The 70,943-nt window shown below is 35.9% G+C and overlaps 6 protein-coding genes across 12 annotated transcripts in view; all 6 read left to right on the top strand.

The window, feature by feature from the left end:
* The window catches only part of LOC117424331 (bromodomain adjacent to zinc finger domain protein 1A-like), a 20,208-nt gene extending 11,036 nt beyond the window's left edge, over positions 1-9,172 (top strand). Inside the window, exons 17-28 of one of the 2 annotated variants that reach the window (XM_034040571.3) lie at positions 1-17; positions 161-745; positions 1,338-1,501; positions 2,848-3,005; positions 3,657-3,805; positions 4,715-4,801; positions 5,136-5,383; positions 5,655-5,872; positions 6,113-6,579; positions 6,742-6,920; positions 7,712-7,799; positions 8,111-9,172. The exon at positions 1-17 is cut by the window's left edge and continues 105 nt beyond it. In XM_034040571.3, coding sequence (XP_033896462.3) covers positions 1-17; positions 161-745; positions 1,338-1,501; positions 2,848-3,005; positions 3,657-3,805; positions 4,715-4,801; positions 5,136-5,383; positions 5,655-5,872; positions 6,113-6,579; positions 6,742-6,920; positions 7,712-7,799; positions 8,111-8,298 — 2,548 coding nt within the window. In that variant the 3' untranslated portion in view covers positions 8,299-9,172. The remainder of the gene's footprint in view (positions 18-160; positions 746-1,337; positions 1,502-2,847; positions 3,006-3,656; positions 3,806-4,714; positions 4,802-5,135; positions 5,384-5,654; positions 5,873-6,112; positions 6,580-6,741; positions 6,921-7,711; positions 7,800-8,110) is intronic. The other variant, XM_034040586.3, reaches the window with a different exon arrangement.
* Positions 9,173-9,950: 778 nt separating this feature from the next.
* Positions 9,951-13,172, top strand: LOC117431766 (cofilin-2). 2 transcript variants are annotated; one of them, XR_009307697.1, is made up of 5 exons: positions 9,951-10,129; positions 11,436-11,743; positions 11,970-12,046; positions 12,168-12,610; positions 12,645-13,172. XR_009307697.1 is itself a non-coding variant. In XM_034053103.3 (4 exons), the coding sequence occupies exons 1-4, from the start codon at positions 10,127-10,129 to the stop codon at positions 12,278-12,280; spliced, it is 501 nt and encodes a 166-aa protein (XP_033908994.1). In that variant the 5' UTR covers positions 9,951-10,126; the 3' UTR covers positions 12,281-13,172. The 2 variants fall into 2 exon arrangements, 1 of the variants encoding a protein (XP_033908994.1); XM_034053103.3 differs by having other exon boundaries at positions 12,168-13,172.
* Positions 13,173-17,219: 4,047 nt separating this feature from the next.
* Positions 17,220-27,455, top strand: LOC117398520 (sorting nexin-6). Of its 2 annotated transcripts, none has more exons than XM_033997500.3 (14): positions 17,220-17,348; positions 17,489-17,539; positions 20,413-20,517; positions 21,028-21,138; positions 21,989-22,110; positions 22,440-22,563; positions 22,898-22,993; positions 23,774-23,879; positions 24,686-24,761; positions 25,349-25,388; positions 25,769-25,855; positions 25,959-26,118; positions 26,348-26,433; positions 26,784-27,455. In XM_033997500.3, exons 1-14 carry the CDS (start codon positions 17,343-17,345, stop codon positions 26,835-26,837), a joined length of 1,224 nt encoding a protein of 407 aa, XP_033853391.2. In that variant the 5' UTR covers positions 17,220-17,342; the 3' UTR covers positions 26,838-27,455. The 2 variants fall into 2 exon arrangements, with proteins under 2 accessions (XP_033853391.2, XP_033853468.2); XM_033997577.2 differs by having other exon boundaries at positions 17,258-17,348; positions 17,492-17,539.
* Positions 27,456-30,863: 3,408 nt separating this feature from the next.
* On the top strand, positions 30,864-34,228 carry LOC117424199 (E2F-associated phosphoprotein-like). Of its 2 annotated transcripts, none has more exons than XM_058991643.1 (6): positions 30,864-31,110; positions 31,763-31,944; positions 32,692-32,811; positions 32,975-33,092; positions 33,323-33,448; positions 33,558-34,228. In XM_058991643.1, the coding sequence occupies exons 1-6, from the start codon at positions 31,040-31,042 to the stop codon at positions 33,832-33,834; spliced, it is 894 nt and encodes a 297-aa protein (XP_058847626.1). In that variant the 5' UTR covers positions 30,864-31,039; the 3' UTR covers positions 33,835-34,228. The 2 variants fall into 2 exon arrangements, with proteins under 2 accessions (XP_058847626.1, XP_058847625.1); XM_058991642.1 differs by having other exon boundaries at positions 30,865-31,110; positions 32,689-32,811.
* An 891-nt stretch (positions 34,229-35,119) lies between these two features.
* LOC117973908 (serine palmitoyltransferase small subunit A) lies at positions 35,120-38,149 on the top strand. The gene is made up of 2 exons (XM_034927495.2): positions 35,120-35,404; positions 37,076-38,149. The coding sequence occupies exons 1-2, from the start codon at positions 35,296-35,298 to the stop codon at positions 37,177-37,179; spliced, it is 213 nt and encodes a 70-aa protein (XP_034783386.1). The 5' UTR covers positions 35,120-35,295; the 3' UTR covers positions 37,180-38,149.
* Positions 38,150-51,714: 13,565 nt separating this feature from the next.
* On the top strand, positions 51,715-64,565 carry LOC117417730 (prolyl hydroxylase EGLN3-like). Of its 3 annotated transcripts, none has more exons than XM_034029997.3 (5): positions 51,721-52,394; positions 58,820-58,939; positions 59,693-59,829; positions 60,187-60,260; positions 62,540-64,565. In XM_034029997.3, exons 1-5 carry the CDS (start codon positions 51,804-51,806, stop codon positions 62,569-62,571), a joined length of 954 nt encoding a protein of 317 aa, XP_033885888.2. In that variant the 5' UTR covers positions 51,721-51,803; the 3' UTR covers positions 62,572-64,565. The 3 variants fall into 3 exon arrangements, with proteins under 3 accessions (XP_058847624.1, XP_033885888.2, XP_033885899.2); XM_034030008.3 differs by lacking the exon at positions 51,721-52,394 and adding an exon at positions 53,710-54,374 and having other exon boundaries at positions 62,540-64,562; XM_058991641.1 differs by lacking the exons at positions 60,187-60,260; positions 62,540-64,565 and having other exon boundaries at positions 51,715-52,394; positions 59,693-59,833.
* The last annotated feature ends 6,378 nt before the right edge of the window (positions 64,566-70,943 follow it).

The following is a 70,943-nucleotide window of genomic DNA, read 5'->3' as shown; positions in this document are numbered from 1 at the left end:
CAAGAAAGGCAAGAAGAGTAATATCAGTTTACTGTAGTTGTGTATAACAATTTTGCAGTAAGGATATGTTACTGTATAGGGCAGTGTTTAATAATATCCTTTGTGATCTCCCATTCGGGCATGAGAATTTTCAGATTTTTTTTTTTTGTCTGCTTTGTAGAGAAGAGTGCAGGAGGTAAAGAGTCCCCCAAGGTGAACGGCACAGAGAGTAAGGCGACACTGAGCCCTGAGGAGGAGGAGGCCCTGCGAAAGGAGCAGGCGAAGAAGGAGGGGGAGCTGCTGGAGCGCATCCAGAAAGCAGCTGTCTGCACTTACATCTTGCCTCTAGGACGGGACCGTCTCTACCGTCGCTACTGGCTCTTCCCTTCGGCCCCGGCCCTCTTTGTGGAGGAGGATTACTCGGGACTCACAGAGGATATGCTGCTGCCCAATGGCTCGGGGCCTGCAGTTCAGGGACCGACCTTGGAGAACAAAGACCCTCAGGACCCTGTTGCCACCCCTGTGCGCCCTGGCCAGGCTACAGCCAATTCCGCCACTGTCGATAGCACTCAAGAGTCCTCCAAGCCAGTGGACAAGCCAAACCTCTGGGCTTTCTACAGTTCACCAGAGCAGCTAGGGCAGCTGATTGAGGCACTGAACTCCAGGGGGCGCCGAGAGAGTGGTCTAAAAGAGGCTCTGCTGCAGGAGAAGACAAGAATTACTAAGATGCTGAGCAGCTGCCCTGCACACAGGTTTCACATTCCTGGTAGGTGGCACAGCAAGTTTGTATTTCTTCATTCACCTGTTTAATAAGGTTTAGAAATAAAACTGTGACATACTTTTGAGTGATGTAGGTGAATATAAAAAAAGTTCTCACTGTTTTTCTGTTTAATTGTCATCGTGATCTTAAATCGCCACCATTGTTATAAATGCCCTAAGGTTAAAAAATAGTATGTAAGGTCTGTAAGATCTTGTTAAAGCCATTCAATGAGTTAAACTTGACCCTTAACAGTGTTTGCAATATAAAAACTTTTTTTTTAATTTTTACAATTATGTGGTCAAGTTTTGCAGGGTTATGTAATAACATTCATATAACATTCATAAACCTTGGCCTAATATGGCTGCCATTTTGTAGTCAAAAGACTAAAACCTTTGAGATGTTGGTACTCTGATGCTAGCATCTAATAATAGACTGTTTGACATTGGTCTTGTGACCTCTTGGTCAAATTATTTCAGAAAGTTCTTTCTATGTTGCTCATGTTCCATTGTACTCGGCCAGTAAAAATGAAAAGTTTTGAAGTGATGTTCACATTACATTATTATTATTATTATTATTTATTTTTTATTATTATTTTCAGATAAGCCACAAGCTGAGAGCAAGCCTGTGTCTGGCAAATCGAAAGGTGCTCAGATTACCCAGGATACTCAGCTGTCAGCAGTGAAACACCTTGAAACACGGCTTAAGGACCTGCTGTTGGATATGGAGGACAGAATTTATCAGGGCACTTTGGGAGCAGTAAAGGTATATTCACTGTAGTCTGGTCTTTCATAAATACCAGGGTTTTGTGTTCATGTTAGTTGCACTTGTCAAATCTCCAAAGGTGCTTATAAAGCTGACTTGTATAGAGTAATTAAAGGTTATAATCTGCTAGAGTTAAAACTGAAGTAAAAAGCAATATAGTTAGGAGGTAAGAGGTATATGGTGTTTGTGATACTACAGTACACCCTTGCTATAACGCCCTTCATTATAACGGACCTGACCCCTGGATGCAAAATAGGGAGGAAAAAAACAAAAAAATCATGTAAACACGCACTGTCAACCCGGTCTGTACGCATGGGATGCCACCTCCGCAGTGAAGTCAAATCTTTAGTCTTAATAAAAAGCGTGCGCTGTGTAACTGCCTCCAAAATGAAAATTGTTTGAAAAAAGGAGTAACGCAGGCATATCTCTGTCGTGAATATAGGTTGTCAAAAAGCATTCTGTTTTTTGGCTTGTTCAGCAACCATGCGGCAAAGCAAAATTGATTTAAAAAAAAAAAAAAAAAAAAAAAAAAGATCTTTTCATGTTAGACGTTTCATGTCGGGTTGATTTTGAATAAAGGCTTAGTTTGGTATTCTTGCATGTTCGATTAAGATTTGGTGCACTTTGAAACGATTCATTTCAGTTTTGATTTTGAATAAAAGTTCAGCTTCAATTTGGGATTTTTGCTTTTTGTACTGCATTTTAATTATTTAATGAATAGGATAATGCAAAGGCAGAAAACTGCATACATGAGATCAACAGGTACATGTAATTCTACTTTTATTCACAATCTCATCTCATTAACTTAAAAGGCTTGGCGAGGGTATACTGTACTATGGTTAACAGTTGCATGTTTGCCTGGTTGACTCAATTAGGAAATCTCACCAGCGCTAGCTATGTGGTGTCTAACAAGTGCAGGAATCCTCACCTGACACATGATATATGCACGCACACACACACACACACACACACACTAATCCAGACCAAAAATCTGTGGGGCCTCAGTATGTGTGCCAGTGATAGCTTTCCAGCTGCTATTGACATTTAGTACCAATCTAGAAATCTGCTTTTTTTTATTATTGTTAAAGTAAATGAAGTGTGCCAAGGAAACAGAAAATAATAAAACAAGAAAGGCAACAATAAGTGACCCCTGTAAATGCATTAGGAGCACACCACTGGACTACAAAAGATGAGAATAGCATAGGAGCAAGGTAGAAATGCAAGGGAACAGGAATATTGGCTTTCTTGGGATAAGGGAATCTATGGGTGTGGACATCCTGGACAATCCTGGTCTAGAAACTGAATGTAACATAACCCACTTTTAGCGTTGAACCTAAATTTTGTAGGTTAAGGAGAGACAGGCCTGGAAAAATGCTTTGGAGAGTGGCCAGTATGAGTTGCTGAGCAATGAAATCAAGGAAAATGGAATTGTGGAAACTGAAAACGGTCATGTGGATGAGATGGAAATAGATGAAGTGAACATGAAATTTGGCACAAAAGACAGGTAATAATATGTAAATAGATTAAAGGCTAACTATAACAAAAACAAAATCGACGTCCAAGAGTTATCTGAAATGTTGTTGTTTGTGGTTTTTTTTTTTTTTATATATATAATTTATAATTAGATATGTTTTTGTAAACCCCCTTCAACTTTATATTTTCACTGTTATGGAAACATGAGAAAAAAACAAACGCTTTTTGAGATATTCACTTCAAGATTTATACCATTTATGATCTTATGTATTTTACCATAAAATATTTTGTGGCAATAATTTTACAATACTGCTGTTGCCACATTTTTTTAAACCATTTAAGGCAGTGACTTAATTTGGAGCGTTACATAAACACTGCATGCTAAATATGGCAGAGACCTTGATCCACAACACATGTCTCCATATACATGTGACTTTATATTTATGCATGACGGGAACTAAACCCTTCGTAGCCAATACACAGCTGTATTTTATGATTCTCTCTGAAGTTATATTACAGGTGTTGTGAAGTAATAATAAACTATTTTTACTGTCCAAATCAATAGTAGACATAATCTATCCATTGTACTGCAAGTTTACAAACCATTCAGTCAGAAGTGTCACCCCCCTTATTTAAAAAAGAAAAGTGTTTCAGAATGACCCCTTTGCTGTGTTTTCCATAGGTTACTTGAATTAAAGAGTGAATGTCAAAGCACTGCCTCTACCAGCACCAGCACTCCACAGCCTGTAAATAATGCAGTGCATTACCTGGCATTAGCTCTGTCCCAAATTGAACAAGGCATTGAGCGGAAATTCCTTAAACCACCACTGGGTAGGTACAGCAATCCATTAATACAGACCCTGAAGTGTGATTATTTACACAGCAGATGCTGGATAAATGTGTCTCGTTATACAAAAGTGACTATGCATAGTTTACACAATTTTACCTGCACAAAACACATTGCTGTTGGCTGTATTGTAGAGTTGGTATTTAATCTTGTAAAACAAATGTTTTATTGGATTAAAATACTTTTTTATATTGCTACTTTTTGTTATATTTATATGTGTGTGTATGTGTGTGTGTGTGTATATATATATATATATATATATATATATATATATATATATATATATATATATTCACACACTGTTGTAAAGTGCTTGAATAGTTTTGATGTTAATTTTGATGTTGTTGCATTTATCTGTATATTTGCTGTTTTAAAAAAATAGTCTGTACACATAATTGATAACACATTTCCGTACACATTCAGCAAAAATACGATACTTTACCAGTGACACTGCCGTGAATTTTAAAGAAAATTTCCGCGATTTTCACAGGGCCTTAATTATGAACTGACACCATAATCAGATGCACTTGGTAGTTGCAAATGAATGAATGAATGAATGAATGAATGAATGAATGAATCCATTTCCAGTCAGAGGTCAGTCACGTGAAACGACAGTGTTCGAGTTATCCACTAGTCTTTTTAATAGTTTTTATCCCTTCGGTACCGGTAAGTACCAGTCTCAAGTTACAAGTAAAGCGTGGTGTCAAATTAAAAAATTATGGAGAAAATTCAGGACCAAGACTGTCTGTTGAATTAAGCAAAGGTGTCGAGTTATCCAAGGTTGACTATAATTATAGATAGATAAATAGATAGATAATTATATACACACACACACACACACACAAATAGTGTGAGTGCATTTTTGTGCTAATTGTTTTCCATCATTTAAACAGGGGATGAAGATTTGAAAAAGGACCAAAAAGGAAAGAGAAAAGAGGACAAGAAAAAGAAAGATGAAGACCAATCTAGTGAAAAAGATGGTAATCTTCAATTATAGTGGGCTAAATTTACATATAATATTACTCTAACATCTCTGAGGAATTAAATTAAATCCAGCCCATTGAATAACAATTAGTGTGTCAATCTCTTAACAGATTGATTTGGCCAGGTCATTCATCTGACCTCCAGGCAGCTGGTACACAGGCCTCTGTGCTTCTTACATGATTCTTGCTACTTCAGTTAGTATACAGTAGAAGGCTGCATAGGCATAATCCATTAAAATAAGAGTTTTCTAATAATTCAAAATTAGTAAATAAATGATATTTCAAAAGTAAATAAATAACTCCATACTCCTTCTTGATGTTTACCACTCAGATGCCAGCGACAGTGGCCGTGTGCACAAGACGGTTCTGGACCGTTGGAGAGAATCCCTGAGCTCCTGCTCTAGTCTGTCCCAAGTATTCCTTCACCTATCCACTCTGGACCGCAGTATCATGTGGTCTAAGTCCATCCTAAATGCTCGCTGCAAGATGTGTCGTAAGAAGGGTGATGCAGAGAACATGCTCCTGTGTGATGGCTGCGATCGAGGGCATCATATCTACTGCATCAGGCCAAAAATTAAGGTAATGAAACTGTGGGGTTCACATTCTAGAAGAATGCTGCTTTATCTGAAGATGTATGGATGATTATTGTTTTTAAATTACATTTTCTTTTTTCAGTGGAGTCCTGCTAGTCATAATTTCAGTGGGTGACCCAAGGTCTGGTGAGACAGTGCATTAGTCAAAATCATAACCCAAAAACGTACTGGTTTTGGCTTTCACTTACCCAGTAAGCAGTTTAGCAAAAGCAGAATTTAATTAAATGCAGTGGAAGACTAACCTATGTGTATTTCAGACAATCCCCCAAGGTGACTGGTTCTGCCCAGAGTGCCGACCCAAACAGCGTTCCCGACGACTGTCCTCCCGCCAGAGATCATCAGTCGACTCAGATGAGGAGCAGGGGTCTGAGAGCGAGGGAGAGGAGGAAGATGAAGAAGAGGAGGAGCAGACAGAGGAGGAGGAGGATGATGAGGGTGAATCTGAGGAGGAAGAGAATGAGGATGATGAAGAGAGGTATGCTTTAACTGTGTTTCATTGTTCAGAAAAATCGCAGCATCTATTTGAATTGAGGCTTTAGATTCAGTTGTCCTTTGGTCCTCAAATAATTTGGAAAACACATGTTGCATAGAAAGTATTAAACACCATGAATGTGGGTCATAGTGACCTTTTAATGGTCCTGACACCTGTAAAGTGTGATTTTATGTATAGCATTTTACATTCTTGATATACCTGGTTTTTATTTATTTATTGCAGTCCTCCAAAGAAACGTCAAGCAGCAGTAAAGCTGCCACTGAACACCAGAGGCGGCAAATCCAGTACAGGACGAGGCTCACAACGGCAACCAGAATCTGGCAGATCCACTCCTCGCAGCCAGCAGAACACCTCAAAACAGACCACATCTACTGGGAAGAGTGGCTCCAAGAGCTCTGGAAAGAAAGGGAAGGCTACTCCATCATCTGAGAACAGGCCTCCCTCCAGGCCTGGCAGTCGCTCAAGCAGCAGGCTCAGCTTGGAGCTGAAGTCAGCCGACAACTCCTTCACAGACCTGTCCAGCTGTCGTTCTAGAGCGAGCAGGGGGAAGAAGACTGTGGAAAATACTCCTGAAAGCAGCCCTGCATTATCCCGGAGCTCAAAAAACGTCTCTTCTCGAGGAACCCCACAGATAGTGTCACCCCAGGAGAGCGAAGTGGATCGCAGGAGAAAGAAGAGACAAGCCACAGGTAGGAAGAATAACCAGATATTTTGATTTGGCACGATACTTCTATTCTTTTAAATGTGTATTTCCAGAATTTAGCTTGCCTTGCTATTCCTTTTGTCCCAAGTGTGTACAGATTTCCAAGCTGCAATTATTGCTAAAACTTTTTGTTTTTCATCTGTTTTAGATGCAGCAGACCAGGTTACCCAAGTTAAAGCTGTGGTACCTCCTCCAGTGCCATCCAACAGGAGGAGTTCAGGTCGAAACTATGGTGTGCACGAGCTGTCGGCATGTGAACAACTTGTTGTAGAGTTGGTACGGCATGAAGACAGCTGGCCATTCATGAAACTGGTCTCTAGAACCCAGGTAAAGATCCTGTATCACTTGTACTACATAAATATACAGCTGTATAGGTTCTCTTTTTATAAAGTGGAAACTCCTGACAAAAAGGAATAAAAAGCTTGTTACCCGTTACTATTGCTAAATGTAGGTTTCCTTTTGTAAAAGTACTTCATGATAATTGTTTTTAAGCTATATCCTCCCCAATAGCAGATTGATTCCAGTGTATTTTAGCCTAGAGTTCTGCTTGGGGTCGGGTACATGCGGGTGACTCGCAAAAGCGTGTGGGGTTCAGGTCACAATATGAACTTTATCGCGGTTTGCAGTTTGGGTGCGGGCCTAAAAAAATGTAACGTACTAAAAGGTAAATGTAAGTGAAGTGGGTCGTAAAAATGGGACCCGCGCAGGATTTACAAGTGCAACTTGCACCATGTTTGTGACAGGAATACATTTGTAAAACTGTAAAACTGACAACCTAAATGTACTTTTAGAGTTGTCTAGTTTTGTAAACTTTTTGTAAGCTTTCCTACACATGGTGTGAATTGCACCCTTGAGTAAATGAATGGTTTTGATAAATGTTGGGGACATTGCTCTCATACTTTTGGAACGATTGGAAAAGGAGTAGCAACTGCTCAACAGGACTGCCAAGTTTGAATCCCAGTAGGTCAACCATGCAACTGCCTGGTGTTCAGTAGCTGGCATTAATTTATGTTGCAGTAGATAACTACTCCAATATAACAGTTCATCAATAAGTGTAGGAAAGCAAATGCAAAACCATAAATTAAGTTTTTGATTCCCAATTATCTTACCCCCCCCAGGTGCCAGATTACTATGATGTCATCCAAAAGCCTATTGCCTTGAATATAATCAGAGAGAAAGTCAACAGCTGTGAATACCATATGGCCTGTAAGTTGAATTATTTACTGTTATTTTCACCTTCATGATATGTATGTATTTAATTTGAGTGATTAGCTCTTTTGTTTATGTGGGATCTGGGATTCATTGATGAAAATCAGAACAGAGTTTGACCGTAGTACTGAAAGCTCTGTCATCCTTGTAGCACCACCTGTCTTGGGAACATTTAGCAACCTGAGGTCAGAGAAGCAAAATGTATAATTAAGCTGTTGGTAGGCCTACCTTTGTGCTTTCATTAACATGGTAGATACACTCCTCCTTTATGTCTTTAATAATCTGCTGTCTGTTTTCTGGCCCTCCAGCTGATTTCATTGAAGATGTAGAATTGATGTTCGCCAACTGTTTGGAGTACAACCCTCGCAACACAAACGAAGCAAAAGCTGGAGTCCGACTTCAAGCCTTCTTCCACAGCCAGGCTCAGAAACTGGGAGTTCAAATAAAATCTGCAGACCAAATAATTTCTCCACCGACCAAGAGGTCAAGGATGTAAGCCTTCCACAGAACTCCTACACTTAATTCTGGAAACATGAGCATTCGGTAAAGATAAATTAGCTCTTAACCTGGACTAAAGAATCCCTTTACTTGTAAAGAGAAGGAACTACATAATAGCCTCACAAACATCTCCACAAACTGTGACGAAGGAGGCTTGCCAATTTATTGGGGTTTTAAACTAATAGTCAGGTGGTGGCATAAAATCCTCCTGCCATTTTAAAGTCCTTCAGGAACTTGCTTTTCAATGGCCTTGAGATATGATCTGCACTGTAATCTTTATCAATTATTTCCATTGTACAACACTCAGGAGATTTGCATTTTGTTGTGATATTTTTGTTATGTTGCATAAGATATGTATATTGGTGACAAATCTGGACATCAGATAAATGTACTTTTTTTTTTTTTTTTTTTTGCAATAAATTTCAGGTTTTCAAAGATATTCCAGTCTGAATGCTATTTTTTATTTTGTTTTTCTAGATTTATTTTTGTAGCACCATTTACTGAAGAAAATAATATTTGATGTATGTAGGGGATGGTGTATCAGGTTCCAGAGTCAATGCAACACTACACAGAAATGAAAAAAAAAGCTCTTCCTTGTAGATATTTATATAGTGTTGAATATAATTCAGGGTTTGAGACTTTTTATGTATTTAAATAAAAATGTTCCTATAGAGGCAGTTTGCCTTAATTTTTTTTTCATTGTTGTATGAACTATTTCATACGGGCTTTCTGATAATAAATAAATAATTATAATCTAGGCTTGTTGCCTACATGGAATTTTTGACAGAGAAAGGTATTTAAATAACTTGTTTACCATTTTCTGTAGATTTTTTTTTTCTACCTGTAAAAATAAATAAATGGTTGAAATTGTTTCATACTTGTTGCTTTTATTTACTAATTCCATAATCTGCCGTTTTTAAATTAGATACACAGCTTTTCTAAAATGCATTGTGTTAATTTCCTGTAAACTTCCTAGTGTTTTTTTGTCAATGTAAAACTAGTACATCTGTTTAGTCTAGCAGACAAAAAAAGACCCTCAAAAACGAAATGTTTTATTTAATAATGGATAGATGTCTAAATAGTCAAATGGCTCCATATAAAAATAAAGCAAGGAAACAAGTAGTAGGTGGTATATTTGTTGGTGGAAGCCTAATGGCTTTCTTTGAAAGGCATTACATGAGTGTTGGTGATGCAGTTCCCTTTGACTTCTAAACGGCCAACCACAGAGCAGACAACAAAAATGTGATTATATTTGTAAATACTCATGATTTTTACATTTCTAAATCAATTAAACTGGGACCTCTCAATAAAATAATTAATAAGTATACTTCTCTCAGATTTTAAGTTCATGTGTACAATCAGTATTTTGAATATTTGTAGATTATGCATGGTTTCATTTGGTAAATTTAACATGGTTTGGTAGTTTAAACTTTGTAAAAGAGCAAGTAAGTAAATGGCCCATTGTTAAATCCCATTCACTTATTAAAAGATGTAATGTAGCTAGGCATATCCCATATGGGCACTCAAAAAAAAAAAAAAACGCTTAAAATACTTGACTACTTACAGCAGGTTTTAAATAGTAACGCTTCATTACAGTAACAGCCTGTCTATAATCAATTTGCTGTTTCTCCTTGTCGCCAATGGACGCTACACTAAAGCACATGCTAGTGTTTGGGCTGTTGCGTTATTGCTGTCTGCTCTAGCTGCCAATCCCATTCCGGCTCAGTGAGCTTGTGTGGCTGCGCGCTGCCCCTTCTCGCTCAGACTCTGAGATTCCCGACGTGATTCACACTCAGTTGCAAACACCGAACCGACCACCAGACAACATGGTAAGCAATGATGCCCCTCCGGGGACGAAATCCCAGAAATGTATATCCCTACGTTTAACTCTTTGCCTTCCTTTTTAAACACTAACCTGGAGCAAATAATTATTAATACAGGTTTGTTGGGGACATGACAATGGCAGAGTGGTTTTCTGTTGGAAAGCAAAAACTGATTTGAGTTGGGTTTAATGAAAACAGTGTTCAGTACCGCAGGGCCTGAATCCTCCAGGCAGCCATTTTAACCTAATTGTAGCCGCCTTGACCGGCTACTGAATATAGTTAATAAATCCGTTTGATGACATTTCTGGAAAATCCATTGTTTTTACCAGAAAGACCGTTGATTAAGAAGACATTTCTTGAATGTATGAGATTTTGGCGTTAAAGCTGGTGAATGAAGTTGGCCTTTCACAGTATATTGCGGTTTTCTGGTTTGAATAACACATTGCTGGATTAGCAATTTGCGGTTATTTATGTTGTTCTGTATAATTGTCACAGATTTACTTCATTAAACATGAAAGCTGCTGTATTTGTAATGACTATTTTACATGTTAAAACTGTTTTCATTGTGTGTGTGTGTGTGTGTGTGTGTGTGTTTGTGTTAGTTAATGTAATATATTTTGTGTGAACGGGTACTTTTGATCGGTCACTGTAAAGTTGACCATGTAAAAGCTATTTTTTTTTTTTTTTATGTAAACACTGTTTTAATATGAAATGTAAGAAAATGTAAAGTCCCACGATGACCACAACAGCTCAGAGCAAACGAAGCGGCAGGTTAAAATGACTCGACAAGATAAAAGCTCGTTCTAGATTTACTTGTGGCTTGTTGGACACAGGGCGATTTTATTTAATCAATCAAAGACGTTTAATAGTATGTTACATTATGGTGATAGTGAAAAATGTAAAGAAAAAAAAGTGTATAAAAAACAAATCCCGCTATTGCTTGACAGATTTGTATTATTATTTTAAGAAGACTTATCAATTAGCAAGACAGCTTAGTAATTATACAGTTTTGTTTTTGGTACTTATAATCGCGTATAAATTTATGCATCTGCCATGTGCAAGTTTGCAGTAATCCATGTAGTAAAAAAATGAGTGATTAAGCAATGCATTTGTAGGCTACCTTCTGTTCAAAATGACTTGTAAAACAGTGAACACAAATATTACAAGTGACATTTGCTGTAAATTATGGAACTTGATTTAGTTTAAAGTTTCAGAAAAATAACATGGTGAGGGGTTATAGCTTGTTCGTTGGTCAAACATTTGCAATTGGGATTAACATGTATGTTTTGTTCTTGTTTTTGTGTATTTTCAGGCCTCTGGCGTCACAGTCAATGATGAAGTCATTAAGGTTTTCAATGAAATGAAAGTAAGAAAATCTTCAACATCAGACGAAGTCAAAAGGAGAAAGAAAGCTGTGTTGTTCTGCCTCAGTGATGACAAGAAAAAAATTATTGTTGAGACAGGGAAGGAAATCTTGGTGGGTGATGTCGGTGAATCAGTGGATGACCCTTATGCTTCCTTTGTGAAGTTGTTACCTCTGAATGACTGCCGATATGGCTTGTATGATGCCACGTATGAGACAAAAGAATCCAAGAAAGAAGATTTGGTATTTATATTCTGGTATGTATATAAGACAGTTTGTTGGCCTGTGTAACTTTTAATTCTTCCTTTTAAATTTCAAGAAGCGACACGTTTTATATAACATTTAGCTACTCATCCAATAGACATACATTTCAAGCTAATCGATTTGTTAGATATAAATACATTTACACTGATTACTTTCAATCTTTCAATGCATACCATCACTGCTCACTTTGACTTTATTGGTTATTTAATTATTTAACAGGGCCCCTGAAGGTGCCCCTCTAAAAAGCAAGATGATCTATGCTAGCTCTAAAGATGCCATCAAAAAGAAGTTTACAGGTTAGTAAATAGTACCTTCAAATAATAATAAAGAACACACGTATATATATATATATATATATGTGTATAGCTTCATTTTTGTATGAATTTAATTGTTATTACTTTTTTGGTTGTTTTTCAGGTATTAAACATGAATGGCAAGTTAACGGTTTAGACGACATTCAGGATCGTTCTACTCTTGCAGATAAATTAGGAGGAAACGTGGTAGTTTCACTTGAAGGAAGACCCTTGTAAACTGACAGACACGTGCCATCTGGATCCAAGGAGCTTCCTTTTTTGCAACGCTCTGTTGATATTATGTGGTCCTATTGGAATAGTTCTTAGTTGGTTTTTTTTTTCTGTGTTTGTTTTTCCCCCCCACATGAAGGAGATCTCATTAACTACCAGTGATTACAATTTAGACTGTTACTGTTGATAGTTTTATAATTGTAGAAAATGTGGCAATTTATATTGGCTAGCTTAAAACACTGAGTAAGCTTTTTTTAATGCCTTGAGAGTTTTTTCCATTGCTCAGAAGGTAGCTATTATTCAGTATTGACTATTGCACTTGGTTTGTTTGAGGAGGTTCACATGCATTCATAAACCTCCCCTGCCTCAGTAGCCTGGGTTTGTGAAATGGTAGCACATAATTTTACACTATGCATCAAAGGCACTTTTTTGTAAAATATATTTTATTTAGCCACCTCACAAAGGAATGCCAATTGAGTTTCTGCATTTGTCATCTAGTGATTTTATTACCTCAGTTTTTATTCCTGTTATGCATATTTTTTAAAAAAATAGCTATTCTGTTGCCTTTTTTGTTATATGTACACTACTGAGTAAGAAGGATGGGGTCAAAGTTTACTGTGATTTTTGCAACACGAAGGACATATAAAATAGTCACAATGGCAATTTATGTAGAGCCTTAAGTGGATAATTGTTTTTGAGATCAGAAAAGTGGCCACGTTGCAATAAACCTTGTGGCTGATAACAGGAAGCAGACTTTTTCATTTATTGAAACATTGTCATATTTTTAAGTGCCCACTTTTTAGTATTTACTTTGGAATATTTAGGTACTAGGTACAATATAATACTGTGAAATGATGTTTAACATTGTTACATTGCCATTATAATGGGTTTTACTTTGTGGGAATGGGTGTCGTGTATTCATGCAAACAAATATTATTAAGTGCCCAGATCAGAACATACTGAAAAGAACAAAGTGTTTATTGTAAAACCTGGCAAATATCAGTGCATAACATTATTTTAAAATTCCCCCTTTTAAAATTAAGTTTCCTTTTCTTAAATTTCTATAGTTCCTTGCTTAATAATCAGTGTCTGCGTTAAGAAAATAACTGTTTTAACTGCTGCTTTTTAGAACTGTTTCTATCAAACAAGCATGTCTAGCATTAGAGTCTGGGTTTGGGTAGAAGCCAAAAGCTGGTCGTCGTGGAGAATTTGATCCGCACTCTGAGCAATCCTCTGGTAGCCAAAGCTATTTATGGCAAACACATGCTTTTGTATCTTGTCATCGTTGTCCACAAATGGCAAAATCGGACATGATTCCAGAACTCTGCAAAAGGGAAGCCCCTGATGGGCATGCACATACTATGACTACAAAAGGCTTTCTACATATAAATTATTTCATATTGACTGACTAAAGAATGTGTTAGTACCTTTGTTTATTTTATACTGAAGCAATATACTGCAGCGTCTTTTTTTCTTCAACATTGCTTAAGAACAGTATATTGATTTCAAATGTTCCAAGTGGTTGAACTGATGTTAGCTGTTGTGTAATTATTGCAGAAGTTCACAAATATTCTGTTTACATACAGCCAGTGCTCATCTAATTGTCTAATGATAGTAACTGATCTGTCTTGTGACCATGAGCCTTCCAAAGTTTTATTGGATTGCACCATCATTTTTAAGGCTGTGTTTTACAGCATTGTGATTAGCATTGAGTTTACTCCTATCAATGAACTATAAGGTACCTTAAATGACAGTAATTAATCATATTTCAATTAGAGAACATTATTATGGATACATTACACTTTTTAAAATATAGATATTTTAATTAAGGAGCCTGTGAAGATTGTATATAGTTTTGTAAATCCACTTCTGCAACTTCTTCAACTGCTAATCTCATAAACCATTTCAGATGCTCATACCCTTCACTGTGACCTAAAGTCAAGTGATTTTCAGTTTTTCAAATGATAAAGATCCAATGGTTTTTGAGATATTGGCTTCATTTTGGTATTGTGTTCTTTGATTCTTGAGGTAGAGTTAAATTGTGGTGTCCTACAATAAAAGTTAATCCATTTGTAGCAGGAATTTACAAGTATGCCACTGACAGCACTGTCTGGGCCTCATCTCATGGACTGAGGTAGTGGTTTCCTCTGTGCATGGTTTTACAAACACTGCGTGCTAAATTGTGTCATTGACTGTGATATTATGGCTGTTATACTGAGATCATGTGACTTTATGGTTTATACATTATAGGCAAATTACACTTTTAAGATAATAATTTACCTGCCACATTGTTTTACCATCTGGGCATATCAATGATACAGACCACATGTTGTTTCACATACACATTTTTAATTTGTTTTATAAACCATTTGATTAGAGAATGCTATTCCCCTTAAATTTTTGTTTATGTTGTATTTTACAGTACATCCCCCGCCTCCCAAAAAAAACTTTAAAGACTTGTTTCATAATGTATTATTTATTTATTTTTGTCTAGTTTAAAAAAAGTAAGCTCATAAGCTCAAAGTGATAGTAAACATTATTAAAAGGGCATTTATGTTTTAGTACCATAATTGGTTGTTTTTATTCAGTAAAGTTAACTAGGACAAAACTGAAGACGTTACAGCATTTTTATATTTAGGCTCATCTGTAAGTATTTTTGTACAGTTTTATACAAAAGCTTAAAACACTTTTTTTTTTTTTTTTTTTTTAACCAAAACATTTACTATAGTAGAAAATGTGTATATGGATACATGGTTTTAATTGTTTTCTATTGAAGTAAAATCTGCTTTAATAATACATTTTATAAACTATTTCAAATAATACCATATTTGGTCAGTATAAACAGACATCACAGTATTAGAATGTCTGTTGGCGTTCTTTCTAAATAGGCCTACATCATGCTTTTTCTAAACAGGAAATACTTACATGAGGTGTGCATCATAATTTAAGCTGAACCAAGCAAGTACAATGTCACAGCTGGATAATGTTTGAATTTTACAAACCCAGAGAATTACAATGAAATGGAGAAATATCTGGCTACCAGTTCTCCATGCATATTTCTCAAAATGCATGTTTAATTGAAAAACATAATACCTATTGTATGAAACAAAAGTACAGAAAATACTGAACAAAATGCAATCAAGCTCCTGTACACCAACACACATCTAGTGGTTTCAGAAATATTTTCCTGCAAAGCAGTATTTAAGAGTGAGTGAACTTGTGTAGAAAGCAGTCACAAACCTACCATCTGACTGAATCAAACCAAACACCAGATCTGAAGTTTCACTATAAATCATGCATATTACTGCAAGCTGGAGTTTCTGATTCCTTGCCCCCCTAAATACTAATCATTACTGGTAACACTGGGAAAATTGTCCTCGGTTGCACATCTCTGCAGATTTTCCCCTATATATATATTTTGTTCTTGGTGTACAAATTAGCCTATAACTAAAAAATAACAAAAATCTGAATACTTTTTATACTGGAAATCATGACAATGATAATCGTTAAGTCTAAGATAAAACTTGACTTAGGGGTCAATTTGATCAACTTTCATCCTACTGGGATAACACACAGCTAGATTTATTTTGAGCATTTTACAGAATTTAGGAACGACCCTTGATTATATCAACCACCTACCTTTGGTTATCCAGGGATTACGCCTAGAAATAGGTGGAATATGCCATTGATGTAGTCCAACAGTGAGCGCCTTTTCAAAGTAATGTATTAGAAATTAAAATGGTACTGATGCTAGTATTAAAAAAAAAAAGCTACTGGTGTTTGTTAATAAAGGTAAATAAAAAAAAAAAAATTTAAATATTTAGTTGTGCTATTGATTTATTTGACATATTGTTTTGACAGTATAATTTAATACCTGCAAAAGCTAGTGAAGCCAGTCGTTTTTCTTACTATATATAAACATTTGTCACATGAGGATTTTTCTAAAACTACCCAACATCAATTGTAAAGGGCTCTATGCGGTCTTACTTGGTAGAGTGTTTCATACACTATCACTTATAATTTGTTATTTAACCTTGATCAATGCCAACCCATACACTCTGTGATTAAACAGTGTTCCTACAAATCTTGCTCACTACCTTTACATTTCTACACTCCCAAATCGGTTACTAGTCTGTCCAACCACACAATCAGAAGTGCTTTTCTGGGATGTTTGGCATTCATTAAAACTGGATGACACAGTGATCTTTGATTTTGCAGTCAGTCTGGCATAACATGTTCTGAATATTGAGTGGAACTGATCATTTAATCAATACAAATTACACAAAATCAGATTAATTGTGTGTGTGTTATAATAATGATTTAGATACATGTACTATAGCACCATCTGCTGTTCATGTTATGCATTTCAGTGACTGTGTTTGCCTTTTATTGGTAAGGCTGGTGTTAGCTTTCATTCATCCCAGGGTTAGATCAGATGTAGGCTATAATGTCATCTCAGGGCTGTCCTTCAGTGCCCACATAGATTAGGATCGATACAACCTATTGAATTGGCTGTGCCATTTCTAGACAAATATTTCACTGGTACGTGTTTCTTGTGTGAAACTTAAGTTTCATCAGTTAGAAAAAACAACTGAACTATAATATACACTGAGATATAATTTGTCCAAAGGTCCAGCAGGTGTGGGCAACTCCGTTCACGAAGGGCTAGTCTACACGATATGTAATACAAAAACTGGTAACGTATGATCGTAACAAATACACATTTTGAAGAACTTTATTTGAGATTGAAATATACCGCATGTTTTGTTATGTTTTTTTGTTTTTTTTCATGTTATTTACCTTATTCATTTAAAAAAAAATAATGCAGTGCACCCCTGGAGCAGTGACAAAATACGTATACTGTGAGAAGGTATTCAGTAATAACTAATATAACGATATTACCTACTGGACTATTGTGTTTTGCACAACATGAGAAAGACTTACTATGATGGAATTTCTCGCAGAGCCTCTCGTCCTCCACCCTGCCCCACTGTGATAATGTCACAGCCCCCCCCTGACGCCTCCGCTCGTCACGTGACTATCAGCCACAACCCCACTTGCCGCAGCCATGATGGTGGGTGTTTTCAACCTTACCCTTGTTTTTACATTCGTTTTATAAAAATAATAAACGTAGGTTCTTTGTGTGAAGTGTTCATTCAGTGAACGCTTGCATTAACGACTCATCTGTGTCTTTCTCTCCCCCTTCTCCTGTAGCAGGAAGGGTTGGACGACGGCCCCGACTTCCTCTCTGAAGAGGATAGAGGAGTAAGTTTGTCTATTTTTCCTCCCCTTACTACTTTTTGTATAATTGTGTCTTTCAAACACGAGCACGTATTTAAGGGTATTCTAGCCGTTATAGGCTGTGTTCCTTTTGCAAACCATTTTTTTCCGTGTTTCGTGTTCCGCCGTAAGTTTTCTGTACTAGGAAGTCAAAAGCATTTTTCTGACACTGGTAACAAAAACAAAATAATAATAATAAAAGCGTTGTTTTGTGTGTGCCAGTGCTTGAATTATCATTGATGACACACTTTTGTGTGCATTTGTGGTTCAATTCTAAAGTAGGATTTTGCTAAATGTTGTTTTGTATTTTTTGTTTTTTCTTAAAAGGTGTAGTACAAAGAAGGGGTATTCCCCTTGTTGCCAATCATTTGACTTCGTCTAGTGCAGTAGATCATTCATTCATTCAGTAGGCATATCATTTGCTTTTGCACAAGGCCTTGAAGCAGAATAGTAAGTAGTGTGTGCGATTGAATCTTTGTAGCATGTAGTCCTGGCTCTCATAAAACAAGTGAAGTTACTGGGTGTTAAACAAACGTAAGATACAAAGTAAAAATTATTTCTATTTGATTTGCTTTGCAAAATAATAGTTGACAAGGTAATACTAATACATTTATCATTCATTTGCCAATTGTGTTAATGAACATGTAGAAGTCTACCAATGCATTTCTAAAGCACGCCTGTCCACTTCCATTGCTGACAAAGTAATTTTTAAGTAGAAACTATATCATTTTCTACAAGACTAGAAAAGAGGGCTTCCACCTGAGGTTAAGAATTACTTGCGTTTTTCCACAGCAGGTGACTGGACGTGCCTATACAACAGCAATACATTTATTATGGTGATTATATAAAGACTTACTACAAAAGGGAAAGCCCACTTGCCTATACTGTATTGTTTGTAAATCATCTGCTTAAAACATTGAAGGATTTGTACAGTGGTGTCTGTTTTTTGAGCAAAGGATCTGGATTTCTAAAGACAAGGTTAGTGTTATGGCCATTTGCCAGGCAGCGAATCAGAATGTCATGCAGTACCTACTGTACACGACTGTAGGTTCATTAACACTAGAAGGACTGGAGATGTACTCATACCTAGAAGCCCCGCAGCTGTCTTTCTGACGGCTGTATTCAAAACACTGTAAATAGTATAATGAAAGGAGAAACAGTCGGATGTAATTATTTTTTATTGAGTACGTCACATAAACATCTGAACAACCGAAGCATATTTTATATATGTATGAACAGTTATTTTAATAAATCAAAACAAGAAAATAAACATCTGAACAGACATCGGATTACAACATACATATTTATAAAACAAACAATAGTAATACATTTTTAACTTTTCAACAGCAATCGGTTTATCAGATGAGCAAAAGCAACTAAACAACGTAGATAAATAAACTTAAAAAAACATTTTACAGAAACGCAAAAAAGGGCTTCGACAAAAGGGTATTCCTTTACCTTGAGTCTAAGGTTGTTCACAATCAACACAGATAATGCGCTTCTCCACGCCACCTTTCTGCACAGGGCACAGCTGTCGAAGTTTTATTTTTATTGCACTTGCCCCGCTGGCATTGGCGGCTCTTGCGTCTCTTAGCGGGGTTGCCAGCTTCAGCTGTGGGTACACGCTTGGCAGTCTCCCTCTGTTCCAAATGCTTCTTGCGAAGTTGCTGTGCTAACTGTAAAATATATTCTCTCCTTGGTAAATTCTTCATCGTGCATTCTTTGTAAAGTACCCAGAAGTTGATGGCTGCTAGGTCCAATACATTGTAAAACACCTGAACAGACCACTGTTGGGAGCCAGCTTTCACGGAATACTTCCGTGCCATCTGATCCAAAACATCAACTTCATATTTTTGTTGCGCTGTAAAACTCCGTGGTCTCTGGTGTTTGTTTTCACTTGTCCCGATGCTAATTGACTGACCAAAGCAGCGCAGCTGGCAAGCAGACGCCAGCCTTCAAAAGGCTGATTGAAAACAATAGACTGACAGTCATTCACTCAGGCAGAGAGTAGAGACTAATCTGATTACAAATAAACACATTACAGACTGGTAAATAAAAATAATAAAGTAGAATACCGTTCTGTATAATCAAAATACAATTGTTTTCTGTGTGGCCATCAATGTGACTGCTTCCGGGGCTTTTAATGTATAATGTAATATATCTCCTTTATTTCTGCCCTCCTGCGTTTCATGCTTTGTGAGAATATTTAATACATATGGACAGAAAGGTACACGAACGCACAGCCCCGTATGTGTTACACGACTGGAGAAAATTGCATTTTAAAACCAAAAACTGCCAAAATGACTGCCGCGGGGCTTCTAGTGGTAAAATATAAAGCGTGTTTTCCCTTTAGAGCTGCTAATCCATACTAAGATCTAAAATAATGCGTGACATAGATTTTATTTTTTTTAATTTACTTTTTAGTGTAAAATCTGTTTGCAATGGAAAACCGGAGGACTTGTGTCCTGGACTCCATAGACTTAGCAGTTAATAAACAAATTACAAAAAAAAAAAAACATCACAAAGTTTAAATGTTAATAGAAATGTTTTCCAATTCCACTTCACAAACACCTGACTCTTCTACGGAGTGTCCAATAATTCAGCAGTTCAGCGCTTGTGTCCAATTAACTTCAATATTTTGTGATTCAAGAGCCTCAAAGCATGCTTAAGGGCATAAATGTTCATTGGAGACTAGTATTGAATATGAGTTGCTGAACATCTGAATTATTGAACTTTCCTTCGGGTTTTAGTGTGCAATCCAAGTGTCTGCATGCCCCCTCTTTGCTAAAGGTATTTTATATCTCAAAATACACAGCTAAACCTCCCCCCTTTTTATTTATTTTTTTATTTTTTTAAAGCCCAGAGCCGTGAATGTGGATCTTCAAACAGATGCAACTCTTCAAGTTGACATTTCTGATGCTCTGAGTGAAAGAGACAAAGTCAAATTTACTGTTCACACCAAGGTATTGTATTGAATTCAGTAGTTTTATAGACATAAAGGGTCCAGCCATACAGTCTGACTATTACAAAAGGGTCCAAGTTATATACATACACAAAAAAAGGTCAGCCCTGTAGATGTAATGTAAAAGTGGCTATTAAACAAGGCACAATTGGGTCAAACTTGGACCTCAGATTTTCTTGCAGTAGCAACTACTGTAGTAGCAACATGACTAAAACAAGGAGAGGCCAAGCTGTAGCAATACCCTAGGTTTCAAATAAAGTTCTGTCCTGTAAAGGTAGTCTTGGTAGTTTTGTGCCATCGTTTAGTCAAAGTTGGCTGGAAGCTACTGTGCTTTCCACTATTGAGCACTGGAGTAAAAGCTGGTATTTAACGAGAGAGACAGAGTATAGTTCCTGCTGTATTCAGTTTATTTAATGGTGTGTCAGTTTTTCTGTTAATAGTACCCCCTTCTTTATATCCATTTCATCCTGCACATTTTGAGATATTTAATAATCTCTTTGTTTTCTTCCAGAGTACATTACCAAATTTTAAGCAAAATGAATTTTCTGTTGTTCGACAACATGAAGAGTTTATCTGGCTTCATGAGTCCTTTGTTGAAAACGAAGAATATGCAGGGTATATTGTAAGTATTACTGTAGGTAAATTATTTTCCAGCAGTTGGTGACTGATTACTGAGTATAGACAGAAACATAAATGGTAGAATGGTAGAATAAATAAGATGTACAAGAGGGTCTGTGTTCCAGTGGTTAAAGAAAAGGGCTTGTACCCAGGAGGTCCCCGGTTCAAATCCCACCTCAGCCACTGACTCATTGTGTGACCCTGAGCAAGTCACTTAACCACCTTGTGCTCCGTCTTTCGGGTGAGACGTAATTGTAAGTGACTCTGCAGCTGATGCATAGTTCACACACCCTAGTCTCTGTAAGTCGCCTTGGATAAAGGCGTCTGCTAAATAAACAAATAATAATAAAATAATTATCTCCCTATGTATTTATTTAATTTGGGTTTAAATGCTTGTGGTGTCTTTTAATCACATCCTTAAAACTTATTTTGACTTGAGAGTCAAAATAAGTGGAAAATAAGATTCATATCAATATTTTCTCTGCTAAAGACCATTAGAACATACTTCTAGTTAGTTCCCCACAAGGGTTTTTTGCATCTCGTCAGCAGGGAGGCAGTTTGGTCTGTTGCGTAGAGCAAAATAATTTAGTAAAAGCTAGAAAATCCTGATTCTAGTGGTGCAAACGGCACCCTAATTTTCGTACGAAATTCAGCTGCTTTTTATATAATATTGCCATATAATCCAAACACAGCATGTTTTGAAACAAAAGGTAACTCGGCAGATTTCATAGATTTAAAAACTGCATGAGTTTTGGGACAGTCTTTTGTCTTTATTGTGCTACTAGACGTTTCTTGCATTTATTATGATTTCTCAATAAGCAGGCAATCTCTTTATTTCTTCTACCATGTAACAGATCCCTCCAGCTCCACCAAGGCCTGATTTTGATGCATCAAGAGAAAAACTACAGAAACTTGGGGAAGGAGAAGGATCAATGACTAAAGAAGAGTTCACTAAAATGAAACAAGAATTGGAGGCGTGAGCATTAGCCCTTTTTTGAAAATTAATATTTGGAACAGATACTTTCATAAATTACTCCTAATTATGGATCAGTAATTATCCTGAGAATTCATTTTTTTTAAAATACTGTACCTTTTAGAATCAGAAGCCTTAACACTTTTAAATAGCATTACATTGTAAAATAAAATGATTTGGGTACTTTTATGTATTGTTGACCAAATAAGTATAGTATTTAATTATACCTAGTACATGTTAATTAGCACTGGAGTGTTGCAGTTATTTAGGACACAGTGTATGCATATTTGTTTTGTTCTTCAAAGGTAACTGCTACTTTTCATTTGATTTAGAGAGTACTTGGCCATTTTCAAGAAAACTGTGGCAATGCATGAAGTGTTCTTGTGCCGTGTAGCAGCCCATCCAGTCTTAAGGAAGGACATGAACTTTCATGTGTTCTTAGAATATAACCAAGACGTATGTATCCTTCATATGTATGGGTTTAAAGAATGAAAAAGGAGAGATTGTTATAACATTGTTATGAAAGCTGTAACAGACTAATATGTTATCTTAGGCAAGGTAGTCCAAGACTAGTGATACTCTGGGTACATTTTAATTTGAACAGGTGTTTGCTAATATTAGCTAAAGAAATGTTTGGTAATATAAGTTTAACATGGAATCCTGAAGGCTTCCCAGTGTCTTGGTTGATTATTAATTTGGATAGTAGTGTTTTGTAGGTATCTTTTTTAAAAAAGAAGGAAAACTGTCCCTGGAATATGGTATGTAAGGTACATATGCTTGTATTTTGCAGCTGAGTGTACGAGGCAAAAATAAGAAAGAGAAGCTGGAAGACTTTTTTAAAAACGTGGTCAAGTCTGCAGACGGAGTACTAGTGGCAGGTGTAAAAGTAAGTGAATGTTTAAGATAACGTCTTGAAGGAGTAAGACGACTCTTTACTGAATTTCTGTAAATATTCCTGTACATATGCTTTTGTGGGCCATTCCAAAAACTGAAAATAATCATGTCATATGTCTTACAAAAAAAATATTATGATGTGAAGAGACGGAATGTTTTTTTGATACCTTTTTATTTATTTATAATTTTTTTTAACGTGTGTTAATCGCCCTCTGGCTTGACCCTCAGCATGCTGTAATTCATTCCCTGCGGCACTATTTGAATATACTCGAGTGCATGCAACACAATAAGTGCAGTCGTTGTTTGAATAGAAAGTTAGTCACGGAACTGCATTATGGAGCAAAGCAATAAAAGTAAAGGACTTATGAATGGGAAGTTTATTTTTAACAATCTTTCTTTCAGTTCATTGAATAGAAAGACTTGTATCTGTTAGTTCCAGTATCACAGAATGCATCTAGTCTGCTGTACCTCCTGCTTGCTGTAAACACGTTTTCACTTCTCAAAATACTCTTCTAGAAGTTCTTCTGCTACAAGCAGCAAAAACAGAACAACAAATCAAACCAGTCAGTTTCGACAGGTGTTCCTAATTTATCAGTTTTTTTTTTTTTTCTCGGAGAGAAATTTAATTATGGCATTATAACACCAGTTAATGAGAGTATCTAATCTGGGGGTATATATTTTGATTGTCCGTATGTGTCAAATATTTCTTTTTAAACTAACCTGTATTAATATGTGGAATTGTTGAAAATCTGTATCTGTTTTTATTTTGTAGGATGTAGACGATTTCTTTGAACATGAGAAAACCTTCCTTTTAGAATATCACAACAGAGTTAAAGATGCTTCAGCCAAATCAGATAAAATGATAAGATCTCATAAAAGTAAGTCTCATCTTACACATCCTTAACCGACATCTGTGACTTGGGTTAAGTTGCAGTGTGTAACAAAATTTATAAATATATGAATGACGTTGAAATTATGTGTGTGTGCACTGTATGAACAGCTCAATATTGGTAATGTGCTATTAATATAGCCCACAAATAATTCAGGTAATGGCCTTTTCAGACAATAGTGGTATTTAATTGTTTTGTCTAATTTTGAGATTAATGGAAATTTAAAAGTTATGTTTCTTATTCTGTGGGTTATGTACTCACTCAATTTGCTCAGCTTACCCAAGAAGATATAATGTAATATTACTATATATTCTCTGTGTTCTGATAACAGGTCAGATTGGATGGTTACAACATTTAACATTATTGGAATGCTTCTTTCAGAGATGGGAGTTTAGATGTTTGAGTCTAGTATGTATAGTTGTCTGTTAGTTTAAAGGTCAAAAGATCTGTGGCGCCATAAGCATACAGTATCTACTAGTGATGTAAAGAAAAGGGTTTGTTGTAGGGTAATTGAAACAGAAATTAACATGATCCATATTATAAAGAACAACGTCTTTCTTCTGTCTCTACTAGTACAATACATACTGTACATGTGGGGTAGTTTTAAATCATTTTAACAATTTACTGGAAACCCAGTTGCTTTCTTTTTAACATGCAAAATGATTGTATTGTACAACTGGAGCTACATCAGCTTTTTAAAGTGAGCTGTCAGACAGAACTTCTGTTATGATTATCATTTACAATTCAGTTATTTTTCACTAGATCTAATTTCAAAACATGTTTTTGTTTTTAAGATACTGCAGATGACGTTAATAGAATTGCCTCTACATTATACACACTAGGGACTCAAGACTCAACCGATGTGTGCAAGTAAGTGTACTGAAAGCAGTACAGCATGTGTTTGATCAAGTGATTTTGTGTATGTAATACATGACATTATCTTTCGTAATATGATCTGTTTCAAAAATATAAAGCAGCTGTTGGGTCCTGTTTAATTTTATTTCTCAATCTGTTTTTTTTTTTGTTTTTGTATGTTTGTTTTTCTTGAGAAACTACTATCCATGCAATTGAAAATGACTTGTGCAATGATTGCTTCATTTTAGTGGTACTTTATTTTTGTTACAGCGAGTGACACCATTTAACTTTATGGCAAATAGTTTTCTACCTTTTATATAAAGAAGGGAGGTGGTAGATTATCCCTCCAATACAGTACAAGGTGTGCTTGTAGACTAATCCCCATTGAGGCTCAACAACAAAAATGCAATTGCTTTATATTTGCCACAGCCTTGAGTGGGACCCACAAACAGTTTAAACATATAATCTGTTGTATGTGATTAAACCTGAATTTAATTGTGTTCATGTATAGTGCTTTTTTTAGTGTGTGGTCATTGAGAAACTACATTTTTTTCATGAAAGTGGTTTGGAAATGGTATCTAATCAGATTTCTCTCTCCTCAGATTTTTCTTGAAAATATCAGAGTTACTTGAAAAAACACGGGTATGTATTCGCTTAATCTTAATGCGCATTTTTTGTACTAAAACAATTACTCGCTATGGATTGTGACTTATTTAAAACTTAAATAAATTATCAGCTATGTAAAGTATACATAGAGTATTGTTATTGCTGCTAAAGCATTGGGTCTAGATTCCTTTTGGTTGTCTTTCCATTGGTATACTGTAATTACATACCTGTCTGTAAAGAGCTGCATAGACTTTGCTGACATGTTGATAATGCTAGTTTCTAAAGGAAAATAAAATCTTGTCAGTGTTTTATATTAATCTGCATGCAGATGTATACCATTCCCAAGCTACATGCTGAGCTAAAATGTATTTTTATGTGCTCCTTGAGAAATTATTCCTTTTTCTATTTGTATGCAGAAAATAGAAGCAAGGGTGGCCGCAGACAAGGATCTAAAACTGGCTGATTTGCTGAAATATTACCTGAGGGAGTCGCAGGCTGCAAAGGTAAAGATTTTGTGTAATTGGCTATAGTGTTTTTTATTCATCCATGTTGACCATGCCTGCACCTCAGCTCTTCGTCTTACTTTGTTTGTTTTTTGCTTTGCAGGATCTCCTCTACCGACGAGGGAGGTCATTGGTCGATTATGAGAATGCAAACAAAGCTTTGGATAAAGCAAGAGCCAAAAACAAAGATGTTCTTCAAGCAGAAACTAGTCAGCAAGTTTGCTGTCAGAAATTTGAAAAAATATCTGAATATGCAAAACAAGGTAGGTGGCTTGCTCTCGTCCATAAAATAAGACCATAATTGGCTAATTAGATTTTTCTAAAACCAAGATATTAATTCTGCTTGATAATAACCTAGAGGTGATTTTACTAATCAGTGATCATGTTTCCTGCGTGTCGCATGTATGCAGCAGTAGAACAAACTCTTCATACATTTTTTGATGGTAGTATTTGTTAATGAATGAATGAATAACAGTCCCGTCCCCCCACCAGAGCTTATAGACTTTAAGACCAGACGAGTTGCTGCTTTCAGGAAAAACCTTGTAGAACTGGCAGAATTGGAACTCAAGCATGCCAAGGTAAATCTCTTCCTGTCCAGGCAAACACTTTTGCATTTAATGCCTTTTTGTGTGAAAACAAAGTGGTTAGTTTTTGTCTCTGTCCAGCATCCAGCAGTTTGTGGAAACTGAAAATCACACAAATCTTTCACATGTCACTGCAGAGTAGCTTCTCCCTCTATCTTTCTCTGCTTTCTTTCTTTCTTTCTTTCTCTCTTTCATATATAGATAGATAGAACCACATCTCAAAGCTGAAATGATGAAAAGCAGCAATGCGCTTACTTCAAAGACTATACTCTTGTTGTAAGTGAGATTTTAAGGTTGCTCAAAATAAATGTGCTGTGAATTTGCTTCTATTTTCTCATTTTCAGGGTAATTTACAGCTGCTGCAGAGCTCCCTTGGGGTCTTGAAAGGTGACACATAAGCTTGCAACTTGGTTGTCAGTTGAAAAGGGCTGCATCTGTATAGGCTTGTCTTTGTTACCAATAAAATATAACTCGTTTAATGGATTTCCTAAAGGTACAGAATACACATACATAAAAAGGAAGAGATTATGATTAAAGTCCACACAGCACAAATACATGATATATTTGTTTAATCACTTCTAGGCTTTTAATGGTTAACAATCAAAAGATATGTTTTGTGGACATCACACTGTCAATGTTGCACTTCATTTAGACCAAATTTTACATAGTGTTATGTACAGAGGCTGTGGTTCACATTCAGTAACCTTTACAATGCTACTTGGTTACATTGTTAAAGATTATCTGAATCATAAACTGATATTCATGTGTCGCCTTGTATCTGTTGTATTAGTTTTTACTATACTGCTATTGATTATCTTAATCTGAGTGTTTAGACTTGATCTTATTTTTCTTTTTTTATTAATAAAAAAGATAATGCATCTTTATTTGGGATTCAATTATGTAATATCTTTTAATTATAATTTCAAAACGATCAGATGGCTTGGTATGTTTGCCTTAACTTGTAGACTAATCTTAAGTATTGTAAAAATAAAAAGCTGAATTAGTGATTTTTCAAACTGTTGCCTTTTTTTTGTTGTCAACCTATTAACAGCGTTCTCGGACATTTGTGGAGGAATGCTTTGTTTGCTTCACAAATTAAATAATTTGATTTATATTATTATTATTATTATCTATTTCTTAGCAGACGCCCTTATCCAGGGCGACTTACAATTGTTACAAGATATCACATTATTTTTACATACAGTTACCCATTTATACAGTTGGGTTTTTACTGGAGCAATCTAGGTAAAGTACCTTGCTCAAGGGTACAACAGCAGTGTCCCCTACCAGGGATTGAACCCACAACCCTCCGGTCAAGAGTCCAGAGCCCTAACCACTACTCCACACTGCTGCCCATATACTGATAATCTACATATTCATATAAAGAACTGTAGACTTTCAACAAATTGTTAAATATGTATTTAACTATATATTAAAACTTGTAAGCCTTTACCACCCATTAACATTTTTACTGTATTCAAACATTGTATGGTATTTAAATGAAATGGAGACTCCAAAGACTGAGATTACTTTGAATGTACTTTATAAAATGTGTTAAATATTTAATATCGATTTGTTTTTTTACTAAATAAGGGTCCTCTTTTAAAACCGCAGTATCCCACAGTCATATTCCATTGTACACAGAAATCTAATTATGGTGCTGGTGCACTTCCATCTAAACACAGTCTTTGTTTCTTTGCAATCTTCTCCAAAGGTGGAATCAGCTGCAGGCACACAATTTCTCTGCTCTCTGAAACCTTGTTCCCACTCAATTTGTCAATTTTAGGAAACCTTTCTTTTGCTGTCAGTACTATCAAACCATATCAGAAAAGTTAACCTTGGTGCAAGTCATACGGTAAACAAAAAGTTAAGGCTTATCTGCTTTTTTTCACAAAGAAACTTTTGTCTTACATTATAAAGCTGTACACTCCACCAGTTTCTCACTCAATGTTCACTTTTTCAGATACAGTTGAAGTATAAGATTACACTAAATAGTGGTGACAATGTCATGCAAGGTTATGTTGAGTAGCTATGTTTGTCTGAAATTACTTACACTCAGATAGACCATTTAACCACATTTTGTGTGGGGTGAGGGGGTACTTTTTAATATTTTCGTTTTAAAAAGATCCATCCATAATCCTCAGTAACCTGCGTTTGAACTCATATCCAGAAACTACATGAAATATCATCTTATACAGCAAGGAGAACAATATTGCAATGCTTCACTAGTGCATATGTAAATTACATAATACAGCAATGATCCCAATCTTCAAATGTGATACCATTCTAGAAATCTATGGACAGTGTTTCAGACCAAGACCATTACTGACCAAACCAATTTGTTTTATACTGTTAATTCACATATGAAATCAACTGCAACAAAATTGCAAATGTAGTTATTTGTTCTGTGTTATCATTTATACAGAACAAAATTTAGGACAGACCAAGAGTTAAACCAGTAATGTATTGCTGTTTGGAAGATGTCAGTGAGTGTGGTTAGGGGACAGGAGATTAAAAAGAGAACTGAATTATTATACTGCATATTTCAACTGCACTAGCAACACTATTATTAAGGTCATATCATACATTTTTCATTCTATTACTCAGATTTCATTAGTACCGTCCCTCATACTATTTAGAGGATCATCTACAGTTTGTATGCTACTTCTAGTTTGTTGTAATAACCATATGTGTTGGAACTGCTGGGGGAGTCTTTTATACAGAAACAATTCTTTCAGGGTGTAAATCAAAGGCTGGAAGCCCAGGGGCTGTAGAAGGTTACAGCTGCAGAACTCCTTTTCAATCAAAATATTATGTTTAGCAAGTAGAAGTTTGTGCACACAGAGGAAGTAACATGTTCCTGCTTACAAAATGAATGTGTATCTGTTGAGCTCATTCTTTACTTGCATTGCTATGTGAATAAAAAACATACTTTCCAACAAGACCCAATTTACGATTTAGATTGAAATCCAGAAGCAGATGGTATTTTTTATATGTTAGTGGACTATTTTTTCTTCATGAGAAAGTAAATATTCACGATCCATTAGTATGGTTATAATCTAGAAAGCGAATGTAGTACAAAGGCCTGAAATTGCCCTGTGACAGCAGCATCACACCCAAGGCTGGTTATCTGCAGAAAGTAGACACGAAGATGAAAAGCTGCAATTTAAGTGTGTATGGGCACTTTTATAAATAAAATGTTTAAACAAATACAAATCAAAACTGCTATCACAGTGCCTAAACTGAGAGCACAACCCACTGTTCTCAGTCTTTACCCTAAACTAACTCTCCCCAACAAAGGATTCTTTCATTCCTTCATATACATGTGGTCATTCCCCAATTAGCACTCAAATGCCATTAGGGAATGGCCACGCGTGATTGGTGGCAGGGACAGATTTAACCCCATCCCTGCCAAACGCACGTTTACACAACAAACACATCACACTATTTACACGTGCAGGGCGTCCGTCCTGCCACGCCCCAATCTAGAAATTAGGAATAAGGATAAAACAAAGCACAACCACAAAGGTATCTCGTACAATATGTGTTACATTGTAATTATAGGAGCAACACCTACAATACCCACAGCCTCTGATTTGTATTGCATCTTCAACTAACCAGATGTTGTTTAGCATCTGTGAAGATGTTTAGGTAAATGAACAAGATGATGACCTTGTGTGTCTTTAAAAACAGTCGCACTAGACATCCTTAAAGGTGTTTTTTACTGTGGATTGGATGGTGCTCTTTTATTCTGGGTTGTGTACCATGGGTTTCTGTACCCAGGTGTAAATTATCATTTGTCAAAAAGCCTGCCAAATTAGTTTTGCAGGTCATATCCAAATAGGTGGTTGAATGTTACAGCCATTATGTTGGGGCCTGTGATGTGACCATGGACTGCATCTGTGCATTGCACTGGCAATATATATATATATATATATATATATATATAGAGAGAGAGAGAGAGAGAGAGAGAGAGATCATTTTAAACAGTACTGAAGCTTTTGTATTTATTTATGTTTGTAATGGAAATACTTTCAAATTTAAAAATAAACAAAAATGACAAACTATTTTAAAATCAGGGATACAAAATAATAATAATAATAATAATAATAATAATAATAATAATAATAATAATAATAAAACATCCTAAAAAAAAAAAAGTAGTACCAGCGGAAGAAGCGTTGACGTGCCAATGATCACCTGAGCCCTTAGACAAGAAGAAATGTCAGAAATTTAAAACAGATCAGCTAGCAACAAACCAGTATTTCTTGTTGACTACTGCACATAAGTTAAAAAAAAACAAAATGACACTTGTTAAAATCAGCGAAACCTTCGATAATTAAAGAAATTTGGAAACATTCTCCTGTTTTTACAGACCCAGATTTGCACCAAATGTAATGTTACTTTAGGTAAAGCAAACGATGCTGTTGAGACTGAATAGGCGGAACTATTGTTTCAGAGTTGCTTGACGTTGGTAGGAACACAATATTTATTGGAACGTGTATGTTGTCGTTCTAGACACGGTTTGTTTTTATCGAGTCAGTATAATATAATTGTAATTATTGTAGCTGTACATCGCGCTTATTGTCCATGACTAGAAATGAACCGAGTAGAAGAATACGACTCATATCCTATTGAGGAGCCAAGTGATGAAGAGAGAGCAGCGAGCAGGTACGGCGAACGCAATGCGACATTCTTCAACTTACTCTGGAGTAGAAAAGCCACGATATTGCAGCGGTGCTTTTATGGGTTAAATACTTTAAAAAGATTACTCTTTACTGGAACCGATATTTAGTAATTTAACAGACGTTGGGTGTATATTTTGACAACGCTTGAATCTACGATATTAAACGTGTCACAATAAGCTACAGGAACATAGCCATGTTTTTAAGGGCCGGTTGTTTTATTTATCAGAAAACACAAACATAATCTCTGTTTATATACTTGATTTGTGTACCATCCCTCGTAGCATGAGTAAAAGTAACTGCAATTTCATTAGTGTGTAATACAAGTGCTTGGATGGTTTATCTGGTTGCTGTGTAGAAAAATGTCCTAGTAATCCAGGGAAAAAAAATTATATTTACTACATACTATAAACATTTTAGTTTAACCAGAGGTAAAGCTTTCTAAACTTTTTATAATGTACACAATATTTTGAGTTTAAGATTTTACAAAATGAGCCAACTTTAAAAATGAATGAATGAATAAATAAATAAATAAATAAATAAATAAATAAATAAAAATGTAAAACAAATAATAATGTCCAGTATGTATTGTAGAATTGTTCATTTTATTCATAATATCTTTCTTTCTCATTCTTTAGCTCAGAAGATGAGCTGGACGTGCTTCTTCATGGCACGTCGGACCAGAAACGCAAGTTACTGCGGGAGTATTTGACAGGGGAAAGTGAATCGTCTAGTGAAGATGAGTTTGAAAAGGAGATGGAAACAGAACTAAATACCACCATGAAATCCATTGAAGGCAGTTGGGCAACCCCCGTAACAGGTAATCAGCCCTTCCCTTATATCAATTTTTATTCACACCAACATCCTGTCAGATACATACCATAGGAAATGTTTGGGAACAAGAGTGCTCTGCCATTCAAGGCTTGTTCCTTGTTGGCACACCATTCGCCCCTACTAGGGGAATCTTCTTTAATTGGTATTTTTCTAATTGTTCCAATTGTTTAAGATCCTAGGTCCCCTGTTAAGCTATGCCATGCATTTTTAACTGTTAAAGGAAAAAAAGTGTTTTCTATCTACTGTTCTAAACTTAATTTTACTCGGCTTCCCTTTATGCCCCCACTGTGCTAATTTTAAGTAGTTTATTTTATATAATTTAGGATTCAGTAGATTTCAATCAAGTCTCCTCTTACATTTCAAGTTGCCCTTTTCTGTACCTTTAAGTGTAATAATGCATTTTTTTTGTAGTGAGGTGACCAAAACAGGACACAGTATTTTCTAGGTGGGGGTCTAACTAGGGTATTATATATTCTTCATATAACCTAGACTTGTATTTTTGCAGTATAGCCTAACATTCTATTTGCCTTTTTTAATCGTCTCAACGCACTGGCGAGACTTTTAATGATGAGTACCAAGTTCCCTATTTTCATCCAATTTATTTTGTGCTTAGATCCTAGATTTGTATAACATTTTATGCAATAAAACTCCAGAATCTGTTGTATACACATGTGTTGTTTATGTTAAACTCAATAGTAATATTGACCAACATTTCTGGACTTTTATAAAGCAGGGGCATCCTCCAGTAGTGGCCAGATCCAAGGTGGAACCAGCCATATTCAAGGAGGATCCCAAACAGAGTACTATGATGACGTATACTTTGACACTGATTCTGAAGACGAGGGAACACTCAGTACGTATGGATGTAACTTGACTGTTTTTTAACATAATGAACTCCTCCACTTCTGGTATTGCTGTACACCACAGAGATTATTTTTTTCACATTACCAGCTTACCCACTCCATAAGGAGAATAAGACTTCCTTCCAGTTCTTTACTGTGTTTTGAATATTTCAGAAAACCCAGAAACCAGGAAGAAAAAGAAGCAGCGCAAAATACCGACAAATGATGAATTGCTTTATGATCCTGACGAGGATGACCGAGACCAGGCCTGGGTGGATTCCCAAAGGAGGGGGTACGTGAGTTACAATTTTTTGCCAATTATCAAAATAAAGCTTCCAAAAAACATCATAGATCTATAGATAAATGAATATACTTTTTTTTTTTGGGGGGGGGGGGGGGGGGGGTTGTGCAGAAGCCTTTAGTACAATTCTGTTTTGTGAACACCAGTTGAACTTGCTGAAAAAGAAGGGATTTGCAATTTAACTGATTGTGTTTTTTTCTTTCACCCCAACCTTCAAACAGGTTTAGGGGACAAAGAAAGGAGAGAGAACTGTCTGGTCAGAGAGGGAAGTCCAAGCCACTACTGCACAGTGATGCCGTTCTAAATTGCCCGGCTTGTATGACAACATTGTGCCTTGACTGTCAAAGGTTAATAAAACATCAGAAATACCCTAAATCTGTATAATACACTGTTCTTCTTAATTAAAGGTTTTAATTTATTGTGGGGTTTTCCAAAACTTTTATTTATTTTTTTCAGACATGAGAAGTACAGAACGCAGTACAGAGCCATGTTTGTGATGAACTGCACAGTAAATAGAGAAGAAGTTTTAAGATATAAAGGACCGATGGATAAAAGGAGGAAGAATCGCAGCAAAAAGATGAAGCCAAATAGTCAAGAGGCTGCAGAAGAGACCCAGACAGACCAAGAGGAGAAATATCATCCAGTGAAATGCTTGGAGTGCTCAACAGAAGTGGCAGTATTTGATAAAGAAGAGGTTTATCATTTCTTTAATATCCTTGCAAGCCACTGTTAAAGAAAAAAAAAAGGATGTTTCTTTTATTAAAATGTTTTAGTGATCTTCACACAAAAACACTTGCTGTATTAACATGTTTTGTTTTTTGTTTTTTAAGATGATTGAGGGACAGTTGTCTTGTGTTTTATTTTAATTTGGCCTAAAATCTTGGAAATTGTAATCAGCTATTGTTCACTTTTACGAAATTAGATACGCCACACCTTTTTACATTGGTCTGATTTTTCAAATGTCTTTTCCATAACTTCAGATGCTCCCTCCTAAATAACATTATGTGCTGGGTTTGCTATGAAAGGGGAATTGTGATATAAGCAAAGGAGGGCAATCTGACCTAAGTGCAAAATAAATGAGCATTTTTTTTTATCTCAGTTTCTACCTCTATCTATCTATCTATCTATCGAGAGAGAGAGAGATGATTTACTATTAAAAAAGTCTCTTTTTATTTATTTTTTTTTAAGAAAGATTCTACAGGCAATTTAAAATTACAATAACTATAATTACTAAACACAGCAGTGCTTGATTGAAACAATATATTCAGTTCATAAGCAGCCAGTTACCTATGATAATACTATTTAATGAAAAACGTAAATCTCAAAAAGAATATTGGTGCCCATATTAAACAAATCCCGTTGTAAATGAAGCAGAATTGGTGCGTCCTCGCCACGGAGACCTGCGTAGGTCGGTGATAAAGGCAGTTCTTGACAACTGTTTGTGTGGATTTAACAACTGTAGTTATGTTAAAACCTGCTACTGCCACCTAGAGCGGAGGTTATTAAAAAAAAACAATCATATTGACTGAAATAATACGTTTTCTTTGCATCTAATAAAATAATAAATATGTATTTTCTAACCTGCTATTTATTCTACTGTGTTAATGGAATACTATTCTTGAAATTCCTTGTTGCAATAATTATGATTAATCTTTTTCTGTGTTCAAAAATGGACATTTATACAGAATGTTAATATTTAAGATACATGTTTTAATTGGATTTACTGATAATTTAAAAAAGAATATACCCGTGAATCAACAGTTTAATTGTGGAATAATGAACAAAGCCCTACGTTAACACGTTTACTATCATGACAGTTTATTTATTTTGTAAGTAATTAAATATACTGACAAGTGGTGCAAATATTTGATCTTTATTTAAACATGTTTTATTTTTTCGAAAGTAATATGCGAAAAACAAATCAAACTATTTAACGAACACAAACTTCTTTAGATACTTGTCATGTGATCGGAAGCTGCTCGCCCAGTACCAACTGGGGTGGGGTGGGAGAGGGGGCAGAGCTCTAGATAGGCTGCGAGTCTCTCTCTGCAGCGATACCCCTCTCCAAAAGGACTTACACAGGAAGAGGTTGGGTGTGTGCGCAAGGGAAAACGTCATTTATAAATGGGGGAGGGATCCGACGTTTCAGGAAATAGAAAGAAGAATTTATTAAAGGACCGGTAGCACAAATCGAATGATCATGGCGCTGGGATCGGCTTGGAAACACATGTCGTGGCTGTACTACCAGTATCTTCTAATCACAGCTCTGTACATGTTGGAACCCTGGGAGAGGACAGTCTTCAGTATCCTAACGCACAGAGTGGGGTTGTGGTGATGGGGGTTACTACCTGCAGTGCTATAGAGGAGTAGTCGGGCCGAAATGTTGTGAAGTTGTTATGTGCCATTAAACTCAGTTAAATTAAGAGTGGAAGGGGATTATAATGGGTGTTGAATATTTTAACTGCTATTTTGAATGGTTGTACAGCTTATGTTATCAAAGTAGCATGAACTTACTTTTCTTTCAACTTGAACTATGCTCCGAAGATTGTGCTGCCTGTGGGATGGAAGTTCTTTGTAGTCTGGTGTTAAGGTAGCAACAGTTGTTTGGCATGGTATCGCCTGCAGTTCCTTGCTTATGCAGTTTCGTCATGTGGACGCTGGGCTGTGAAGCAGTTTAGTTAAGTACTGTGGATAAGCATTTTAAAATTCAACAAAATGGTTCACGAGTACTACCGTATTGATGAGGTGACGCGTTTTACTGAAATGCTGTAGTGTTTTTTTCAAACCAATCCTCACACTGAACGTAGCAGTTGTTTTGTAATGTTAATTATTGAAGCGCCCGCCGTTCGCCTGTGTGTGGATTGCCTCGCCCTGTGTGATGCGCCTGCCTGCGTTAACCCAGTTTCGCTACAATATTGCAGTAGAACCTTCGACAAATAATGCTGTTCTTGCAGCAAATACCTGGTTCTGATATTTTAATAAACGTGTTACTATAATTACAAGCATCATTAAGTCCTTCCCAGCAACTCTGCTATTGTACTGGTGTTTTAAGCAATTACTCTACAAACATACTAGTGTGCATTAAGTTTTCTGGTTAAATACATACATTACTGGTAAGGTACTGTGCTCAGAAGTTTCATTATGAATACTAAAGATGATCATTTATTTAAAGATAAGTAAACTTGCATAGCTAAATCGGGAGTGAATCAGAAGTACATTTACTTATTTAAACTTTGCTTAACAGTGTAGTGGTTAATGGTGATTTGCAGGTCAGTTTATGTGCATGAATCCCAAATGTAGGGTAGACTATATTTAGTTGTGACTGGTTCAGTAATGCTGTATTTACCAAGCTGTGGAAGTATTGTCAAGGTTGGAGGCCATGGATGCAGTAATGATTAATGAAGGAGTTGCTAACACTGGTTTGTGGAACCTTAAATACTGATTCAGCTATACTGTTGCTTGTTTGTACATGTAGTCTTGGATATATTTCCTTACTTGTTTTGGGTGTGGATGGGATTGTGACCTTGTCTTACAAAACCAACCCTTACAGAATGCATTCTTGGAAACTATTATACATGGGGAAACTGTAACAAATGAGTTTTCTCACTTCTTAAATAACATCTTCTCTGGTTTTGTTTGCTGGTATTACATTTTCAAAATGGTGTAGGCCTACCTCTTGATACTCCTTTCGCATGTTTGCTACCATAAACAATGTTTTGTGGATAAATATTTCTGGTTTGTGCGTTTTTCTTTTGAGGCTCGTTATGAATGCGGTCTTCTAATCAGATTTCCTGTTGACTTTGTAGTTTTATTAAAGTCAATATAATCCATTGTCATATTTCTATAGGCTTATTAAAAATAATAAATATCTTTATTGCATGGGGGGGGGGGGTAGGGTAGCTTCAAGCTTGCAGCTTGCAATGTATCCAGAATGAAAAACAAAACAATTGGATTTTCTTAACAGAGTTGCTCAGATTCCCTTCTTGTTTCGGTTGCTGGAATGGCTGTGTATACAGGGTATGTGTTCATGCCTCAACACATCATGGCAATACTACACTACTTTGAAGTTGTGCAGTGATAAAGATGACTTCAGCGGGGAACATGAAGAAGAGATGGATGGATGTCCTGTGGAGAGAGCTCTTTTTGTTTCGGACTTTCATTCTGTGACATTCCACTCTGTGCTGACAACTGTTGACCAATAAGAAAGAAGAACATGTATTTATTGAAAACATGTCCCATTTAATTCATACAAGTTGTAATTGTATAGTAAATGTATATGGAGTCTAATCCTTTTCACTTGTACTTGCTGAATACCAGTATTTATTTTTTAAAACTCTGATGTCAGTGCACTTTAGTGGCTGTGACAGCATTGCGACTATGAAACGTCAGTGACATTAGTAGCAATTGAACCTGCCTTTTAAAACAAACTTCTGTTTTAATTGCTTTAAGAAAGTGCTTTTTTAACAGTTGGTGATCGGTTTAGCGGATCTACTTTTATTTAAAAACAAAAACAACAACATTGATACCATAAAAGAACTGCTGATGACTACTTGTAAATGTACAAAAACTTTGTATCAAGTGTTATATTTGATGTGCATCACTAAAAATATAATACTTTAAAAACAAACAAACATACAAACAAAATTGTTGTGCATTTTACATTTCATAGAAGATTCCTGTATTCACCTAGTCTATACTATTGAGCAGGAGAAACTAACAGACTGAAGTTTTGGTCTTTATTTTTTTTTCTCTTCTTTCTCTCTGGTCCTTTGATCAGAACTGAAGCAAAGTTTCATGTTGACACTTGGTCAGTGTGCTTAGTAAACTGTTTTCTTTTTTAGTATACACGGTGTGGTAAATCTGGGACGGTAGTTAACTTGTTTGCTTAGTACACCAATGAAAAATAAATCCTGCAAAGGTTTTTATAAAAATTGTCTGGCTTTTATTTCAGATTTGCCAATGTTGAAAAATAAGGATCTTTTATTCAGGTGTACAATAATATAATGCCAAAGAGACTGGCATCTATTACCCTAGACAGAGCTTTACCTGTGTTATCCTTACCCACAAGTTAACTGAGATAATGTGTACTAGAGAACACAAAGTAACACCCCCAGCAACAGGGATATAGTTGAGGGGTCTAGTCTGTGTGTCACAGTTACATTTTAACAGACGGTAAGCAAGACGCATCATGTTAACTTGGATACCCAGTGGTAAACCTATTATGCTGACCAGCAAGACTAATGCTTTGGTATAATGCACAATGACAAAGTTATCAGAAGTGTTACATTTGCTGGTATAAAAGCGAATAGCTGCCCAAACCTGCTTGCCATTATAGTCTGTCAGCCAAATAAGCATGTTTATTCCCCACCTTATTTGATGAGGTGTAAAGTAATGAAAGGTGGGTTCCATTTTTATGGCAGTATATCCATTAGTGAATAGTGGAGTTGAAAAACTGGTTCGACACGCTTAATTAGGCAAATTATTAGGGCATCGTTTTTGTTTTAACAGAATATATTTCCTCTTATATTTTATAAATACATTAGTATTGTGTACTGTACTTCTGAATGAGGGATATTGCAACAACTGTATTTCTCTTATAAAACAAAAGATGCTGATTTAGAACCATACTGTATAAGGTGCAGGAAGCAGAGCAGAATGTGTAATGTTTTCTTGGAAATGGTATACAATAGTACTGTAGTAACATCAGGTGTTGAATATGATCTAAAATAACAATTTCAAATGATGTCCCATAATAGTCTTAAAGACGACATCCATATCCTATACATTTAGACTTAAAAATAGTCACTGTGGTTGAAGGCTACCACACATATGCAAATTTTGATGGCAAAAAACATCATCTTCAGAGCATTGAATCCCCCCCTCCCCCCCCCCTCCCAATGGACAATGAAGTGATTTTGGAACATCCCCAGAAGGTACCAAAACAGAGTTGATACATACATTGATATTGGAAATAATATGATCTGATAGCCACCAGGTGGCAACATCCAATAAATACAACTGGCTTAATCAAAAGAATCTACTCACTCAGTACAGTATTAAAACAAAGACTTTCCATTACACATGTAGCATTTCAGGTTACAATTAAAATCATCTATCATCTAATTCCTTGATTAAATTGCTGCAATGAAAATTGTATGGTGTGGTTTTGTTTCTGGTGTTTAATGTGATAAAAAAAAGACTCCCATTGCAGTTGACCAGACATTTTTCATTTTTAAAAGCACAGACCATTGTTATGCTGTTGCATACAGATTAGAGGAGTTTAGCCTGAGATCTGGTCATAATCTGAAACACAATTTATTGCACAATGAGAAAATGAACATTATTGCATTGATGAATACCTTGCAGACTTGACCAGTTTTAGGTCTCCATCTTATGACTGCAAAACACAAAGACAACACAAGAAGGTGCAATTGCATCTGTAGTATCTTGCATGATGAACATGCAATGACATGCTTTTGGTATAATAGCTCATCAGTTGTATTAAAACAAAAATCAAGGCTAAAAAAAGAAGAGAACTGTTACCTCTGTAAATTTCATTCAGGTGTCTGGCCGAGTGATACTACTTTATTAAACTGCAGTTTAATGAAAAATGTGTTTGAGATAATTATAATAAGAGACAGCTTTTATGCAGCTAAGAAAATTACTTTGTGAAATATTATTGCTAAGTTACTGCTGAGAGAAAAAAAAGTGTTCAACGAATTCAAAAACATTGCTCTTCTCAGTCAAATCTACAACCTATTATATATAATATTATATATAGTAGAACATATCTGATGGGTCCATATTCACAAAACGCTATCCCAGAATTAAATTACAGGTATATAAATATTGTCAAATTGTAAGGCTGATCTCCTGAATAGCAAAAGTCTCTGGAGGGCTTGGTTGCCTCTTAGTTTAAAGGAGAGGTAATCAAAGATCAATTATTGCCATTCTAGAAATTGATGCTTTTAAAGAAAAAGCTTACCTTGAGACTTGCTGTTTTAGAACAAATAGTTTGTAGTTTGGATAAAGAACCCCTCCTGTTAGATTGTATTGCAGTGTTTGATGCTTACTGTTCTGCTTTATCCTTACAATTTAGTGAACAACTAAATATTGCAAGCACTCTAAGATTTCATATTCTGTTTGCACCGGAAAGGAACTGCGTTTGTTGCCATGAGCTTAAAATGTGATAAAGAAAGGAAGCAACACATATTTTAAGTGGAAATGCTAAAACATAGATCTGTCACTATTTCTGCTTCTTATCTACAGGGAGGTACAGTTGGTTAGGATTTAAGATGTTTGACATTCCCTGGCTGTTAACATGATGGTGCACAGTTTATTTGAGGACAAAAGGTATAAAGTCAACAATAGCCATGGCTAATGGTAGTTGATATCAATAAGGATATCCAAGGCCAAGTGTTAACCCCAAAGAAAAGCTCTTGAAAATACAAGTCAATGTATAAACCTTTAAAAGGTTTGAAGATTTAAAGGTAAGCAATATTAACTTCTATTGTCCCACTTACAAAAATACATAAACCATTGTCCAAAATGAATATTAAAGGAATTAGATGAATTATTCAAAGTTGTGGTCTTAATCAACTAGTAAATGGATGAAGTGGTTCTACAATACAAGGTATTTTTTAAAGGGTGAAAGATAAAAACATTTTCATTGACATTACTGGTATGTACAGTAACTGCCATGCCCTCTGTATTTCACATCAATAAAGACATTAGCCTGAAACATTTAGTTACCTAATCTTCTTAACCCCTATATTAAAACAATAAAACATGGTATCATAAAATCCAAGCTGGATTGCTGTATAACCAGCCTCAAGTCTTTCATTTGTGGCCTTCAAAGGAGATATAGCATGCCAACTCATGCTTTTGACTGTGGAGTGCAAGGAAATGTCAACACCCAATAACAGCACAGATGGGATCAACGTGACTAACATAAACGCACGTCAAAACGCTGGCACAGTACTGATATCCAGAATAGGTGAAGCGTGCAGAGTTCTTTCAGAAGAAGAGGTAGATGTGCAGATGGCAGATAAAGAGAGCGTCACTGCTTCACTCTGCTGACGCAGGTATGGCAGACAGCACCAAACAAAAAAAGAATACACAACATTGATGCCCATCAGCGTAATATTACATAATCACAGCCACATTTAACGATTTAATATTTGCTTACTTCATGCATAGATCCTGTATCATAATGAAGGTCCACAGAATAGAATGTACCTACCTGTGTACTTCCTGCTGGGCCCGGTCTCATTGTATGCTATGATTTATTTTATAATTATTTTCTGATATTTCATTCAGAATACTAAGGGTTTGCAGAAAATTCTGTTGGAGTTTCGTGGAATTACAGCAAAATAAAAGTTTACATTTTCATTCATTTCCTGCCTACTGTACAGGAAAGGCCAAGCAACTAATAATAATAATAATAATAATAATAATAATAATAATAATAATAATAATAATAATAATAATGTGTGCAACATACATCACCTATCACAACTGTAAATTCAAAATGAGAGTTATCACTATGATCTCCCCATTGTCTGATAGTCTATAACTAAAAAATATCAATACCAAGTTTCATGACAATTGGATAAGCACTTGTAACTGGGAGAAAACTGGGCGCAAACCAGCAACCCCACACATGGGACAGAATCTCTGTGCAATTGGGATTTAAAAACTAGCTGAAAAACAACATCGCTATTAAGGCCCTGTTTCAAGCAAACCAGTAACAAGACAGTAAGCTGACAAAGTCAAATCAAATGTCACATCTAGCTTATAAGTGGTTGCTTATTTAACAGTCAGAATGACTTTCATCTCTCCAAATCCCCCGTGGCATGAAAGGCTTGTTGTGGTCGTGACTTGCATATACATTTGGTTCCTCTGTTCCAGCTCAGTAGACCAAGGTGACGATGTGAAATCTCTGACAAAGGCACGTAACTGGAAGCAGGATGTTGTTTGTCAGGGCTGTGTTCTAACTTGGAAGGCAGTGGATGATGATCACTTTTGATTAATTGATTATATGGCTACCAACAGCTGGGGTGGTCCAAAGTTTCATCACCCATGGCCCCAAAACCACCCGCATGCAATGAAATGGACATTAACACCAAACAGTGTATGACTGCACTGGATCTGTAAGACTGCTGCTGAGCTCTCAGTTGCTGTTGTCACTACACAACCAGTACGATCTACTTAAAACCACAGTAATTCAAATCTGATAACTGTTGCTGCTAAAACACTTTTCCAATATAAGTTATTTAGAGCAATAGATTTAATCTGAAGGGGATGTTAATATATAATGTGGGAAATAAGACATGACTATAAAATTAATTAAAAAAAATTATAAAAAAAATCTGGAATCTTAAATTAACCATTTCAATGTCTTTTAATTCACTAAAACTGCCCCTTTCTTTTAAAGTCCAGTCTTAGACAAAGCAGTGATAATGTAACTGGTGCTTTTTTCTTATGAACTTGTACTGCTGGGGTAGTACTTGAACTGTGGATGAAGTTCTCATTAAACTACTTTTCATGCCAAATTTAACAAATTGCTAGCCTTTCAGAATTAAAATAGAAACTGCTTGCATGTGTAATCTCAGAATGGGTAATGCCTCACGTACACACTGAAAGAGAAATTCACTCTGAGGGCTTATCAGAGCCAGAGATTTCTGAGTAAATGACTCAGAGTAAATAAAAAAAAAAGATAAATTGTGTGAGCTTTGGATTTTGTAGTTGTTTACCAGATATATTAAAGTAGGGTACTTTTATACTTAATTCACATGTCGTTTTTATAGTTATATAATTAATATGTGTCACCACAAGATTGCTTCTTACTGTGGAAGAATGAATGACTGTCCTTTCAATAATGAACACTCATTTCTATGTATTCACTGGACATGATTGAGGGCTGCGTAGAGGAAGATATAGAAAGATATAGAATATAGAAAAATGTGAAGTGTACGTTCAACCACCTCCCCCAGCAGGGGGTGATAAATATACAGTATGTATATAGTGGTCAGATCCCCTGTCTCTGTTAGCACCATAGAAACCAGGAAGTGCAGGAGAAAAGCTCTTCTGTGGTGACTGATTATATCATGTGGCGTGACCTCACAGCCCAAGCACTATCCTTCAAACATGGCTGACAGATGAAGCAATCCAAACCGTGAACTTGGCATCTGCTAGAGAATTATAGGAACTTCTAGATTTTGAACACTGTTGACTTGGATCTGTGAGCTGTTGATGCTTGCCATCCAACCTGAATTATCGAGTACAGTATGCCCAGTACATCTGAAGTATTCTTTTTAGACAGTTTGTTTTTTAAATTAGAATTGCTGGATGTTCTAATTTTGGCCACATTGTTATGCAGATAATATCTCCATGGCTACCAGTGCCGTCCATTGATGTAGCTCTAAAATCCCCCAATCAGATTCTGTAAGTTATTCTAACAACTGCAAAGAGGACTGGACATTAAATGATACTGTACACACAGTGTTATGATAGCACTAATTAAAGTATTACTCGAATCAACATGCAATAAAAACTGATGAGGCTGCTAAAGAGGAACTAAATGGATGCTGTGGCCCCAGATGTTATTAGCAGGAAAGAGACCCAGAGACAGGGAATTGGAGTTTAAAGCTCTGATGTGTACTTTTATTAAACAAAACATAAAATAAACACAGGAACAGACAAACAAGACACAGGGGCCAAAATAAAAAAATCTGACAAAAGCATGCACACAGGTAGGCTGAGCATTCACCTTCACTACAGCATTTCAAAAATCACAGCACAGACAAAGGACCTTGATTCCTATATACATGTGGCCACTCCCCAATTAGCACTCAATTACCAAACTGGGGAATGGCCACATTCCCTACATGATGGTTGGCAGAGATGGATTTAACCCCATCCCTGCCAAACTTACAGAAAACAAACAAAAACACACTATTTACATGTACTGGGCATCTGCCCTGCCACACTGCACCACAAATCAGAGAGCGAGGAAGTGAAAGAGGTATAGACGTTCTGTCATCTTTGATAAGAAGCTGGGCTATCAAATAGTTCAATTAACTTTTTAGTTTAAATGAAAAACACCAATAAAAATATTTCAGAAACAGCCACTAAGAACGATTGCAAATACCATAAAAAGATATGGGACAGTAAAAAAAAAACAAAAAAAAAAGCTGTTAAAATGTCTTTAGCATACTGCTTGCGCTTACATTTTTCAATCTCCCAGTTTCCTTGTTATTTAATTGATAAGGCCTTTGTACTGGTCTTAAAAGGAAACTGACTGGAATCCTATTCCTTATCCTTATCATGTGCCAACAAAAATCCCTTTATAGAGTGCTTTTATTTATGATTTGTCATTGTGATTACCTATCTGTAGCCAATTTCTATACCATTATCCCTTGATTCAAATAATATTGACTACCGATGGGAAAGTGTCTTCCACAGCCCACGAACCACAATGCAGTATGTATATATATATATATATATATATATATATATATATATATATATATATATATATATATATATATATATATATAAAGTTTCATCAGGGAGCTGATTAAAAACCAAGGCTATACAATGAGATTAGATGGCTTTTTGAAACAGATGCAGTGTGTTGTATGTGTGATGGTGTGTAAAATACTATAGCGGTCCTGGGGGGTAGCTCCTGTGTGTCTCACTGAAGGGGAGACAGTCGTGCTAGTCCCCAACCAGCTGGGAGAGTTTGTTGAGTCTGCACAATAGTGTTGGTGGTGGGTGGGGTGGGGTTGCTTTGGTTTACAGGGTTGTTAGAGTTTTCACTCGCATTTCAGCACATGCAATTGGAGGCTTCAAGGGTCAGACACCGTTGGTGAAGTTTGTCATTAAGGGTGAGAAGACAGGAAATAATGGAGCAAAGCGGGAGCTAGATAGAAACTCTCTTAAGTGATAACACATGTCTATTGTCCTGATAGACGGGAAGCTACTTGAATTCTTTCTGATCACTCATCGCTTCCAATACAGCTACAGAGACGCTTTATCAGGATTATGGAATTGGTCAAGGCTTGAATGAATTATTTTTTGAAGAAATTGTGGTTTTAAAAATGTACCATCAAGATCAGCTTGTGATTTCCCCCACTTCTATCTTTGTTATTGATAATGTTGTTAATAAGAGTGTGTACTTAAGTTTCACAAAGGTACTAGGCAGTACTATTGAGGGAATGTGTTGCATATGTGCTGTTGAAGAATTCCTCTTGAATATCACAGTATTTGGGTTTTGCATTATTTTTACCAACAATGCCAGTATAGACGTAACAAAGTCAATGAGGTGTATTCCAAGTATCTAAATAGTGCATCTAAATACCAGCACTGAGATAATTAAAATACTAAATGTGTATTGGTACCAAGGTTATCAACATCAGACGTGTGAGACTGCATGTGAGTCGTGCATTTCTATCTATAAAAATATTTATGATTTGATGAGGAGCTTTTGAGAAAATGCAGGCTAAACAGACAGTCGGCGTCTTCAGCTCTTTAAAAAAAGAGGCACAGGTGTCATCTTCTCACGGTGATGCGGTGCACAGTTCAGAGGCCAGAAAACAATATGGGAATATGGAAAAGGGTGGCTTTGTTGTGTCAAACATGTTTGTACACAACATACTCGGCATGTTCGAAAAGGATTTCACAATATTTGTTTTGCTGTTTGCAGGAGAGACCACTAACATTCTTTTTTATTTTGATGAACAGGTATTAACCTAATAGTTATTGACAGGCAGACACTTAATAACTATTATTGAATACAGTGGTAGGTAGTTCAATAACTTGTATGTCCATGTATATGTATACTGTGCCATACTTTATAGCAGGCATTTTCCATTTCAATTGTTGGCAAGTCACCCTATACCTGTTTAATCAAAACATTATCCATTGGTATTTCTTTTTCCATTATTTCTTATTTAGTCCCACATACTGGGTACCAGTCCAAGTCAAGGGGTACAAATAGAAGCCAGAGATTGTCAGATATGTGTATCAGTTATATGGTTACGTGTCACTCGGTTCATTATGTCCCACATTGTAAAGTGCACTTCGCAGGAACTGAATGGTTTTCTAAGCTATGCCCCTGAGGGCATCGCTGCAGACAGGAGTGAAATAATCAGATGGTGTTTTACCCATTTCCCTTAACTGCTGACATTAACACACATTGACCAAAGGGATGGTTCTTCCTAATCTGTTATTAAATAAACAGTTCTTTCTCTAAACATGGAACCAAGATTTCAGGTTTATTGTGGCATTTTGGAACTAGTCACAAGTCAGGATAGTTGATCCTTGACAAGGTATCATAATGTGTCTTTGTTGTTTACTTTCCAGGTAAGCAGTAACAATTACATTTTAGTTTGGATTATTTCCCAGAAAAGCCATAAACACAAAGGAACTGTTTACACTGGGTATAAATGAAGATTGCCTTTTTACGGTAAAGTATAGTGGGTTGCTTAGGAACTTCCCCACTATAAAAAACAAATAGCTAGTATAGTCATTAGATAACTTGATTTCAATGTGTACATTTGTCCCTCTAAATAGTACCAAATCTATTCATGTTAAATGATTTTTAAACGAAAGCTATGCCTAATTTTATTATTTTGAGTGCTGTTACTGGTCATTAAACTTGCATGACATTCAATTACGCATTGAAAAACACTAAACAACATGAGTCTAGTAACCGTCATCAAAACCCAATTTGTTATAATGTGCTTCTAGCAAACCTCTTCTGGTTGACCTCATCTACAAATAGAGTTTTACTGATGCCCTGATTGAATGTGTAGCATCGTTGTCTATTAAACACGGCAGAGAATCATTTTTCATAAGAGTTTGGTTGAATTCGTCATTCCTCAGAATACATCAAAAGTACAGCAATGTATTTGCTGTAAACACTAATGAGTGTTCTGTAACCACAGTACAAATATATTATTCCTTTTGTGCAGCAGTTAAGATGCTCATTTGGGAACTGCAATTGTTTTTGGTTAGTGCCCAGCCTGTTCCTTGAATAATCTAAGAATGTTTAAACTATACACATATATCCTTGCAATGTTATGATCCACTCGACCTTTTATCAGAAACAGTACTTCATTATTGAAAAGGTTGCAAGTGCTTACTACAAGTTAAAGCTTCGTGTTTATGTTAACTGTACTTCATCTCAGAGTCAAACCATTTTTAGAGGAGGCTCAATGTGCAACTGAGTTTTGAAAATAAATAATTGTTCCTTATGTTTAAGCAATGGGATTACTTACACCCATGTATTTATTTGTATCTGTTATATTAATATTAATGTTTAGAAAATGTAATACCCCTTTTAAAACAAAATGAATCAAAATGCATTGTCAAGATTCTGTGTTAACAGTACTTTCTGAATCTAAAAAAAGACTGATCAAATTTTTTTCTTCCTAAATAAAAGCCAACATGCATGTACAAAAAACAAAAGCATTCCTCGGAATAATTTGCATTGCTCTGTGTGTGTGTGTGTACTAATTATTTGGCTGACAAGCCCATTACACTCACGGAGAAAATATGCATGTCCAATTTGTGTGACCATTTACTGGCAGCCAATGCAATTTATTCACTGAATTATTTATCACACAAACTGTTAATAAATAGGTTCTTGTTGCACTACAGTGTGCAGTAGCTCACGTATGCCTGCATACCTCACAGCTCCAAGTACTGTGAATCCAAGCCCCCCCCCCCGGCCTCCTCCACGCCCAGAATGCATTAATGTACTGTAGAAGTGGTGAAAGCAAGCTGCCTGGAATCAAAGCAATATAACATTTTCAATTACATATAGTGCTGTTAATTATAGTAAAAATCTGATTCAAGCTATGTTTAACGACTAGGCTTGACTAGAAATTATAATTGAATTCTGAATGTCTACATATTTAGTGATTCAGAAATGTACATGAGGAAGCATATTTCTGACCTTGCTGTTGTCCAGTCTCCCACCGATACATCAGGAATTCAGTTTCTTTCTTTTTGATTTTTAAAGCAGAATTGTGTTGTTTTAAGCAGCCTTCCTGATTAGGAATTAAAGAGAACAGCAGGGGGTATTGGGTGTCAGCTAGAACACTAAGTAGGATGGATTTATCCACTGCGCTGTTTTCATGGCGAATTTTACTTTACTCAGCTCATGCCTAACAATCATAAAAATCATTCGTTTGCAGTACTACCCAAAATAATATAGTGTATATAACTGTAAAGACATATGACAAATTACTGTAAATTATAGGAATACTTTAAATATTTTACTACTTCTTTTTTTCATGTGTGTCTTTTTCACTGTGACCGTCAATATTAATTAAATAAAGCTGATCATTCAAACCTGAAAAGCCCTGTTCAAGTCTTGGGGACAATAGTGGCAAGATTCCACCGATCACCGGCACTTGAAAAGCCCCAGTAAGAACTCTATCACTCTGAGTTGATCTGATGGAGCAAGTTCCCGAGACAGCGTTCAATGGTAAGCACGTGAGAGATTAATGAGTTGGCTTTCTGTGTTGTTTTTTTAAAAGTATGCTCAAAAACATATTAAGCAAATAAGAAGTGTTATATTTTTAGGAATATAATCAAACTTGTTACTTAATGTATCTAAGACACAAACTATGTTATTCTGTTCTAATAGAAAGCAGTAGAAAAATCCATCTTGGACTTTTGTTACACTGAAAGGTGAGATAATAAAGAAAGTTCCTTATTATAAATACTTGATACAAATTGGTGACTACTACTATTCTCCCTGTCATTGATTATGGTGATTACATTTACCAGTTTACTTCTACTCAGACTTTACATAAACTAGATGTATTTTACAACTCATGCTGCAGATTCGTATTAGAATGTCGCACCTTGACTCATCACTGTGACATGTATGTAAAATTAGACAGGCTTTCACTTACAGACCGAAGGCTTTATCATTGGTACTGTTTTGTGTTTAAGCTTCTTAATGGATTAGTGCCTCGTTATTTAACTGCTCTGGTTAATAGGTATGATACCAACTATAATCTGCGTTTCTGTGATTCTGCCAACCTGGTCGTTCCAATGGTTGGCACATGTTTGGGTATAATGTCCTTTGCCTGTCGGCTTCCAAAAACTTTTAAGTCTTTTAACCATGATATAAGGAGTTAATCTGATAATCTCTCTTTTAAATGTTTTAAAAATGATCTCTGGAAATTGTTCAGGGGATTATGTAAATGTTTTGACAAGACCCCTTGTAAATGATATCTAGGTCTCAATGGGTTAAATTCCTGTATAAAAAAAACAAACAAACAAAAAAAAAAACTAAGAACAATGATTTCCATTACATGAGAGTAGATGTTAAAACTTCATGCTGATTTGAACTCGGCTCTCGCCAAGATAAGCACCAACTAAGACGTAGCTTTACAGTAAACTAATGTGATCCATATGTGTCTCCATCCATTTACGTTTCCTTCCATATGATGATGTAGATATCCTTCTGTCTGGTGTTAATGGCTGAAGTGTAATGCTGGCTCCAGGGATCAGCTTATTTTGCCTCCCTGGCGCATCAGCACACACAACGGCTGCGATGCTGGCTCCGGGGATCAACCATAGTGCGGCCTCCCCAGCGCATCAGCATGACAACCGTCTGGATTGAGCTAAGTAGGGTACATCTCTGGGGTTTTCAAGTGGGCACCTTCCATCCTCAGTGTTTCGTCGACTAGCCCACGACACCTCAAGAGGGCTAATATTTTCTTAAACAAAACAATAACAACATTTACCAAAACCAAGTGTTATTTTTAACTTTATTGTTTTAACTGACTTTTTATAGTTTAAACTGGTTCTTTGACAATTAGAGAAACAAGGAAAGAGCGATTAGGGCCACAAGGCCAGTTGTAAGTACAGACACCCAGGTCACCCTTTCCTGACTGAGTGTTGGTTCATTAGTACAATAAGAATATGCCTTTGTAACCTACAGAGCATTTACCTCCTCTGTTCTTCTACACATTGGGGTCTGGAGGGCTGTTTGATCATGTAAGTCAATACAGCTGTATTCATGAAATTCACACTTATTTTTAAAAGGTCTTTTGATTTAAAACAGTTCGCATTAGGAACTGTTTTCAAACACTTTTGAGAACTGTGAAATGTAATGAAGCCTTTTAAAATTGCTATTCCCCAGCAAATTAAGTGTACTATAGGGCAGCATTGCAAAGCACAGAAAAGTGATTGGTAAAACACATGATAAAGTGGGGTTTAGAAAAAAAAATGATAACCTGTTTATACCATACATATTTATAAGAGATGACATGGTAAAGACCTGTCACTTTTTGGGTGAAAGCAATCCTGTTGCTTGAATTAAATTATCTTCAAATGTACAACTGAAATACTGTACTTTCACATTTAATTTATCTTTATTCCTTGTTGTTCATAACTTTAATGACCCTAGTTATTTTTTCTGTGTTCATAAAATATTATTTACTGTGTCTATTGAATATTTAATTTGCTTTTCTGGCACATGAGACAGACTTTTCCTAAAGTAAAGGCCAAGAGAGGAATGCAAGCAAGGCTTAGAAAAATAAAAAATGTGGTGTTTACAGTATGGTGTGACATTCTAACCTAAGGACATGTGTCAGGTCCTCTTTAGTTTTTGTTCTGTCATGTTGAGCATTATTCAGATGTCTCAACATGAAAACAAAGTTTTAATAAAACTAAATGAGTTAAGATCTATTTTAATAATATTGTTCCACATAACACTGATGCTAAAACCGGTATTAGAATGTGCAGGAAAAGGATGTGTTGGTTAGTAACCTCATGTGAACCTCATGTGGGTTGACTCATACTGTACACACCAAGCCTATACGGTAACAGAACAGGTGCTTTTCCAAATGGCTGTCCAAAATTAGGGTTCTGGGTCAGGCCATCTGCCTGTTTGGACTGGCAAGAAAGTGCAAATTGTAATGTTGTAAAACTAGGAACTAGAGACAGCTAGCTTGATGAAGTTTTATAATGTTCAAATTATTTTAAGTTTAATAACAACAATATAATTGCATATAAACTAACATATTTCTAACCAAAACCTTGAATTCATTAATACATTCATGTGAAGTAAACCCGTTTTATTCATATTAGAAACTTGTGGCCACTGATGATAAGGATGTCTGATATTTGAGATATTCCACTGTGACTGTATTGTCAAAGTAACCAACTTTTTCATAGTAGTGATCTGATTCTCTGAACTACTGCTGATCCAGAATTGAAATTACTGAATGGATAGGTTCAAGTTCAAACAAAGCCATGAGGGTAAGCCCACCCAACTTGTTTAAATAGAGATTGCTTCTATCTAATAAACCTTAGCAGTTCCTTGCACCCACACAAAAAGACTGTTTCAGTACTGCAGTTGCAAAAGCCCCGTTTGTTTTGTGTTTAATTAAAGACACATAAACAACCATAGTTGTATGTTGGGTATACTGGTTCCTGTTCATTTTATGTGCCAGAATTACAAAACGTTTCAAATAACCACGAAAAATCTAAATTTGCCTGCCTTCTTTTGAATCGACGTTCTATTCGCCTTTGGATACGTGCCCGAACAGAGCGCGCACGCGTGCACGGGGAATGCCTGAGGTTTTTTTTTTAGCCTTGAAACATGTTATTTTCCACGTACTACACGAGCTGCTCCAAACACTTGAGGGTGTTATCAACTGAATATTGCAAATGGCAACAGCTTGGAAACCAGACTGTACAGAAAACGCCAAACACGAGTCAGTTGAAAACATGAAAACATTTTTCACAAACCATGAAACGAGCGAGGTGGTCAGAAAGATGGGTAAAGAGGATCGAGAAGGGGTTTTGAGCTGGTGTTCTGAAGGACAGTCTATAAAGACTGAACGCACAATAGCAAGCGATTCAAAACCAGCACCTTGCGCGTTGAGTAAAACCCATTACAATAAACCTGTTTGTAAAGATCACAAAAGAGTCAGTTCTCACAAACTGGTGATACAGTACATAGTACCCTGTATGAACTCGTATGGTTTGTGCATCGTGGACAATTTTCTTGGTAACAAATTTGGAGACAAAATTTTGCAAGAAGTCATAACCCTTCATGGATGTGGAAAGTTTCGGGATGGAGAGCTTGCAAGTCAAAAGTCAGGCACAAATAAGTCCATTCGAGGGGATAAAATAATGTGGGTGGAGGGTAACGAACCTGGCTGCGAAAACATAGGCTTGCTCTTGTCGAGAATGGACAGACTCATCACGCATGCTGACGGAAGGCTTGGCACTTACACTATTAGAGGAAGACACAAGGTTAGTACTGTATTTGTCTGCATGAAATCTGTTGAACATGATTTTGCTGGAAGTTGTATTTTTTTTTTTAACGCATACACTGTAGTTACCAGTTGTGTCTTCTGGTATTGTCTTAATACTTTTTAGTATTTTTTAACAATGGATGGAACACAAATGTGATACACTTTAAATGTACTATACCGATACTTTGTATTTTGTAAATACATACTTAATACAGTTTGAACAAAACAAAGACATCTGGGGTTTTAAATAGAAACAAGTTATTTTGTAGCATATGCGCTTTTATAAACACTAAAAAAAACATTCGGTAAACTACTAGTTCAGTGAAAAAAAACCGATAATAGATCGATAAAAGATCGCTTTGATCACAATACTTACCTTTCTTTGTATCCAGTTTTGTCCTAGAAACTGAATTAAACGGCTAAAAACCCATCTACGAGTACGATCGTATGCATCATGTCAAACATTTGAAATGTTGACTATATTGCATTTTACTGCTACACTTTACGCTTGTAACACTGTGTCAGGGAAGTAACTTGATTTTAATGTATATTCATAAATGTACATTCATGCATTTTATAACACTGCTAAAATAATGTTAATTGGGGATGTTTGCTGGAGACTTCTTACATGTGCACTGTTGTTTATACTGTTTGTGCTACATGTGGCAGGTTAGACATTACATGCTGTGAAGGGCATCGTCAATGGCGGAAGCACGCCTCTGAAAAGTTTATTATACGCTTTTGCAGCTATACGCAGGGATGGATTTTTTTTCAACACACTAGGAAAATAAAGACGAGGCATTATTAGCATGGCTCATTAGCCTTTTACTAATGAATAAACATAAAATAGCTGATTGGAAGCAATTTGTTTACCATAATATGTATTTTATATTGACACTAAATATGCCCCCTCCTCACGTCATGCACATGAGTGAATCATCTTGCAGGTGGATGCCGACACAATGCATTTGCTAAACAAAAATTCTGGGTTGATTTGTTGCTATTAAAATTACGTCTGTGCTTTTGTTTTCTAAGCTACATATTGACATTTGATGTTTCTTTTTCTAAGAATTAATTGTGTGAAGCATAGCAAAAAATGTGAAATAACCAACAAGAAATTATATATATATATATATATATATATATATATATATATATATATATATATATATATATATATACAGTAGAAGATATATATATATATGTGTGTGTGTGTGTGTGTGTAGAACATTTGCATCGATTTGCCTTTCTGTTACAATGGTAAAATATAGTCCCCACCCACGTATTGGCTACCTCACATCCTGCACGTTTCACATAACAGAAACCATCTGGCTCTGGTAAGCAAAACAGATAATCTCAGGGAAACCTATAAAGCAGACGGTTAAAACAAAATCTAGTAATTCTTTAAACACTGTGCCTTCTGAAACTGTGAAATCGATACATATACAGTATGTAGTTATTTTCAAATAGTGATGTACACTTGGACACAAAAAGGAACCATACCAACACCGCAACATTCTATTCTGTTGTTGAGTGGGGGAAACTGGAAATAAAATTAACTTCACCACTTAGTAATATAAATTGAAGCTGCTACAGTATAAATATTTAGGGGGGAAAAATGCCGATACTTCAGCACATCATGAAGTTGGATTTGGAGAAGTTAGCAATGGACTACATTGTGCCCTGTTTGGTGGAAGAAGGTTTTTTTTACTTGGACAGTTTTCTTGGAGACGTGGTTGGCCAATGCGTGCTGGATCAGGTCAAAGAAATGCATTGCTCCGGTTTACTACACGATGGACAGTTGGCCGGCCGTCGGACTGGTGTTTCTAAAACTCATATCAGAGGAGATAAGATCGCCTGGGTCAGTGGGACTGAAAAGGGATGCGAATCTATTAGCTTCCTTCTGTCAATGATAGACAGACTTGTGGTTCTGTGCGCTAGGGGATTGGAAAAAAACAATATCAAAGAACGGTCCAAGGTAAGTTATCATTCATTTTGATCGTTCTGTGCAACGTCAGCGATTTCTCTGAGCAGAGTACAATAATGCTGTTTGTTTTAGAATAGGCTCAACAACACAGTCTCTTAGAGAGACATACCTAAGTAACGATTTTATTGCTTAAGCAACATACTTTTATTGATTTTGAATTAGAATAAATAAACATTAATAAGTAAAGCCTACTAGTGCCACAAGCCGGTGAATTTGTTTTCAAGACTGCTCTGTATGGTTAGCTGACACTTTGGCCATGAATATCAAAAGTGTCTTCCGACAGTCCGAAACTCGCTGTCTCTGTCTGTTTTAACCCATCATAAAATGAAACACTTTTCTACTGTTTTCCCACAGGTGGAATGGGTGCAATCTAGATAAGTTGCAGAATATCTACAGGTGTAGTGTTAGAAAATGGTACATCGTCAGAAAGTGGTACGAATACCAAAATATGACCTCTGTAATGTCAGCATGTGGTACTTTGTCAGATTTTGGTACATATGCAGTCAGTTGCAATCTGATGGGTGTTTCGCTAATGTGAAAATTAGGCACATTTTTCACTTTGTAATGAATGTTTTGCAGCTGTGCATAAGTAAAAAATGCTTATTTAACCCTTTCAAGACCAGGCATTTTTTACTGGGATGCTCCCCCCAGGACCAGGCATTTTTTTGGCTGTATTTAACTCTTCCTATAAAAATTCATTAAAAAATCATTTTTTTTACAGTAGCATCTTGGAAATGGTGTCCTTTTTTCAGAACACCCGGGAACATTATAAGGTACTTCAGAAACCATACACACTTTCAGTTTTTTTTTTTTAAAACACAGTATTTCTTTTTTTTTTTTTAATGTAAAGCAGTACATTTACAACGTATAAAAAGCCAATTTCAGGAAATAAGTGAAAAGTTTCTGCAGAATGCCTCTAAAGGACAACAGTCACAGGCCTCTGCTTCTTTGTATTGCAATATATAATTATTATTATTATTTATTTCTTAGCAGACGCCCTTATCCAGGGCGACTTACAATTGTTACAAGATATCACATTATTTTTACATGCAATTACCCATTTATACAGTTGGGTTTTTGCTGGAGCAATCTAGGTAAAGTACCTTGCTCAAGGGTACAACAGCAGTGTCCCCCACTGGGGATTGAACCCACAACCCTCTGGTCAAGAGTCCAGTGCCCTAACCACTACCCCACACTGCTGCCCTAAACGATATAAACGATATAGGATAGAGAGAATATGCAACAGTTGGATAAGATAGACTTTTTTTGTTTCAAATAGCATATTATGATTATGACTGAAATATCTGGAAACACCAAATTGTCCATCAGCAATATTAGGGAGGAAAGAAATAGATATAAAATCAGCAGTATTTGTGCATATCCCTGTTCTCTAGTTTCAAAGTTCCTCATCAATAGTGAAAACTACCAAACCATGATCACAGCTAGTACGTGACATTTCACACTTGGTGGTTCTGTTTTTTTCTGTTAGGATAGACAGGAAGCTGGTTATCTGCCAACAGGAAAAGAGTATTCCCTCACGGGTTCCATGAACTGTGGAGTATCACTCAGTAGTATGGGGAGGGTTACATCACACTGGGCTAGTTATCACACGCTTTAATTTTCATTTTTCTAATGCATTATATCTGATATTAGAATCTTTCAATCTAAATAAAAAAAGATGAAAAGCTGATATTTACTTATTTAATAAGTTTATACAGAACCTGTTGGGGTTTAAACATTTTCATTAAATAGCCCATACAATTCTATTTTTAATATAGGTATGTGCAGTAAGTTAACTTTTGAAAGATAAACAACTTAGGGTGAAAGTCAGGGAAAAAATATATAATAAAGGTGCAAACTGTAAATTTGGTTGCATCAAGTTGATGTAAAGGTTTATCTTTAAACATTTGTCTGGGTTGAGATTTTTTTTTTAAGCAAAACCATGTTGCCTTGACATTGAACGGTGTATCTGGGAGGTGCTGTGCTGTGAAGTTAGTGCTTGACTTTCAATAGTCTCACGCTCTGCACGTAGCATTGTCATTAAACCATCATCATGCTGGCAAGAAGCCAGCATCCTTCAACCAAGGAACTGTACTGCTGAATTGCAACTGGTGTGTCTGTTAAATTGCTCCTTCATTAGGTGTTTACATGTTCTAGTAATTACAAGCTAAATATGTATATCCTGAGTGGAAGCAATTAATGACATGGGCTCATAGCTTCAGATATCGGAAGTACTTGTTGTTTCCAAAATAAATCAGCTGGAACAGTTCTTCTAATAAAAATAAAAATAAATAAATAAATAAAGTTGAGGTACTGCTGTACTATCGAAATGAATGCAGTGTTTTGAACGTGCAGGTAATACCACTGTATACAAGTATTGTGTAGTATTTCTGTAAAGTGCTTTTTTAATACAGTTTACTTTTCTAGGTCTAGTAGTGGAACATAATGGTATGCATAGTAAGTCATTATTGCAAATCTTCAGTTAACGTTCTTTTTTTATCTGATGGTGTTGCAATGTGAAATGTTTCTTGTGTATTGTGGCTGAAAGCTAAATTAAGTTTCTGTCTCAAAGCCATTTGGGCTTAGTTCCAATAGGGACTGGAATGTTTTTTTTCTAAGCGACAGATAAGAAGACTATCCCAAAAAAGTAACGGATAAAAAGACTGTCCAAAAAAAAACAACACAATTCTGTTCCACTGCTTTCCTGTATGGTGAACCAGGGCTTCATGCATAGCCAACATTTAACACCTTTGGCCTGTGGGACAGTTCTCATAAAGATTTAGGTTAGCACGCACATACAGCATTAGCCCCTCAGCTCTTCAAGAGGTTCAATCCCATAAGGTTCCTTTACTATATTACACACTAAGCAAACTGACTGGCAATTGATGCAAAGTAATAACAGTGACTTTGTTATGTTATCTGTTTACAGTTGTTTTTGCCATTGTAATACAGTTTTATTTTACCAAAATTTAAGATTTGACAGATCTTAATAGTGTTCTTAGTTATATGGTCTCTACTGTCAGATTCTGTCTCTCTGATGTCTTAAGTTAGGCAAGTTTTAAGGGATAAGTCATTTACTACCATGAGCTGTAAGTAACTGGGCTTGTGTAATATGTAACTTCTGTTGATATCTGCTGTCATTAAAGCAGCATGCAGCAGAGGCATCAAATGTCATGCGTTTAGTAAAGTCAATATTCCAACATTTAATCAACAAATTCAGTGTCAGCTTTAAGAACCTTTTGCAGTTTCTTGTTAAGTGTGAGAGCTGCAGAGCTTGAATATCTAGGATCAGAAAATGTGTACAGCTTCAAAATGCCAGGGAATCGAAACAGGCACAGTTATATATATGTCAGGCAAACACACTAAAAACTAAATAGAAACTGTTGTGTATAAACTTTCCACATGAGTAATGTGGGTAACAGCTGGACAACCTACACTGTCTACAATCTGACAGTACTTATTACATGGTGTGTGGGAGATGCAGAATGACTTACTGTTATTGTTTATGGCAAATGAAAATGAATCACTCTTGCTATCATTAGAGATTGCAATGGGTAATGGGGTTTATGTTTTTTACATTTCTTTTCATAAGGAATTATCTGTGTTCTGTGATCCACTCTACCCCTTGTGTTTTAGATGTACATTGCAGTGGGTAAAGCTATCAAGAAGTGGCGTTATAGGTTTTGAAACTGCCATCAAGCTAGATTGAGTGCTTACAGTTGCTCTATTTGAGGAGTGATGTCTAAAGAATGTAGATTATCAGTGTCAGCTGAGTAGACCTGCAAATACTGTGGCTTTTAAATCATGACTGGGAGCACGTAGTGCTTGGTGAAACCCAAGGCGTAGAGTGCTGATAGCTACTTCCTGCTACCTACATTAATTTACATTTTTATCATATAAAATCCCCAGACATTTCTGTCAACCACATGAGTTAATTCCAGAAGTATACATTTTGGTGGCTTTATTTACTTCTACAGTACCACATGTACTGCTGATCACAAAAACACATGGTCCAAACGAGATCTTTTTATGATTACAAAATATATATTTTATATTAGCAGTTAGCAGTTATATAAACCCAGATGTTCTGAATTTGCAGATTATCGTGGTGAAAAATGTGCATGCAGTAGTAGTCTTACAATAGTAGTTTTGATGTCAATTTGACATTTGCTTAATAATAATAATAATAATAATAATAATAATAATAATAATAATAATAATAATAATAATAATAATAATAATAATACATGTATTTTAAATGCTACATCATTGTCACAGGGAACTTTGATACAGTACATTCGAATGTTTAAAAAGTGTTGTACATAAATGTCAAACCTCTTACACAGGTTTTGTATTACTAGCTTAACCCTTTATGAAATGTGTGTGCGTGTTCACAGATCTAAATCCTCTGTTTTTTTTTCTTCTTGTTATTGCAGGCAATGGTAGCGTGTTACCCGGGTAACGGAACTGGTTATGTGAAACATGTAGACAACCCTAATGCTGATGGGCGCTGTGTTACGTGTATTTATTATCTGAATAAGAACTGGGATGCAAAGGTAAGGCAATTATATTTGCTGTACATTTACAAATATTAATTCAAGTTGTGTGTCTTTCAGTGTGTTGGATAATAAGTTTTAATTGGCTAATTTGTAAGGCTTCTGCTTCTGTACACCTCCTTCCCTTACAGAATTCTTATACCATTTATATGCATTGAAATAATATCACACGTGCATGTTTGTGTTTAGGACATAATAAAGAATGTTGGTTTACTATTTACCGTAACAGCCTTTTAAATGATATTTTAAATGATAGCATTATGAAGTTTCTTCCTTCCAACAGAAATAAGCAATCTAAACATATCCCCAATTAAAATGTCATGCAGAGATGCGCAAGGTTAAAACCAAGCAGCTGGGAAGTTCTCGCTTTTCTGGCAATCTGCCACAGTTTACTGTGGCTTACTGTTACTGCTGCTAACCCATGTGATTTTAATAACCTTTTCCGGTGATAAAGACTGTTGTATTAAAGTCTTTGTTTAAGTCATTTTACAACCAAACAACATTAAAATATAGTTCTAATCTAATAGGAAACGCTTCAGTAAAAGATCAAAACAGGAGTAAAAGTGATCAGAATTAAGTAGAAATAAGTTGTCTTGTCTGCCTTAGTTTTTTCAGATTGAGCTTCTCTATGGATGCTGAAAAGGTTGAATCCAGAAGTGTTTGTATTGCACATGGCAATGACTATTGACGTGATTGTCTCAGTCTGGAGGTAGTTCAGTCCTGACATACTGTTTGCTCTTGTGTGCTTTACAGGAAAACGGTGGTATTCTGAAAATATTCCCAGAAGGAAAGTCCTACGTAGCAGATGTTGAACCAATTTTTGACCGATTATTATTTTTCTGGTCCGATAGAAGAAATCCACATGAAGTCCAGCCTGCTTACGCAACTCGGTAAATTATAGACACATATACTACCTATGTGTTCACTGTACACCAGAGTATAGGGAAAAACAGCCCACATTTTAAAGTGGCAGAAAACATTTTCAGTAGAGTTCTCTCTGTTTCAGTTTACAATATTATTATGTAAAATTTTTTGGGATTTTTTTTTCCAGTTGAAAGCAAATTTTGATAATTGTTGTTCTAATAATAGTAGTATTGTTGTTACAATAATTTTCATAGCAGTCGACAAAGTTGTACGTGCAGATCTGCTTGATAAAAATGTAAAATAAATAAATGACTCTGCTGCTTATGTAGTAGGGAACTGTTTGTCAGTTGCAGCTTTTAATATATGTATATATATATTTCTAGGTATGCCATTACTGTATGGTATTTCGATGTAGAGGAAAGAGCTCAAGCTAAAAAGAGATTCAGAGACTTAACAGGTAAGCTTGCTAAACGTTTCAACAAATACACATATAGCAAGAGGAGTTTTAGCATTATAGAATCCCTGTGAAACATGAAAATGTGACATTTTTAGAGTAGGTGTGAGGTGACATAAAGACATGCTCAAATTTGTTGGTACCCCTCCACAAAAAACGAAGAATGCATAATTTTCTCTGAAATAACTTGAAACTGACAAAAGTAATTGGCATCCACCATTGTTTATTCAATATTTAATAGAAATCAGACGTTGCTTTTGATTTTTTATTCAACATAATATTGTAAATAATAAAACAAATGAAAATGGCATGGACAAAAATAATGGGACCGCTAACCTAATATTTTGTTGCACAACCTTTAGAGGCAATCACTGCAATCAAACGTTTTCTGTAGCTCTGAATGAGACTTCTGCACCTGTTAATAGGTAGTTTGGCCCACTCTTCCTGAGCAAACTTTCTTCTCCAGACTGCAAGTTTCAGCTCTTTCCATAGATGTTCGATAGGATTCAGATCAGGACTCATAGAAGGCCACTTCAGAATAGTCCAATGTTTTGTTCTTATCCATTCTTGGGTGCTTTTAGCTGTGTGTTTTGGGTCATTATCCTGTTGGAGGACCCATGACCTGCGACTGAGACAGAGCTTTCTGACACTGGGCAGTACGTTTCGCTCCAGAATGCCTTGATAGTTTTGAGAGTTCATTGTGCCCTGCACAGATTCAAGGCACCCTGTGCCAGGCGCAGCAAAGCAGCCCCAAATCATAACCGAGCCTCCTCCATGTTTCACTGTAGGTATGGTGTTCTTTTCTTTGAAAGCTTCATTTTTTCATCTGTGACCATAGAGCTGATGTGACTTGCCAAAAAGGTCCAGTTTTGACTCATCTGTCCAAAGGACATTCTCCCAGAAGGATTGTGGCTTGTCAATATGCATTTTAGCAAATTCCAGTCTGGCTTTTTTATGTTTTTCTTTCAAAAGTGGAATCCTCCTTGGTCTTCTTCCATGGAGCCCAGTTTCGCTCAAAAAGTGACTGATGATGCGATCAGAAACTGACTTACCTTCACCTTGGAGTTCAGCTGGTATCTCTTTGGCAGTTATCCTTGGTTCTTTTTCTACCATTCGCACTATCCTTCTGTTCAATCTGGGGTCGATTTTCCTCTTGCGGCCGCACCCAGGGAGGTTGGCTACAGTTCCATGGACCTTAAACTTCTTAATAATATTTGCAACTGTTGTCACAGGAACATCAAGCTGCTTGGAGATGGTCTTGTAGCCTTTACCTTTACCATGCTTGTCTATTATTTTCTTTCTGATCTCCTCAGACAACTCTCTCCTTTGCTTTCTCTGGTCCATGTTCAGTGTGGTGCACACAATGATACCAAACAGCACAGTGACTACTTTTCTCCATTTAAATAGGCTGAATGACTGATTACAAGATTGGAGACATGTGTGATACTAATTAAATAAACTAATTAGTTTGAAATATCACTATAATCCAATTATTTATTATCTTTTCTAAGGGGTACCAACAAATGTGTCCAGGCCATTTTAGAATATCTTTGTAGAATAAGCAATAATTCATCTCTTTTCACAGCTTCTTTGCTTTATTCTATGACATACCAAAGACATGCAAGTATACATGATAAAATAGCTTTTAATTTCATCACTTTTCAGGAGGAATGAAGCATTATTTCAATGAGCTGTAAGGGTACCAACAAATTTGAGCACGTCTGTATAAGGGTTTTCAATGTGTATCTTTATAAATTTGGTGTCATTTAGCAGGGATGGAAATAAGACTCCTATTGCATAGCTGTTTCACCCATTCCAGGTTTTAATACATGCTTGATTAGCCACAGTGTATTGGTAACAAGCTCAAGTGAGTCTTATTAAACTCGTAGTAAAAACGAATGGTTGAAACGGCTATGCAATGGAAGTCTTGTTTCCATGCCTGTTTAGATTATTTTCTACCCATACACTGAATTAGAAGGTTCAGGAGCTAGAAAGATAGAAATTGTAATTTTTGCATCCTAGTTCAGTGTGATTCATTACTGTACATATTTGTTTTGCAAATGAATGAGACCACACAGTTTAAACATTTTTAAGATATATTATTGTGTGAAAACATTTTATCTAACTCGCCTAAACCATTTTTGTTGTTGGCTACGGATTTTCAGAATAGTGTTTGTTCTTTCTGTGCAGGATTTAAAAGGTATCTGTGTGTACATGAATAGGCTATTTTCTGATATATGTATTGACTGTGCTTGTTCTTATTTTATTTCTGTTCCTGGTAGCGTCTTCACAAGAGAGAAGTTTTGCTTCTTGATATGAGTGGACCACAACAAATAAATCTTCAGAAGACGTGCACTTAATCATGAGAGCCAAAGATAACAATCCAGCTTTTAAGTTGTGTCTTTCAAACCAGCGTTTGTCCTTGTTACTTTTGCATGTTTGAACTGCACTAATGGTACGGACTACAACTTTATTTGCAGTACATTGTTGATAAAGTCCAAACAGGCTTCTGTTTTAAAAGGAAATATAAACACATTTTGTTTTTTTGGGTGAATTTTGCTCTACCATGTGACTCTAAATACTGTCTTAGATTGGTTTTGTTTGCGTTGCAAACATTTGTTTGAGTAATTCTGTTTGTATTGTACATACCATGCAAAACCAAAACAGTGCATGAATTATTGAGAACGTCATGTACTTTAAATAATTTCAGAACCACATTGTATAAAGTTTGCCCACTTTTAAAATACTATAAACATTGCATAAAATACATGCATACATTTCAGGTGTCTCTTTGTAAAGCTTGAATCATAGTGTAATTAATATAATGGTCCTTAAAGCTTGATGCCAGCTTGCATGCTGGACAGCAATGCTGGCAGGTTAGAATATATAAAAATATATAAAAACTGTGGTGAAAGTAAACCCGCTTTCTTTAAAATGTGATATTGTCAGTGTTCAAGAACATGTTTTTTTAATTTAAAAAAGTAGTTTTTTGCACAAAGGATGTGTTTTGGGTTTTTCTTTGAATTATTTTGCATTTTAACAGCTCAGCATACTGGGATAAAGGTGTCTACCAAATCCATAAATAATAATAATACTGAATGCCCTTGCTACACTGCAGACAAACAAGCATTGAGTAAAACTGTTTTTAAACTTCATTTTTCGATTCAAAAGATTTATTACCTCTATCAAATAGAAATGTATTTCTAAAATGTGTTTAGCTGAAGCATTAGCCAGCCTAACTTGGTGTCTTGTAGTTTAACACCTGAATATAATATTATGAGTTTGAAGTTATGGATGAAGAAAAGAACAGATTACATGAGGACAGCTAGTGAGAGTCACAGACTGGGGAATGCCTTGTCAAACGGCACCCATTCAAACCAGGTTAAGTAAATATCAGAGGCGAATACTGCTCATCTCCTTTTCAACCTCTGTGAGGTTTGTAAACACAGTGATGAACTATGTTGTAAAAACGCAGAAACTAACTGAAAGTAATAAAGTGTTACCAGATAGTGTAACCTTGGTAGCTAAGCATTAATAAAAGTTACAGTACTTGCACACACTAACTGTAATTACAGATGGAAGCAGAAGAATCTAGAGATCCAATTGATACGATCAAAAATGGATTACAGTAATAGTTATATTTAAGTACATCAGGTTTCTTGTAGTATCTAATAATTATTGATATATCTGATTACTGGTTCTATGTTATAACAAAATACAGTTAAAACTATACTAGACTACCGAGGAAAGTTTTATGAATATTTATTAAACACACACAAAAAAAAACACACACAAAGACTTTTTTTAAAACAATCCAAAGCTATGTGAACAGGGTCATATAAATAAAAATACCAGAAGCTCTGGATCTTTCCAGTGAGTTTCCTGTGCATTTTTCCCCATATGATTTATTTCTGTCCAAGATCGCCCTCTACTGGGATCAAATTATACGTGTCGCAGTGTTTAGAACTGTCACTGTTTAGATCAATTGAATAGACCCCTATGTGTACTTAATGTGCTATTTGCCCCGGAAACTATTATGTTATGTTAGTGGAAGTCATCTCCAGCCAGGATCGAACATAGGAGTGGCACCACCAAGTGGTGAAAGAGACGTTACTACAAGTTACTTCGCAAGAACATACCATACAGTAGAACTAACCAACCCATTGGAAGAATGTGTGCATAACTTTTAAGCCTTATACAGCAGTATGACAAGTTAATAATAATTATTCACTACATCCTGACAGATTTATCAATATATTAGAATCTGAATGTTTTGTTGTGTGCAAAAATAATTAATTAAACAAAACATGTTTTGATTTAAATACATTCTTTTTGCATTGTGATTAATTTATTACTCTAATCCCTGTATACCAGTTATGCATTTAAATAATATGTATTCAAACTATTTGGGATTTTGAATGCTGAAACATTCCTTTAGTTTCAATTTCAAATGGAATTCAAATACAAAAACATAGTCATCATGAATGCATTTTGAAACTAAAATAATTTGGACCAACACATAGAAAGGAGACAGGAAACATTAGGTTCAAATCCAGCATTCTTTCTGATTTACTGTGTGACTACATCTATCTCTGAAACCCTTACAACAATTATTATTAGCATTATTACCTATAGCATATATTGATAACAGTAAAAATGTGGCAAAGCGAAATAAGGACTATCAAAGGGGAAGTAATCCAGAAAAGACTACATAAGTCTTCATCCATAACTACAAAAACACAATTAGACACATGTTTCAGAGAGTGCCTTCATCCAGCAGCAGCATCAGTCATCACAAATAATATTACAATGGTCTTCAACCAGCCTTGCAGTTTAACAGGCTACTGTATGCAAGTAGATGACCGTAGAAAAACCTCAACGTGTTAATTAGGAACATCTTGATAGACCATAAAGTACAGTATTCATTCAAACAATACCAGAAAAAAGACCTAAGGTTTCACATTGTTGTTGCAGTGAAACTAAGAAGTAAAGACTCCAATGACAGCCCACAAAACCTCTTTTTATTTTCATTTTCATTATTATTATTATTATTATTATTATTTGCTAAATTTGTGGAAACCTTTTTTTTTTTAATGTTGTTATTGATGCCCTCCCCTGTGCCTCTGCTCTAGGATTTGCATACAATCACATCAGTATCAACTTCTGTCACTTCCAAATTTCAGCAGCAATGAACGAGATGAAAAGCTGTGTCTTTTGGGAAGGGAAAGAAAGCCCGTACCCATGAGTAGATTCTGACAGGCGTCCTTGTGTTAATGATCTGTGTGTGCTGGGCTATGGAAATTCAACAATATGCAAATGAAACCGTGGTCCACACCAAGGGAAAGGGCCTTGAGGCTATAGGAAATAGGAGTACATATGAAATGCTATATGTTGTTCAATGGCTTAAAATCGTCTTTCTTTAAATGCACCCCAAACTATCTATGTGTGTGTGTTTTATTAAACAAATAATGACTCCATTGGGAAACTGTCCTGCAGTAGAGCAGAATTGAAATATACAGTATATATCATCCATGTTTTATTAATGATTATTTTTTAAATTTTTTTTTCTGTTGCAAGGGCAAACTGTAAATTGTTTTTGTCTTTATATAACAATGCTACAAAACAACACTCATAACTTAAAAATAAATTCAGACACCAATGCATTTGAATATATTAGTTCAAGGATTCATCAGCTAAAAATCCTAAATATTTAAAACCTTGAACTTGCTTGAAGACCTTGGCATCCAAGGCTTTCAAATTCCCTTGTTCTCAGTCCTTGAAACAATTTAAATGTGGAATAGGTTATTAACAATTTAAATGTGTTAGCAACATGTTCCAGTTTGTAAACGGAAGTACCCTTGTTTGCTCAGCAGATGTCATGTTTGCTCTCTTTGTCCAACAAGAGGAAAGTTACATTTCAGCAATTGATATCCAAAATTACAGATAGAGCTCTGTAGTACATTTCAGTCAATAGGTAAGACAGGGATTTATTTTGAATATTTTCTGTAACTTAAAGCTAGAAAAAAGCTCAATAGAAGGGATAGGGCTTGTTTTGGTTCACTTTTCTGTTTCCTCTGGGGGCAGGGCAAGTGAGTCTCACTTCCCCAACCTCAGGTCTGCTTCAGCGACCTCATCCTCGCTCTGGGGGGTTCTCACCGCTGTGAGTCAGAGGGGACCCCCGGCCACACTATCCTGTCGCAGCTCATGCGCTAATCTTACCTCGTCATGTGAGGCTCTGTTCTGTTTCCCTCTGCTGAGTCAGAGCCCTTTTATGTGTTTTCAGATCCTCGAGGCTTCAGCCTTCGACCAAGCCCGGTCATCGGTCAGGGATCTCTTCCTATCCTAACTTCGAGTCTGGGCCCCTCCAAGCCCGCATCTAAGTCCAGGCCATCGGCTTGTCTTATATCTTAAGTCCGGGCTCTCTTTGTCCACCTCTGTCCCACTAACAAGCTTGTTTCTGCTTCCTCTAGTCTATAATTACAGCCTCAACAAACGCACAGTTAAAATATATATATATATATATATATATATATATATATATATATATATATATATATATATATATATATATATATATTTCAAAGATGACATGTATTATATAATTGATATATAGCCTACTAGGCCTACAGTATGTTTGTAAAGCACTGAATAGGGGATGTTAATATGCTACCCCTGTTTTCTATTCGTAAATGTTCATTTAATAGTGAGCAACTTATTTTAATCTCTCAGTTCTACCCTGATGCCCTTTATTCGTTGCCAGAAATGTGGCAATGGAAGCAGGCATGTGTTTTGATTCATGGTCAGACTGGACCAACAGACCGCTGCCCACTGGCTTCCTGGCACTTAGCGGCATCTTGGACTCAAAGATACCCTTGTACATGAAACGAGTCATTGTTCATTCAGTAAGTAATTGTGCACAAACTGACCCATTGTTTCTTTACAGTGCAGTTTTCCTACCCACTGGGAGCTTATACAACCCCACTAGAGGAGCATAGACATCAGGTGCGGGTCCTAGCAGGCCTCTTGTGGTACCTTTCAAAAACGTTCTCATCACTTTGGAATTCTTTTAATTACGGCATTTCATTCCATTCATTGAGTTTCAGAAGAGACTTGCTTGCTCATAGGATCTTGACAAAGTGCTAAGTGTTTTCAAACCACCTTGGCCCCACTACATGAACAGCATGGCTGTACTATACTAGACCATAAACTAAACATATATGGTAAATGAAGGATGCACTTTCCTGTTGCTAAGCCCAACAGTATACACATTTTCTGATGTTGAGAAAAAAATATATATATATAATATAAATATTCAGAGAAATAATTATGTTGTCGTGCTGTATTTACTTGTTTGTTTTTAAATTAAATGTGTTGATTTTAGATAGCAGGTGCTAATGCATTGTGTGGTTGTACTTGATACAGCTATTTAAAGCTGTCTATTGCATGCAAGGGGAAGAGAGTGTGTAATGGTAGGTCAATACAATAGACAGTAAAGCAATGGTTTCCATGTGCTCACCGCCTATTTTAATGACTGAACGTAAGACTAAAAAACAAAGACAAGAGAGTCTAAAACATCTTATTTATTATATCCAGAAATTATATTTTATTTAATTACAGAAAAATAAAATGATTGTACAAATATAATCTATTCAAGTTGTGGAATAATAAATCCAAGAAGTACTGTGTTGAACAGCCATAGTATCTACTAGCAGTGTTTTATAAGGGCACTGTAAAAAGAAACAAGACAGGTGAGGTTGTGTCTTTCTTTAAGCAGCAGGTCTGTTACAGGGATGGTTTTGTGGGGCTCTATTTTTAAGCACTCACCTGTGCTAATTAAGTAACAGCTGGACCTAATTAAGACACTATCCACTTTCTGATGTTCAGAACAAAGGAGATAAAGAAGGGTGTTTTCATAGAGAGTTTTTTTGGTTTTGTTTTGCTTTAGTTACAATAAACAAAAGTCGTTTTCAACTCTGATAAATAGCACCACAAGGAATCAACTGAAGGAAAGAAAGAGGTTTGGATCTCTCCACTAACAATTTGATCATATCAACATGGTATGTTTTTTGTTGTTGTTGTTGTTTTTTTTAGAAAACTAAAGGTTTTAGGTAAAAAATAATTTGCTTTTTTTTAAATGCAATTCACATTATGTGAATAGCTTTCTTTCTCATAAAAAATAAATAAAACATTCAACATGAAAGCATTTGATATGCAATGCAGCTGTCATATTAACACTGACCTGCTGAATACGCGCAGCAAACCATTTAAGAGGCCAAACATGCCAATGAGAATGCTTTGAGGAATGTTAGGAATAGGCAGGTGTTTAATGATTGCATACCGACTTCAGTAATAACGTGTCCATTATATACAGGCTGTATGTTTTGCTGTACAGTATGTGATATAGGGGGCAGAGAAGTAATATGTTTGCATACTTCAGTCCAGTACTATGAGGCATGCTTCCCACGTTGGGATTTTTGTTCTGCTCTTGTGCAATTGTAGTAGGTGGACAGTAGCTGTACAGCTGATGAAGTGGATAAGTACTGTAGGCTACTGTCATAGAACAACCCTTCTGAATGTAGTGCACCATTTAACAGGGCTCTGCAAATGCTTATATTTTAGCACCTTGTTGCTAATGAATCACCAAAAAAGGTTGTTAATTAAGTCTATGATAACTGATAGCATAATTATGAACATTGCAAAGGTTTGTTTTTGGAAACAAAAAAGGTGGTGCAATAAAGTGGGTATTTTAGTTTCAAAAGGTATGACCAATTTATTATGTAGTTTTTCAATAATGAGAAAATGACATACATTATTAGCTATTATTTAGATGTGTCTTGTGTCCTGCGTGGTGTTCTTTTTAAGGAAATATTTCTCAATTCATCCATGACTTCAGCATAACTCATAAACTGATTATAGATTATAGTAAAATGCCACAAATGGATTTTATTAGAGCATTTTACAGAACCTCTTGAATATAATGAACCACCTATTTTTAATGGTAAACCAGTTCCAAGACACCGTTGACTATCTTTGGTCAACCAAGGGGCTTTAAATGACAAGCCAAGGAGAAAATGTAACCAATCACAGCAGTTCCTTGGCTGAAACCACATCCTTGTCCCTCCTCTAGGTCCTTTCCTGTTATGGGAATTAGCCTTGACTGCAATCCTAGGTACGTTCTAAGAAATATCATTCAAACTGAATAACAGATGATTGTTTACAATAGGTTCAATATCAAAACAAAAGAATTCTGAGCACAACCAATAGGATTATGACAAGGGATTGACATGTAAATTTGAGCTGGAATTCTCAAACTTGAGTTTAAAACCATAACAAGAAAGTATTTTAATATTCAGGGAAATGCCACTTCTTGATATATATTAAATGAGACACAAAGTACTTACATAAACTCTTATGTTCTCAAAAAATGTGTTACTGTATTTGACATCACAGTATCTGTAGACTATAGTTATGTGCTGACAGCAAGCAGGCAGCATTTAGTTTATTACACATATATGCAGTACTGTATATCAGGGATAACAGTACATTTTAGTGTGGTAAAATATTCACAGTAGCAGATAAACTCATGTAAAAGTAATGCAAACTAAATGAGAGTTCTTCCACCTACAGTTGTCTGGTCAGTGCTCTAAGTTTTAGGTACATGAAAAGGGCCCTGGACTAATTATGCTGTCAAATTGAGTTGGAGATATTTCCTTTTCTCATAGAAGGAATCGACATTTTCCTGTTGGAAGGTTTTTCAAACTTTCCAGCGCTGCAACGTGTGTTAAACATCTTAGCTTCAGAGTTTCTCTGGTAATCCACTTTGAGGATGATCTGGCTAATTGTAGTCAAAAGGGTGCCACTTCCTCTCTTTGTAAAAGGAACGCCTCCAGGCACAGATTGACCTTGGGAATGAATCCTTTAGATTTTGACTTTCTGTTCTCTGCAAGAAAAAAAAAAAAATAATAAAACTACCAATTAACCCTTAACATATATACACATTCTAAAGATCAGAAAGGCACTACACCTTTGTGTAGCAACTTCATAGCAATGTAATCGGGCATGTAATAACACTTGAAGGTCATGTGACGGCTGGATAATGTAAATTGTAACCAAATCTGTTATATGTCACAGTAAGTATGAATTACTTAAACTGTTCTTTTAAACTTGTTAGATAAATAAATACAACTCAAAAATAACTTCCTCACAAACATTCTGTCACAGGGAGCTGCCAATCTGTGCTATGCATGCAGTGTGTGTGTCTTGTACCTGCCTAAAGACATCCTTTTGATGTTCAAACTCCCTTTCAAAGTTATAACGAGGAAAGGTGGAAAACGGTATGTGTTGGTGGGTCAATGGAGATGGGCTGTGCCTATGGATTTATTTTTTTCCTGTGCTCTGTGATCTATGATTCATACGCTTCATTTAAAATTGTTTAAAATATTTAAAATCTATAGAATATCTTTAAACCTTAGCCTCTGCAATGACCTCCATAAACCTCTCAAAATCAAGGGAGTCGATTGAGCGGCAGTTGCAGCTGGCTTATAAATCATTTGAACTTTTCTGTCCAAGTGATCGTGATATATTTAATTTATACTGTATTTTCATACAATAATTGTAGAAACGGGTTGTTACTCATTGCTTACTCTCATCTGAATAGCAAGTTATACTATTGACTATTTAAATTGA

Source organism: Acipenser ruthenus, chromosome 18 (genome assembly GCF_902713425.1).
Source record: "Acipenser ruthenus chromosome 18, fAciRut3.2 maternal haplotype, whole genome shotgun sequence".
Taxonomy (NCBI): domain Eukaryota; kingdom Metazoa; phylum Chordata; class Actinopteri; order Acipenseriformes; family Acipenseridae; genus Acipenser; species Acipenser ruthenus.
This window is presented reverse-complemented; position numbering and strand designations above follow the sequence as displayed.

Excerpts from the sequence above, each read along its gene's own strand:
- LOC117431766 (XM_034053103.3), top strand. Across the intron at positions 11,744-11,969 it reads GATTTGGTATTTATATTCTG|GGCCCCTGAAGGTGCCCCTC; the intron begins GTATGTATATAA and ends ATTATTTAACAG. Across the intron at positions 12,047-12,167 it reads CATCAAAAAGAAGTTTACAG|GTATTAAACATGAATGGCAA; the intron begins GTTAGTAAATAG and ends GTTGTTTTTCAG.
- LOC117398520 (XM_033997500.3), top strand. Across the intron at positions 17,540-20,412 it reads TCTCTGAAGAGGATAGAGGA|CCCAGAGCCGTGAATGTGGA; the intron begins GTAAGTTTGTCT and ends ATTTTTTTAAAG. Across the intron at positions 26,119-26,347 it reads ATCTGAATATGCAAAACAAG|AGCTTATAGACTTTAAGACC; the intron begins GTAGGTGGCTTG and ends TCCCCCCACCAG.
- LOC117424199 (XM_058991642.1), top strand. The coding sequence starts at position 31,040 with ATGAACCGAGTAGAAGAATACGACTCATATCCTATTGAGGAGCCAAGT. Across the intron at positions 32,812-32,974 it reads TGAAGACGAGGGAACACTCA|AAAACCCAGAAACCAGGAAG; the intron begins GTACGTATGGAT and ends TGAATATTTCAG. Across the intron at positions 33,449-33,557 it reads TTGTGCCTTGACTGTCAAAG|ACATGAGAAGTACAGAACGC; the intron begins GTTAATAAAACA and ends TATTTTTTTCAG.
- LOC117973908 (XM_034927495.2), top strand. The coding sequence starts at position 35,296 with ATGATCATGGCGCTGGGATCGGCTTGGAAACACATGTCGTGGCTGTAC. Across the intron at positions 35,405-37,075 it reads CTGGGAGAGGACAGTCTTCA|ATTCCCTTCTTGTTTCGGTT; the intron begins GTATCCTAACGC and ends AGAGTTGCTCAG.
- LOC117417730 (XM_034029997.3), top strand. The coding sequence starts at position 51,804 with ATGGCAACAGCTTGGAAACCAGACTGTACAGAAAACGCCAAACACGAG. Across the intron at positions 58,940-59,692 it reads ATAAGAACTGGGATGCAAAG|GAAAACGGTGGTATTCTGAA; the intron begins GTAAGGCAATTA and ends TGTGCTTTACAG. Across the intron at positions 60,261-62,539 it reads GAGATTCAGAGACTTAACAG|CGTCTTCACAAGAGAGAAGT; the intron begins GTAAGCTTGCTA and ends TGTTCCTGGTAG.